The 71,568-nt window shown below is 41.9% G+C and overlaps 3 protein-coding genes and 1 pseudogene across 3 annotated transcripts; 1 reads left to right on the top strand and 3 right to left on the bottom strand.

Annotated features, from left to right (window-relative positions):
- Positions 1 to 15,196: 15,196 nt before the first annotated feature.
- LOC125359575 (nudC domain-containing protein 2-like) lies at positions 15,197 to 16,091 on the bottom strand. Its single transcript, XM_048357368.1, has one exon. The coding sequence runs from the start codon at positions 16,065 to 16,067 to the stop codon at positions 15,594 to 15,596; it is 474 nt and encodes a 157-aa protein (XP_048213325.1). The 5' UTR covers positions 16,068 to 16,091; the 3' UTR covers positions 15,197 to 15,593.
- A 20,710-nt stretch (positions 16,092 to 36,801) lies between these two features.
- Tex43 (testis expressed 43) lies at positions 36,802 to 44,201 on the bottom strand. The gene is made up of 3 exons (XM_048357334.1): positions 43,870 to 44,201; positions 42,438 to 42,546; positions 36,802 to 37,066 (listed from the first exon to the last, which is right to left on the bottom strand). The coding sequence occupies exons 1-3, from the start codon at positions 43,953 to 43,955 to the stop codon at positions 36,857 to 36,859; spliced, it is 405 nt and encodes a 134-aa protein (XP_048213291.1). The 5' UTR covers positions 43,956 to 44,201; the 3' UTR covers positions 36,802 to 36,856.
- A 2,860-nt stretch (positions 44,202 to 47,061) lies between these two features.
- On the top strand, positions 47,062 to 47,561 carry LOC125359928 (annotated as a pseudogene).
- A 3,988-nt stretch (positions 47,562 to 51,549) lies between these two features.
- Positions 51,550 to 65,967, bottom strand: Phax (phosphorylated adaptor for RNA export). Its single transcript, XM_048356437.1, has 5 exons — positions 65,818 to 65,967; positions 63,712 to 64,325; positions 60,689 to 60,809; positions 56,133 to 56,216; positions 51,550 to 52,903 (listed from the first exon to the last, which is right to left on the bottom strand). The coding sequence occupies exons 1-5, from the start codon at positions 65,905 to 65,907 to the stop codon at positions 52,634 to 52,636; spliced, it is 1,179 nt and encodes a 392-aa protein (XP_048212394.1). The 5' UTR covers positions 65,908 to 65,967; the 3' UTR covers positions 51,550 to 52,633.
- Between the last annotated feature and the right edge of the window lie 5,601 nt (positions 65,968 to 71,568).

Raw genomic sequence — 71,568 nt, 5'->3', positions numbered from 1 at the left:
GGAGGTTGTTAAGTCAAAATGGAGGATGATATGCTAACAGAGATGATGCTGTCTGAGCAGCTGAGAAGCAGATTTGTAAGTAAAAGAAGTGTAAAGAGAGAGGTAGTCTCAACATTTGTTGGAATGGAAGCTCTTTACTCTTGGAAATTGTAAGCAGATGGGCCTCACTTTGATTTTTTTGTCTGTTTCATCAGAGAGTCACCCTGGCTAGAGAACTGCAATTGTCTCCAAATCCAAGGGAAGGACTGTTGTAGGTCCTGCTATATAAAGGACAGAGCTTTTCTAAGATCCCCTGTGAAGGCCACAATTTTTAATGGATATTTCAGAGTCACAGGCAAGGAAATGGCTTTAGCAAGACAAGAGACTAGTAAAAAACAAAAGTTTATTAAGATGCCATTAAATAACACTGGCAGTCAGCCAGACAGAAGAGTACAGCACTCCTAGTGTTGCTACTGTTAGTATCCAAACACTGTTTCTTACCAGAATTATGTCTCATATTTCTGGTAGGAGAGGAATCATATAATCAGACATTGAGTACATGAGTGGATCCTGGTAATTATGTAATGATGGGGCCTTGAGTGACAAATCCAGCAATTGATTAAAATGGTGACCAAATTCTGGGTTACCCTAAATGGGGCATTATATTCACATAGGCAGGTGTCTTGTGAGCCAGGTAGAAAAATGGTAAATACTTAGTTATCATTGATACCTTGTCTTACCATGGTTGGTAGGGGAATTTCATCCTGTGGGATGGGTGTGAAAGATTTCACTGAGAGTGGCCAACAAATGTATCTCTCCCTTTCTCTTGGAGAATCTAAGTGTCAGCCCAAGCCCTATAGGATGATTGGAGTGACATTCTGAAGGTGTTTTATAAGGCAGGGGTTGTAGGAAGCTGGTTGGGGTTGGAGTAGGCATAGTTGGTTTCTCATGACAGATAATGGAATGTGTGTCCTCATTTGTCCATGGTATATTTTTACCTGAATATGTGCCAAAGTTTCTGAGTACTGTGTGGTTTCTACAAAAAGAGTGCAGAAGGTAGTAGTTAGGTCTGAACAAAACTAGGCTTCATGGGAACCTGAATAAAATAGAATTCTGGTACTAAATGAAGTTACTTAGGTGCTGGAGCCAGCCGGCAGTGAAAGGGAATCCTGACTGAGCAGGGCAAGGATTAAAGAAAAGGAAAAATACAAGACAAGAGAAAAAAGACAAGAGGCAAAGATGGGGTAAGGGAGGTCTGCAGCTCAAGATTGTAACTCAAGACTGCAGCCATGTTTATTCCTAATTTCCAGCTTATATGCAGTTTGAAAACCAGGAAATAGGGCTGGGGATATGGCCTAGTGGCAAGAGTGCCTGCCTCGGATACACGAGGCCCTGGGTTCGATTCCCCAACACCACATATACAGAAAACGGCCAGAAGCGGCGCTGTGGCTCAAGTGGCAGAGTGCTAGCCTTGAGCGGGAAGAAGCCAGGGACAGTGCTCAGGCCCTGAGTCCAAGGTCCAGGACTGGCCAAAAAAAAAACAAAACAAAGAAAAAAGAAAACCAGGAAATAGCATAGGCTTAAAATTCCAGAACACAAAAAGGCTGGGAGTTAGCAATACCCGATGATAGCTAAGACAGGATGAGGTTGGTTAACATAAGAATGGACTCCAGAGCAATATCTGATGGTAGCTAAGACAGGATGAGGTTGGTTAACATAAGAATGGACTCATGGCAGACATAGTAAAGCATTTCTGATTTTCCATTAAGCCATGTCCTTGCAAGTCCTTGAAAACACAGCCAGAGGTCAGGAAGAATTTAGCTGCTGGCTCGGCTCCCAACATCTCCCCTATCTTTGCTTAAAGAAGTGAACCCGCCTGTCTTAGGTTGAGTGGGTTGCCTAGCTTGCCTTACCCGTCATGGGGAACTTTTTCAGAGCAAAGCTGAAGGTCCAGTCTTAGGTCAGTCAAACCAGGGACCCCCTCTTACCCGGCTCTGGCTACAGTTCCTCTCAGGGGAAATTCATTTACTTGGAGCTTGGTCTTATGCAACTGGCTGGCTAAACTCATAAAAGAGTTTTGCAATAAACGTACAATGCAAGGAAGGCATAGGAAAACCATCAGCAAAAGTATCCCTGGGCCGAGCAATGTCATTAGCAGCCCCTTAACATTAGTCAAGGAAGGGATATACTGTTGAAGTTGTTCAAACAGTTCTTTTGCTGTATTTGACACTTCAGAGTCCAGAGATGGAGCTTGTTCTAGTCCAGCTATTTGCCTATGGAGTTGAAAGAAATCTAAGGACAAATTATTATGGTGCCAAATACCATTAAGATGTACTACAACTTGTTCCCAAGGATAGCTTGACCCATTATATTTATGGAGGGTCACACAAATAAAGTCAAACCCAGCATGACAGCGCACCCATTGCAAAGTTTGTAAAGCATGAATTTGATCTCCCAGAGACAACACAGATTCATACAATGCTTCTAATTTTTGTTCTACCTTATCATCAATCCTGCCTTGAAAGTGCAGGGCTTGCGTAGTATTATGAGCAAGCTGATTAACATAATGAGCTGTCTGCACACTTTGTGTTAAAGCCACAGTAGCTGCTGCAGCAGAGGCAGCTAAGGAAATAAAGGCTGCAATGCCTGCTATCAATAGCTCTATAAATCATCTAGGGTGCATGAGCTCTTTTAAATGTTTTAACACTTGAATACCTGTTTCTTCATACCAAGCTTCAGATATGTTCACAGGAAGCATGACAAATGGAGGCTGCTTAATAACAATTACAGAATCAGTAAGACCACTATACAAGCAATTTGTAAAAGAACAGTAGCACAAGTAACATTGAAATACATGGCTCCTATAGAAATATTAAAAGGTCCATACATAATGGCATAAGGAGGTGTTACACAATTCATAATATTTTTTAAAGAAGAAATGGGCCAGGAGATACTATTTAGGGCAGCCACTAACATCCAGACACGGCATTGAGGGTGTCCATTCATCTACCACAGACCTGGGTTGTACTTGTTGGTGAGATTGGCTCTGGACCAGTCCATCAATCGAGAATTAGTTGGTTATAAAAGGATGTTCATGTCTACACTTTATGGGGTGCAGTTCTCCCATGGATTCTACAGTTTGAGAAGAATTGATGCAGCGAGGTATCATGAGGGACGATGTAGAATTAGCATGTACAGGGAACCCAGTAGGCAATGAAGTCATTCGTGTATTATATACTTGACTGTTATCAGGAATCCAAATTCTATGATTTATGGATTGCATTACAGTGCAGCCTGGAATATAACTGTTGGAGTCAGTTGTAAAGCCTAAAGGGGTTCCAATGCCAGAAGCTTCAAAGTCTCCCATTTTTACGTGTTGGACAAAAGGATCTGGAGCTCTACCGTATGCTGATCTGTTGACATGGATGAACACCTTGGCTCTTACTAGAGTTAGGGAGTCTATTCCAGGCATGTTTAGCAGCAGCACTGATCTGACCATAAACGTCTGGAGTGTAATTTAACTGGGACTGGATGTCATTGTAAGCACCTTCCCCAGCGAGCTCTGCAAATGAAGCAGATACATTATTTGTCTTGTTGGCCTCTGCTGTGGCCTGACACTGTTCCACAAATTCAGACTTCCACAATAAGTAATCTCTTCCACTAAGACAAGCCCTAGCCAACTGTTTCCAATCATTTGGGCATAAAGCCTCAGTAGCCAAGGCTTCAAGAATGACTTGAGTAAACGGTGCTGTAGGGCTGTATTGAGCACAAGCATTCTTTAGATCTCTTATTTGTTTAAATGGCAAAGGCTGATGAACTCTTTCGTTATCTTCATTCTTCCGTACAGGGAATAAGTGAAAACCAGAAATGTCCTCCCCTCTTTGAGCAGCCTGTGCCAAGGAGAGTTGCAGGGCGCTATGCTTAGGGGTGAGATTAGAACTTGTCCCAAAGGGGAGTTCACCATTAGGAGGGCCAGGCGCCTTTAACAGCACAGGCTGAGATGGTACTGGCTGTGAGACAATGACAGGCGGAGGGGGTGGTGGGAAAGGATCAAAGTCCACCAGGATTGTGGGCAGGGGTCCACAAGTCTCTACCTTTACAGGAGTTTGTTGTTTTGGATGAACCTGTGACAATAGGGCTATAATTGATTCCAACATATTCTCAACATGGGTCAATCTATCTTTAGTAGGCTCATTGAATAATTTTTCCTCAGTGTCTGAGTCATCTGAGTCTTCCTTAATATCTAGCCCAGTGGGTTCAGATTTTATTAATTTTCTCAGCTCTTCCCGGGCAGCTACATAAGCTCCAGGGGCTGGGCAACGCTCATCAGGTCCCTGTTCAGTGTCTCTGATCAACTGATTGAATCTAATCCATTCATGTGTAGGATCCAAACAATCTCGGACCAGATTCCAGAGCGTAATAGCGTCCACTGGGGTTTTCTCAGGGCCATTGGCATCATAATGTTCCTGAATTTTTTTTCCAATTTTCTGCCAAGTTTCTAAGTTAATGGTTCCTTCCTCCGGGAACCAGGGGCATGCTTCCTCAATAAAGTGAAAGAAATGTTCTAACTGACTTTGGCCAACTTTCACTCGCCGGGCATGAAGCCTCCCTTTGAGGGCCTGCACGTATAGCGTGTGGCTGTTACCTTGTCCCATAATTTCTTACTCCCGACAATACACTCTCCCTCCCACTCTCCTTCCCAGGTGTTTGGATGTCCTTACCTGAGCGGGGTCCTTTGCTGTCGCCCCACGTGTTCAGGTCCCTGTTTGGGAGCCACTCTGCCTGAGCCAGCTGGCAGGTAAAGGAAATCCTGACTGAGGGGGGTAAGGATTAAAGAAAAGGAAAAATACAAGACAAGAGAAAAAAGACAAGAGGCAAAGATGGGGTAAGGGAGGTCTGCAGCTCAAGATTGTAACTCAAGACTGCAGCCATGTTTATTCTTAACTTCCAGCTTATATGCAGTTTGAAAACCAGGAAATAGCATAGGCTTAAAATTCCAGAACACAAAAAGGAGTTAGCAATACCCGACGATAGCTAAGACAGGATGAGGTTGGTTAACATAAGAATGGACTCCAGAGCAATATCTGATGGTAGCTAAGACAAGATGAGGTTGGTTAACATAAGAATGGACTCATGGCAGACATAGTAAAGCATTTCTGATTTTCCATTAAGCCATGTCCTTGCACGTCCTTGAAAACACAGCCAGAGGTCAGGAAGAATTTAGCTGCTGGCTCAGCTCCCAACACTTAGGTCTGTTCATTGGTTCTATATTTCCACCCTCAGCAAGTGAAGAGATGATTCTTCAGGAGACTGACAGAGTTGGCCCCCACTCTATGGTTGTTGAAGATGAGAGATCTATCATCTACAGCTTCTTACTGCTGAGAAGGGTCACAGCTCTGAGGAAGTAGGTGGTCACTTTGGAGGACAGATTGAATCCAAACAGCTGAAAAACTATGGGTACTGGGATACAGTAATGTTTTAATCAATGGGTTATTCCTTTCTGAAAGATGCTTGTTAAAAAGTAGAGAATGCTTGGATTAAAATTAAGGACAATGGCCAGAGGGCTGGAAAGGGGGTTAAGCTATTTAAAAAAGACCAGGTATAAGCTTCCAGGAAAACCATTCCATAATCAAACATGTGGGTATTTTTTGGACATCCTGAGTGATTTCAATTACCTGATTAACACAAGTATAATTTCTTCTGCAGGATCACATAGTTCCCTTCTTGGCTGGTAACTAAGAGAGCTATAGCCCTATGGTTTTTGAGGACCATAAGTTGGGAATTGGTATTGCACAATCTGCATAGAGTTGACTAGTTTGACCTGGTGGCTTAGCAAAAGGACCACTAAGAAGTCTGTACAGGATTGGGTACATCATTCCTTCCTATGGACACTCTTGAGAGAACATCAGGTTAGGATAAATGAGGTAGGTTCTCTTATACACCATTAGTAAGTTGGCTTTTGGACAGAATGTCCAAAGTTTGTGATAATTGGATTGAAAATAGGATGTATAACTCTGGAACAAAATAGAGTTCAAAAGCATTTCTAGGTAGAGTCAGAAAAAAATGGCCACACAGGAAACACATTTGAGCTTCTTGTTCCAGGCTTTGTTAGATAGCCCTTTCCCTGTTGAGTGGTTAGTGGTGCAGTTAAATGAGGATTAGCCTGATACCATGTTGCCATACTGTTCTATCAAGGTGAAAGTCCCATCTTTATTCTGATTTGTTTGGGTTATTGTATAACTTAGAATTGTTGATCCATCCTTAAGGGCTGGTAAAAAGAAACTAGATTTTCCATAGGGGCAGTCAGATGGGGTAGGCCCTCAGAAGCAGGGAGTGGTAGGTGAGTACATCTGCATTTCTGGTCAGCTGTAAAATGACTGAGTTTGTACATAGAGAAGGTTCTCTCCGTTTGGTATAGGAGTATGTCTTTGCCTGGTTTGAGTTCTTGAGACAGTTGAGAACATCAGAAAGAGTTCTTAAAAATGGTACATGGTTTGAAATAAGTCTTTCTACAGACAGAGGTTGAGTGAGGTACAGTCTGGAGAGAATGTGTCTGGTGATGAGAGATTTTCCTATAGGGATGATCTGAGTTGGAGCTTCATGCAGTATACCTCAGATGAAAGGTGGCCTGGCTATAGACTAGGCTGACAGATTTGGTGGGACAAGAATGTTTCCTCCATTTAATCCCCAAAGTCATACAATGCTGTTAGTCCCACCTGGGTTTCACTTGAGATTAGGCAATGGTCTCTTAAACAGAGAGAGGTCCTAGATCAAGTGGCTTTGGGGCAGTATGTGGGTATCAAGTAGGGGAGGTGAGCAGAAATCTTAAGAGTAAATTCCAGAAGGAACTCTCATCAGTTTTGTGGCTATAGGGGTATTAGATTTGCTTGGAAAGGCTGGGAATATGGTCTAGTGGTAAAGTGCTTGCTTCATATACATGAAGCCCTGGGTTCGATTCCTCAGCACTATATATATATATATATATATATATATATATATATATATATATATCCTGACGTGGTGCTGTGGCTCAAGTGGTAAAGTGCTAGCCTTGAACAAAAAGAAGCCAGGGACATTGCTCAGGCCCTGGGTTCAAGCCCAAGGACGGGCAAAAAAAAAAAAATCAGATTTACGTGCAAAGGATTCCTCTCAAAGGGGCTCAAGAGGTTTTTTGCTTTTGTTTTCATGTTTTGTTCTTCACAAGCAATAAATGTTCAGTGTGTAAAGATGTTTCAGAAGAAGAGCCATCAGGTTTTGTCCGGAATATTTCCTGAAAAGCTAGTGAGTGAGACCAGAAGCTGTCAGGATCCCCCAGGGAAGGGGGATCCTAGGGTATTTATTTGTGGGCATGGCATCTGCATATAGGTTGAAGGAGATGTGAAAAAGAGGGATTCTGTGAGTAGTAGTGAGAGAGAGTGGAAATCAGTCCCATCCATCTTGGATGGGGTTCCCTACAGAGATTGTTAGCTAGCTGTCTGTTATGTGAGGATGGGAATTTTCTGTTTCCCCATTTAGGTATCAGTTTTGAGCTTCATTCTGCCAGGCATTTCCTAAGACATCTGCCACCTGCTGGGTGATTTGAGAAGTGAAGGCTCTCAGCCAGTGGTCAGGGAAATGAGAAGCCCAGAGCTGGGGAATGATAGATTATAATAAGACTCTGGTAACTTCAGATGCCTCTTCAGAGGTGGCAGGAAATGTCTGTATGCATCCAGCAAAGGGATCAATGTTTAGACATACCTACTGCACTGAAGGAGGGAGGAGCATGAATGTGAGATCTTTTACTAGTCCTTACATGGAGGGTTTTTCCTAAGTTGCATATGAGCAGTGCGGAGTGGATCCCACTTGCCCCAAGGGTTAATTTAATTCTAGACAGAGCCCTGCTATGTCAAAGACAGGAGAGAATCCAAGAAAGCAGAGTGAATATCCTGTTATAGTGCTTTTAATAGTTTCTTCTTTGTATGTAGGGAATAGTTGCTGTCCTTATGGGTGTCTAGCTTGTTGTTATGCAGCATGCTATTTTACTTGTAGGAGCATCTGCAATGTCTTCCATGTAGCCCCCAGGGATAGGAGAGTGTGGTTTTCTATAATTTTAACCAGGAATTAGGATATTGAGAATAGGGTAGGGCAGGTGTCTGGCTACAGGGTCATGGAAGTTCCGTGTAGGGGTATTAAGCCTTTTGGCTACCAGATCTGCCTTCTTGGCTATGGATTCCAGGGATGGGTGTCCTGGTGTCCCCTACAGTGGTGACCATTCCATAGATAAGCAAAGAGACCACACAGACACCAGATATACCATGAAGGAGGAATGTAGAATAGGATACCCCAGAGAAAACTGTGAATAAGACATGCTAAATGTACTTTGAGTTTGCAGAAAGCATTAGCCTCTTGAACATAGTGGGGCTCAAGTAAAGCAGTGCTGCCTTGTGGTTTGAGACATTCAAAGATTTTATGACTTAAGTGGTAAACACTACAGCCTAGCCTATAAAATTGTTTCTCCTCAAGTGCTAAGCTACTTCCCTCCACACCCTAAGTATAAGAAGGGTGGGGAATGCCTAGTAGGTCATGTCTCAATGCACTGGTGTGTTTGAGTGTAAATATACATATTGTGACTCAAACCTATGAGTTCTAAGTACCATGGAAGCTGAGACCTGGAGGATCAAGGCTTAAAACTAGCTTGGGGCATAAGACTCCAGTTGACCAGTAAAAGCTGGTCTGTAAATGTGGCTTAAATTGTAGAGAATCACAACTGAGCAAGAACACAAGGCTCTGAGTTCATGTCCTGGCGCTATCAAACAAAGAAATGAACAAACAAATATTTTTTTAAACTACATTGCAGGATGGCTGGAGGTGTGGCTCAAGAGTAGAGTACCTGCCTAGCAAGAACTATGTCCTCAGTTTAAGTCCCCATGCTGATAGAATAGTTAAATAAGTAAGTAATTGAAGAAATAAATATCACTTTGGCTGAAGCATGGACACTAAGAAGAAGCCCAAATAAGTAGAGAATAGCTAAGAGGCTAGTAAAGTATTCAGATAAGATGCTAGGGGTTTGGACCCAGAACAGTGGCTATGGAAACACAGATTATTAACTCTACCATTAGATCTGCTGATGACAACTTTCTGTGAAAGACAAAGAGGACCAAGAGGCAGGAGCTATGGCTGATTACTTGAGTAGATGGTGGCTTCACATTCCCAGACTGAGGAAGATGGGAGAAGTGTAGGTTTTAGAAAAGAAGGCTACAAGTAAAGTACTGGCCAAGCTCAGCCACGGGCACTGAAGCTATTCCACTAGATACATCATGTAATTAGGTGACTCATTGGACTCTGTATTTCACCTTCTTGGGCATGCTGGATCTGGGTCTGAGCAAAAAAGCTGAGTCAGTTTATCTGGAGGATTTTTTTTACCATATGGATAGTATTGAATATATAAAATCATATGTGACCATTTAGGGCTGTAGTTTTAAAACCTGCAGTGTATGTAACACAATGCAAGCAAGTCAGGCACACAGTGCAATGGATTTAAGTGCAATTCATAGTCATACAAGTCACAGTGGTATATATAGCTGAACCTTTGTAGAACTTGCAGAGAAATAAGCAGTGATTGGCAGCTAAAGAAGATAAGAATGAGTTTTCTTGTTGTTACTCTTTTTTTTCATTCAAAATGGTAGGAGATAGAACCTTTGCTATATATTGTAATTACCTGTTAAGCAATTTAAAAATAAATTGGGCATGATACACTCCTTTAATCCCAGCACTATAGAAGTTCAAAGCCAGTCTTTGTTGTGTTCAAAGCCAGCTTGGGCCAATGCATATATATGGTTAAAACTTGTTTTGTCCAAAGAATCCTATTAGCATTTCCAAGAATAGGCCCACAGATAGAGATTTTTTTTTACTTTTAATTTTATTCATCCTCCCCCACCCTAAAACACCATTTTTGTCTCTTCAGTGTACAGCATAAAAAATGACTCCAATTTATGTTCCATGTTATGGTAAATAGCCCTAGCCTGTAGAAGATGCCACATACAACTGAAAACCACAGAATGTATTGTATACTTCAGGTAACCCTTGTGAGAAAAAATGACAGTCCCTGCCCTTACTTTCACTTGGGAAATTGAAGCCTACAGAAGAATTAAATGACTCATAAGTCTAGCCTTGTTGGCCTTAAGTAAGGACCAGAATCAGAATTGTACCTTCAGATCAGTGCTTTTCTGCCTTTTGCTGCCTCATTTTAAACACTCCCTAACTGCTAATCAATATTTGGCCTAATAATTCCCTTCAATATTCAGTTCTCTAAAAGCAATCAGACTCTGGTATCCCTTGTTCCTTTCAACAACCTAGCTCTCATTCCCAAACCTGCCTCTCAGGTTTGTCCCCAGGTCTCAGTCTCAAGCCCAACCCCTGCCTCCCATGGAGCCCAGGACATCCCATTGTACTTGAGCCACTAAAGCAAAGGTCTGGGTCATAGTTACTGGCAACATGCTCCTGGGAAGTCCTCAACTCTGAGACTTGAGTGTCGGGTGCCAGGGGTAGTCTGGCGGGTGGTGGTGTGTATGTTTCCCTTAGGGCTTAAGTTTAAAAATAAGGTATTTGCATTAGTTCATATCCTAAGTCTGTTTATAGTTTCTTTAGGAAACTACATACATTTCCATAGTGGTTGCATGAAATTACATTCTCATGAATTGTGTTTAAGTGCTCCTTTTACTTCATTCTTCCTAGCATTTGTTATTGAGGATAGACATTGTCACTGGAGTGTGATAAAATTCACTGCCCTTTTGCTGTACATTTCCTTATTACAAGGATGTTGAGCATCACTTTGTGAATTTTTGTTATCCGTTTTTTACATCTGTAGTTGAGAAGTGTCTTTAAGTTTGCCAATTTGTTCATTGGGTTGTTGCTTCCTTAAAGCATTAGTTTTCTGATCCCCCTGTATATTCTGGTTATGCATCACTTGCCAGATGTTTAGCTGGCTAATTCTGCAGGCCATATATTCACTCTAGTGACTGTTTCCTTTATTTTGCCAAAGGCTTTAATTTGGTGTAATTGTTGTTGTCAATTCTTGCTCTTATTTACAGAGCTATATGAGGTTTTATTCAGGAGATTACTGCCTATAAAAACGTTTGCTTGTTTTTGTTATCTGTAGTGTAATTTTTTAATCTTAAAATTTACCTGTTTAATTTCTGAGGGTAATCAAACAAGGAACATTCCCAACTTAGAGTGTAGTGGTATACCTAGCCAGTGTCCAGGAGAAGATTGCATGAATTGTGGTCATAGAGAGATGCTCTGTCATTGGAAACATTAAATTAGCACCTGTGTTGCCCTTGTGTGCACAAATGTGGGGCATTTGGAGGAAGAGGAATTCTGTGTGGCTCATAAACCAGAAGTCTCCCTGCAACCAGCAGTTGTTTCAGGGACTCAGAAAGGAAGTTCTAGGGTGAATCATTTGTGACTGTAGTGTTTTTAAGAATCAGCAGTACATTAAATGGTACTATATTTTATAAAATGTCCTCATACACTAGGAAAAAATCTAGTGCATTTCTGATTACAATGAGTAATATAGGAAAGATTTCACCTGTTATTTAAGTAACAGATGCATCATTTCTATCTCCCTAGAATCATTGTGTGTATAGTTTTTCATCATTGATGCCATCAGGGTGTCATTGAGCAAAACATTCACATTCCAGAGTGTTTGAAGAAGTTTGAATTCCCACCAACAATGTAGTAGGGTTCCCTTTTGGACCTATCCCCTCCAACATTTGTTGTTATTAGTTTTCCTGATAATGGCCCTTCTTATTGGGGTGAGGTGGAATCTCAATGTTGTTTTGACTTGCATTTCTTTTATGGCCAGTGACGCTGAGCACTTCTTCATGTGTTGCTTGGCCATTCTCATTTCCTCTTCAGGGAAGTCTCTTTTTAGGTCTTCAGGCCATTTGTTGATGGGGGAGTTTGTTCTTTGACTATTTGTTTTAGAGGAATTTAATTTTTTGAGTTGTAAGTATATTTTAGATATGAAGCCTTTGTCTGTTGTATGGCCGGTAAAGATCTTCTCCCAATCTGTGGGCTTTCTATTTAACTTGCAAGCTATGTCTTTTGCCATGCAGAATCTCTGCAGTTTGATACAATCCCATTTGTTCAACCATTCTTTGATTTGTTGTGTTTCTGGGCCTTTATTAAGAAAGTTTTGTCCTGTGACAAGGAGCCCAAGTGTTTCTCCTATTCCTTCTTGTAGTGTTTTCAGGGTGAGGTTCCTCAGAAGGCTAAATATCGAGCTCCCCTACAACCAAGCAGCCCCACTTTTGTACATCTGCCCAAAAGATTACAAGCAAGACCACACTAAAGCCACCAGCATAACTATGTTCATCACAGCACAATTTGTCACTGCTAAAATATGGAACCAACCCATATGACCCTCAGTAGATGAGTGGATCAAGAAAATGTGGAATATACACACAATGGAATTCTATGCCTCCATCAGAAAGAATGACATGGCCCCATTCCTAAGGAAATGGGAGGATTTGGAAAAAATTCATACTAAGTGAAGTGGTCCAGACCCAAAGAAACATGGACTCCCTGGTACAGCCAAATAGACATGCCTAGCCCAAGTACTGGTTGGATGAACAAATGTGAAAATAGATACACAGATGGAAGAAAAGAATGTGAAGTACTTATAGACTGTAAGAAAATCCTCTGGGGTTTTGAGACTTACCAGCCTCTGTATGTTGTATGTCCAATTCAATGCTGTACCCTACATGTAGGGTAGCCAATCCCAACAACTATTAATGCCACCTAGAGCTGGATGTTATTGTAAAAAAGTTCTTGTAAGAAGTAATTCTGAGACTTTTCTGTTTTGTACATAGTTTTCACAATCATTTTTATTATGTCACAATATGTTATTTTTATTTTTTTAATAGTACAAAGTTGGTTTCAATCACATTTCTTTTTTATCATTTTAAGTACTTGTACAAATGAGTTGCCATTTAATAAAGCAGTTTATGAATAGGGTATATAATCTCATTTTGTGAAATTAACATATATTGTCACATAGTTTATGCTATTTGATGTATTTTAAATTTCTTACATTGTATAACTAGTTTCATGGGCAATACCTTTTTCCTCATTTGCATTATTTTTCTGAGAAAATAATCTAAGAAATGAAATGTCAATTTAAAGTCCCTACCTTTTATAGCTTTTAATATGTGGGGTGTGTGTGTGTGAGAAAGAGAGAGAGACAGAGACAGAGATAGAGACAGAGATAGAGTAAAGAGACAGAGCATAGAAGAAGGAAGGGAAAGAAGGCAAACAAGAAGACTGCAAGGAGGAAGTCAATTGGCCTAACCTTGCTTTAGAGAGTCATGGAGCACTAAGCATCTCTCCATGATAAGATGCAGTTCTTTAAAAAAAAAAAAAAAAGATGCAGTTCTTGTTCTTCTGTAGTCCGTCAAGAGTCCATCTGGTAGAGTTCCTATGTAAGAGGAAGCCTGGTTCCAAGTTAATATGTGCAGTATGCCTTTATATCTCACCAGTGTCAGCTTTTATTCCCTTTCACTCTGTCCTACTACATCTTAACCTGAGTATGACATATTGCATGCCTCTTATAGTGATAAATGTTCAGCTTATTAATAAAAGGCTCACTACCAGCCTTTCAGAAACATTATCCCCCAGTTTACCAAAAGTGAATTGTATAAATTCCACAAAAGATACATTTTAATCAAAACATCTAAATGTGTCATTCAAGTGTAATAAAAAGCCTTGCCTGTGGGAATGGTGACTGCATGGTATCTCTGATCTCCTCATCATGTCCCCAAATGTAAATTTCATAGAGCATTAATATTCTAATTAAGATCATTTCAAGCAAACTTATTCAGATTTTCATGGGTAGAGATGATTAACAAAAAAGTAAGCAGAAGTTGTCCATTTTCCTTTTTAAAAAATATTTACATGTATTTACTCTTAAAAATATTGAAAAATACATTGATACTTTCAATAAGTTTCAGGAACCATATTTATTTGTTTAGGTGCTGGTCCTGTGGGCTTTAACTCAGGGCCTGAGCACTGTGTCTGAGCTTTTTTGCTCAATGCTACAATGCTATTGCTTAAGCCACAGTTCTATTTGGGGCTTTTGGTAATTAATTGGAGATAAAAGACTCGAGTTTTTTCCTGTCCAGGCTTTTTTTGAACCACGATCCTCAGATCTCAACTTCCTGAATAGCTAAAGTTACAGACATGAGCCACCATCACTCAGCAACTTCAAAGATGAAAATAGTGAAACTTTTGACAGGGATGCAACTATATGCTATATTATAATCTGCCTAGACAGTACTAGCTAGCCTATTAAGAAAAGTGCTTAGCATTTCTATATCTAGCTAAGAAATGAAGGAAGAAAAAACAGAGTGAGAATCTTGTGATCTTTGTGACAAGTACTGAACATATATGGACAGGTATATATCAGCTTCTCAGCAAAAGGTCATGGAATAGGACCACAACTGCATGTTGCCATTCTGGAACAGTGCTGGCGGAAATTCTCATTCTGCTTTCTCTTCCTCATTCTGTGTCTTTCTATCACCCATTCTCTCACATGCCAAAATCTTTTTTCTTTCTATTTATTTACTTTTGGTGCTAGTCATAGGGATGTGGACCAAGGGCCTGGACACTGTCCCTGAGTTTTTCACTGAAGACTAGCACTCTACCACTTTAAGCCACATCACCACTTCCAGCTTTCTGAAGGTTAATTAGATATGGGTTTTACAGACTTTCTTGTCCAGGCTGGCTTTGAACTGTCATTCTCAGACCTCAGCCTCCTGAATAGCTAGAATTACAGACTTGAGCCACTGGCCCCTGGCTTCATTATTCTCTTCAATGCTTCCTCCTACCCTCATGGACAATTCTTAAGTGGCCATGTCTAATTATATATGCATAGTGAATTCTTTCATTATTTAAAAAATTATTATCCTTACATGGTTGTACAAAGGGATTTTAATTCAGCAAGTCAGATTTTGAGTAAAATGAGTCTTGCTTCCACCATTCTCTCCCATTTTTCTGAACCCCACCCATCCCCATTTCATTTTCCCCTACACCACTGACTATTATGACTCAATTCTCCCACCCTTCCTTTCTCCATTGGGCTACCTCCCTTCACTTGACTTCCCTGACCACTCCCCACAACACTTTTCAGCTTCCTCATATTCATTTTGTTCAACTCTAAGTTAGAATAATTCTTTTTTTTTCCTACTTAGAAAAGTTTATTGAACATTATTCTTGCATCACACTTAAGAAAAACTTAATTTTCCCCAAAGGCACCCTTCATTTCATATGATTGATATTTTTGTAGTAAAAATACAATTAAATATGAAATTAGGAAAAGGCAGAATATAAAACATCATGCTGAGCAAAAACAAGTCCAAAAAAGTCACCATATATCCACAGAATATTTCCTATGGTACATGTTTTCTATGTAAATCATATCTTAATGCAATTTTTAGAACCATATTTAAATAGTCTTGCAATTTGTTAACTGTAGTTATTGAACTTTTCTTCCATCACATAATTAATATTAAATTGTCTACATCTGCTATGATCCACACACTGTAACCCAAAGTTTTTTTTTTTTTAAAGAATTGCAGTTACTTCTCAAGGTTTGAGAAATCTGGTCCTCCTTTTGTGTAGTTTCCTGATATTTCAGCTCCACTGAAGTCAAAGCCAGGATTTTCTTTCTGGAATCTCTCTAACGTAAGCTTTCTCTGCATTTGGTCTTGCATCCAGGGATCGGCTGCGTACTCAGATTCTAGAAGGGAAGTCCAACAGTTGGCTGCGTCTCTCTTTGTCTTTGTAAGAACAATGCGGACCATTTTTCTATCCTTCAGAGTCCATGTCCCTTCATTCGCGATTGTGGAATCGAAGAGCTTGCCCTTGAGGATGTCGCGGCCGCCCACGGCCAGCGCCACGTGCCGGCCGTGCAGGCCGCACTGCACGTCCTGCGCGCGCGTGCCCGGAGGCACCTGCACCTCGATGAACACCTCCTCCAGCGTCTGGTACCACTGGCCCCACGGCGTCCTGCACAGCACCACCCCGCTGCGCTCCTCGAACGGAGCCGACATGCTCCCCGGCCCGGCCCCGAGGCGGCCCGGGATCGCCCCTAGAATAATTCTTGAAACAATTCTTTCCCAAATTCCATGCGAATCATTCCTCATAGACTGGCCTTGAGCCCGAACTCTGTGCTTCAAGCCCCTTAAACTTAAGTAAAATCCTGGGGGAGGTGTGATGTGATTGTCAATGTCCTCTCTTTCTGACATGACCCACTTTCACCTCTGAAAGTGCCTTTTCTATTCTAAAAAAAAACCTGTACTTGCATAACACTTAGGATGTTGCTTGAATTCTCTTGCCAGATACACAAATAGTGTGAAGGTAGCTGTTCTGACCTTTGTGGACATTCTGCTTCTCCTCTCCTTCCCTTCTTTCTCCTCTTTGTCCCTCTTCACTTTCTTTTTAGTTCATCTTCTATAGGAAAAAATGTAGAACTATGATGATAAAACTCATATATTTCTTCCTAATATAAACAATTAGTATTAGTCCTATATTAAGAACTGTTGAACTGCAATGATAGGTTAGTAGTAAAGATAATCTACTTGCCTAGCATTCACTAGGCCTCAGAATCCATTCTCAGCACATGCTCCCTAATGCATGCATGCACATGTGCACGCACGCGAGCGTGCACACACACACAACCAGGGTTTGAACTCAAGGCCTTATTCTTTCTAGGTAACTATTCTATCACTTGAGACATAACCCTTGTCATATATGTTTATATCTCTCTCTATCTATATATTTATAGGTATAGATACATAGAGATATTTATCTATATAGATAGCTTTATATGCACTACATATACTACATAGACTATATACATATATAGTTATATATAATGCAGTATATGTAATGTATATATAGATATATAGTATATATATACTTATGTATAGTATATATACATATATGTGTAGCATATCTATGTATCTATATATAGTATATCTATGGATATAGAGATAGAGATAGTTATGGATATACCTCAAAACATACTATTTGGGTCGTCATTGTTCCAGACTACATCCTAATCAGTAACCAAATATTTGTAATTTTCTTTTCTCTGAAATATTTTGATTTCACTCTTGGTTAACATATTATTTGTAGATAATGATAGGTATTTGGAGAAGGATCCCCTAATAGTTGCTTTGAGAGACAATGAAGGGAAAATCTATCCTAGACCCTAACGACTGACTCTGTTTAGTGGCAGACAAGATGAATAAGGGCTCCAAAAAGGCAGCCACATAGCTCAATTGGTAAAATGTATCTCAGTGAGTCCAAATTGACCTCACCTGTAAAATACCTACAGATGGAGGAACAGGGAATAGGAATAAATTTGAGCACCAACAGTAGACAAATCAATAAGATGACAAACAATACTATTTAAAAGTTAACACATGCATTTTATACACTTGCACACCACCCAACTTATTTACTTATAATTTTATGAGCTAAATGTAGTTTCCCCATGGAAGAGAAAACATGTGTCCTTGTCACTCGGTTCCTGACTTACTTAATCTATTTTTTTCCAGGTCAATATCATGCTTTCTTATGGATGAATGAAATTCCAAGAAAATCTACTATCACATTTTCTTGATCAAAGAAAAGTTGAATAAGGGAGATTGCATTAAACTGCAGAGATTCTGCGTGGCAGATGACATAGTTAGTGAGATAAATTGGAGGTGCACAGATTGGGAGAAGATCTTCCCTAGCCAAACAACAGACAAGGGCTTCATATCAAAAATCTACCTAGATCTGGAAAACTTAAACCCCACAATAACAACTCCTCAAAAAACAACAATGTCATTCACAAGCAGGCTAAAGAATTAAGAAGAGATTTTTTTTTAGGAATGTTCACACATTTATCATAACTCCAAACTGAAAAGCAGACATCAATAACAGAATTCCTAAATAGTCACACACTGCTAAATGGAATACTGTAGTAGACAGCAATTCAAGAGTATGAATTACAGCTATATGAACAACCTAAACAGCCTATGGATTAAAACAATGTTAGCAAATGCAGCAAACATAATAGATTATATATTATACTGTTACATTTGCATACAGATGAAGAGAAAGAGTAAAACTAAACAATATATTGCTTAGGATTGAATGTTTGTGATAAAACAATAAAGAAAAACAAGGAAGTGGTTATCAAGAAAGTTAGAACAATGGCTACTTCCAGGGCAGAGGGAAAGGCCAGGGGCATTAGAGGGTATCTGGGGAGCTAGCAATATTTTATTTTTTTGAACTTATTAGATTCTTTCTTCATAATACTGTAGTCAGTTTATGCATTTAAAATATTTGACAATAAAATATTAAAAGTAATTTGATATACTGTAGATAACATAGAAAGGAAAGAAAGCTTGCCAAATTATTTAATCTTTGACAGTAGAAACCACTGGTATGGGATAATCACTGATTAGTTCCTCATAAGTGCTCACTTTCAAGTGTAGGTGTGCTGAACCCTATACAAATACTCCTTTGATTTATATATATTAAATATAGTATGCAGATTTCTATCATAAATTGACAAACTAGGTAAAGAACTATTGGCTGAAAGTTCAGTTTCTTTTGAAGTAACTAACTGATTTGTCCTCTAGATTTATAAGCAATGTAAGATTAAGAGCTAAAAAGATGTAGAACAAGTTAGAAATCTATGCATTTCCTTCTCCCCAGTGGCTACTTTCAGCTGTTTCCCTGAGTTAGCAGGCAGGGTGGGAGGTAGGTAAATCTTGCCAGGTAAGCTTAGTGCAGTTGGCAGTTCACAAGTAGGTGGCTCAGGGCTCTCCTGAGTGTCATTAAGTCCCTCCCTCAGTGTTAAGGTTCTAAGGTGGAACTACTGAAGGTTCTAAGTTCAAGTCATAGTTCTGAGAATTCTAGTCCTTTAAAAGTTTCTATTCCTAGAAAAACTACACTTACAGGCATTTGAAAAACTGTTGTCTGGCATACATTTTGGAGGTGTTCACTGGGTGACACAGTTCTGCTGGGTGCATTCTTTTCATTCCACACTCACAAAGTTAAACTCTGTGATGCTCAGCTTCACAAAAGTCTAAATTCGTGTCTTACTCCTTTAATGTCTCCTCAGTGTCAAAACAAGAACAAAACTGAAAGACTGTCAAAAGAAAAAAGAAAAAACACAAGATTCTGCTGCCATTGACTGTTGATCTGATTCCCTGCGAATATAATTTGGGATGATGGTCACATCGAGACAGTCAAGTCTAGGGCAATTAAGGCAGAATGCTCAGCCTGGCTATTAGAACTTTAGGTGGAAGGCAATAGGGCCAGGGGCAACTTTTGCAGCATCCTTCTCCTCTCCCTTTCCATCCACGTTTCCTGCAACATTTTAATTTTTTAAAAAAAAGTTGTTAAATTACTCATTAGAAGTTTCCCTGGCCTCATGCTTGCATATACTTAGCGGTGGGAGTGCAGAAACCTGGAGCTTCCTGACTTTGTCTATTATACACCTGTTCCTATTCTCCTACCTCAAGTGGAGAAGTGCACTGTCCACTACAGCAGCTTCCAAGCCCACCTCAGAGCTGGGGAATCTGTTTTTGTTTACCTTCCTTGCTGCTGCTTTAGTCTCATGCTCACACTACTCAGCAGGCCAGGTTCAACACATAATTTTGAGGGTCGTAGTCCTTTCAAAATATCCTAGAGGATTACATAACATTCCATACGATTTTTTTTAACTTGAATTTATTTTCCAGGACAGCAACATCGCTAGTAAAGGTGCAAACTGTAAAAATATTTCACAAGTAGTTAAGTCAGGCCTGGTGACTCTGCACTCAAGCCGTACCTGTTTCCCTTCCCGGCTAGGGGGTTGGGGGGCCTCACAGCTCTCATCTTCTCCATGTGCTTGCACCTCCATCATTCCTGAGCTCCACTAGTGCCATTCAAGAGAAGCATTCGTTCACTTATTCATTCACCAAATGTCTGCTTGGACATCCCCAAGGGTTCCCCTGCTGGGTCCTGCTGCACAGGCCAAGGTGGTGAGGCAACTTCTCCCTGGGTTTGGTGTTTTGAGGTCCTGGTGGCGGCCAGATGCCTCCCCTTGCGGTGGTGCAGCTCACAGGCGGTGCGGCCCCCACCTGCCCTGGAGGATACCGCCACAGCCTCTGAGCAAGCTCTCCCAGTGTCCTCTGGTCAGGGTCAAGGTCTGGCAGTGGCTCCCCTGTCTCTTCAGTTCTGATGTGGCTGTGGAGGAGGCTGCAGCAGCGGTAGCAGGGACTTGGTGGTGGCAGCTGCTTCCCACGACCCCAGAAGAGATTTCTCTGGAGAGAAAATAGAGTATCCAGTAGACACACGAAGAGATGCTTGACATCTCTGGCTATAAAACAAATGCAAGTCAAAATGACATTGAGATTCCACCGTACCCCAGTTAGAAGGGCCATTATGCAAAATACAAATAATAACAGATGCTGGCAGGGGTGTGGCCAAAAGGCAACCCCCCCCCCTACACTGTTGGTGGGAGTGCAAACTCGTTCAACCCCTCTGGAAAGCACTATGGAGGTTCCTCAAAAGGCTAAACAGAAAACTCCCCTGTGACCCAGCAACCCCACTCCTGGGCATTTACCCAAATGATCACAAACAGCTATGTTCACTGCAGCATTATTTACCATAGCATTACCAAGATATGGAACCAACCTAGATTCTCCTCAGTGGATGATGGATGGATCAAGCAGTTGTGGCATGTATACACAATGGAATTCTATACTTCCATCAGAAAGAATGACATTGCCCCATTCATAAGGACATGGAAAGACTTGGAAAAAATCTTATTAAGTGAAGTAGGCCAGAACCAAAGCAACACAGTCTCCATGGCTTCCTTCTGTTGTAATGATTGTTACATCCTAGGATAGTCCTAGCAGAGGATCACAACAGCTCAATAGCTATGTACCTATGACCATATAAAATGATGCTAATTGAAATGAGGTCCGAGATTAGAAACAAGGGGTTTGTTTTTGTGCTGTGGTTTGTTTGTTTTTTTTGTTTGTTTGTTTTTTGGTACCGTGTGAAGTGATGTCAATTTCTTTCACTTTTTTCCCCATTTGGTTTATCACCCGTTGTCACTGTTTTTTGTTTGTTTGTTTGTTTATTTGGTGCCTTGTGTGTTGTATATTTGTTTATCTAATTTGAGGAAGTAAAGAATGCTGAGACATAGGACAGAGGGTGAAACAATGCAACAATGATACTCACAAGACATTTTGTTGGAAATGAACTTTACAACTTGTGGGGAAGGTACTCCCCCACAAGGGAAAGTGGGAATAAATGAGGGGCAGCGTAACAGTGTTTGATAAGAAATATACTCATTACCTTCTGTAACTGTTATCCCTCTGTACATCATGTTTTTAATAAAAACAAAATGTTAAAAAGAGACTTAAAAAAGAGAAGACCAAGGAATGACTTTCAATGTATGAGAAGAAAAATTTTAATCCACCAAGAATAATCACCTAGTAGGAAATACTTTCAAATTCAAGCCAAACTATAATTGCATTTCAAAGGCATTATAATGTGTTATAATCATATTTCCATTGTAAGAATCCTTACCAAGAATTATCAAGAATCCTTATGCAAGAATTACAAGCACCAGAATTACAAACACAAGGATCCAGAGTTATTATCTTTACTTTAAAAAAAATACATCCAAATTGCAAAATAGCACAGAAATCAAATTACATCATACAGATAAACTTTTTAACTCTCTTTTAAAGACTTTTCCAATTTTTAATACATCCCAATGGGCAGTTTTAGAAATACCAAACAAATAATCACATTGCCCATTTTACCCTCATGTTTCCAATGTCCATCAGCAAGGAACAAAGATAAGCCTCCATTGGCCCATCCTACAGAATGGGCATATACCCATCCGACTCCTTAGGGCTGGATGAACTGCCTTTGTGCCAGCTTACTCTTTTTCCACCATGTGTGGACTCAGCCCTGGGGCCTGCCTCACCATGCATGGACCAGCTAAGCTGCACCTCTGCCAATTCACCCCTCCACCTCAAAGATAGGAACACAGGCCCATCCTAATTTTTCCTGTCCTTTCCTTTTGATCTCTGACCGAGAAACCCGAAGCAGTTCTTTAACAATGATAGAGATTAATATCCAAATTTCTGATTTAGCCTCAAATTTGTAAACAGTGGAGGGAAATAAGTTTCAAATTCCCAAAGCCTTTTGCTAAGCCAGATAACTTGATTAACATGCAAACAGCCTAACACATTAAGATACCAATATTTTGCAGCTGCAACTTAAAGAAATGTGTTGTTTAAACTATAATCCCTCTTTAAAGCAATGTAAAAACCCTTTAAAACATTTGGTAACAACAAACTTGATGACCTTTATGGAGTTTGAACTGAAACTCAACCATTTTTACATCATACTGACAGTTATAATCTTGAATATGTTGACACTCACACACACACACACACACACACACACACTCACATACACTTGCACAAAAGATCCTAAAGCAAAGCAGGCAAAATAAATATGGGCTGTACATTTTCCAGTGACAAGAGGTATTTTTTTTTTTGCCAATTTTGCAAATCACCAAGGTTTAAGACAAAACTTTTTTAACAAATGACTTTGGCATTCTATGGCCTCAGTTGCCAGGGATTGCTTCTGTAGCAAGGCATTTTAGGACACCAAATAGTTTTATGTTGAAAAAGCTGTGTGTGGGTCCCCTGGACCTAACTGAGCCCACCTAGTACTGGACTCGAGTCTTTAGCCCAATTTTGACTAGAGCATTTTAAATTTACCTTTTGAATACCTTCAGCTGTGGAAAAAAGGTGGTTATCTCATCTCTTAGCCCACCAGGTGGCCTGACTGACTTTTGACAATTTAAGCCAAGAGGCCCTAAGCTGCCTGTACCCTTCCAACTGCCCCATTATAGAAGGGTCTTCCTGGTCCATTGACACGAATAAAAACATCATTATTCACCCGAGTTGGACTCATGAGGCTTCTCTACCTACTGTTATTATATCATTTTAAAATATTGTATTTTATTTGGCTTGTCAATTTTCGAAGGTCAGAAGGCAACTTCCCCAAAATATATCACTTTCGCACAAGTGTACGTTCAGTTGAAGTAAAATAAGAGCACAATTCAGAGAAGCTGTCTGGGCTGGTAGTGTAAATTAATGATAGAGTTAGTGCCTGTTAATCCCAAAGCCCTGGATTCTTCAACAGTGAAGATAGGGAGCAGCTGAGGACAGGGAGAATGGGAGGGGAAGGAAAATGGTGACGGCATAGAGAGGAGAAGAGTAGGAGGAGAAGTAGGATCAAAGACAAGCTGAAAGTCAGAGCAAGGAATTTGCTCAGGTGTAGAGCACTTGTGTAGATTTACTGAGGTTCAGGGTTCTATTCCTCAGTTAGGGCTAGAGTTAGGCTAGGGCTAGAGCGAGGTTAGGGCTAGGACAGGGTAGGAGAGAGTAGAGATAGGACAGGGTAGGGAGAGCTGAGAGAGCGAGCCGAGAGAGCACCCGGTACATTGACGCAGTCGATGGCCTCCTGGCGCATGTTACTTGTAGCCCTTGTGCTCCAGGAAGTCCTCCAGCAGGGCACGAGGTGGCCACCCTCCTTGAGGTTCTTCAGCATCTTCTGCAGCAGCAGCAGTTTCCCAGACGCCCAGAGGAGGGCGCTGCCATCATACATGCCATTGGGCATCTTTGGGGCCTCCATGGCGGCTACGGGGAAGAGGTAAGGGTGGTTGCAGCACTTCTTGAGATCCATCACCATGTTCAGCAGCGAGACCTGGTTGCTGTCCCCATGTGCGTTGAAGGCCCCAAATTTTCGTATGAGGATGTACTTGTAGTACTTCTGCATGGGCCTCAGCTCCATGCGCATGATCAGCACCGTCTTGGAGGGCATGTTCTTGAAAATGTCTGGCCCCAGCATGTCGTGCAGCTTCTTGACCAGCTTCTTGATCTGGTCTTCTTTGGCGATGTTGGTGAACTCCTCCAGGAAGCCCTCCAAATTGTGGAACCTCTCGGGGGTGAGGAAGTTGAGAAGGTGAAACAACTTCGATTGTTCTGCAGGGGCGTCCCCGTGAGCAAAAGCTTGTGCTGCAGTGAGTAGCCATTGAGAACCCAGGACTTTGACTGATTGTTCTTCAGCCGATGGGCCACGACCACAATGAGGCAGGCCCAGTTGATGGAGTCCAGGATGGCCATGCCGGTGGTGATCAGCTTGTGGAACTTCACAGAGGCCTCTTTCCTCATGCAGGGGGCCTTCTTGCCCCTGCGAATGGCGTTGTCCTCGAAGGAGAACTCATTCTCACGGAAGATGGCATGGCTATCCTTGGTGCCCACTTAGGTGACCACGTACATGTCGGGGGTCCACATCTCAAACTTGCGCTCCCAGTTGATGATGGTGGACAGGGACGCACTCACCAGGGAGGGGACTTTGGAGAGGCCCTCCTTGTAGAGGGAGTAGAGGAACACAGAGGTCTGTACTGTCTTCCCCAGCCCCATCTTGTCCGCCAGGATGGTGACAGTGCCCTGCACCCAGGAGAAGAGCAAACAGTTGAGGCCCTCCATCTCGTAGGGGTGTAGGGTTCCACCCGTGGCGTCCAGGTACTCGGGGTGCCTCTCATACTTCACCATGGGATCGACCATGGGCGTCTCGGGCGGCTGCTCCAGCTTCCTGAGCTTCACCTTCTTCAGCTTCTTGCAGGGCCTGCCTTCCTCGCCCCGCATCAGCTCCCTGTGGTTCCAGTAGCTCTGCTTGAACAGGTCATAGTCCTGGATCTCCTCGTCCTTGCTCTCCCAGGATGCCTGGTCATAGGGCAGGTCTCACCACTTGATCAGGTAGTGCACGTGGCCCTTCTGGTCGATGCTGTGGTTGAGGTTACGGTGGATCATCATGCACTCGGGCTTGATCCCATAGTTGTAGAAGTGCTCCTCCATCTCCACAAACTTGGGGTCCTTGTTCTTGTGCTTATGGCTCTTCTCATCACCAAAGTCCCCCAACAGTGGCTCGTCCATGTTGTTCTTGCGCTGGTAGTTGCGGAACCTGACCAGCTGCAGCTCCAATACCAAGGAGCAGTGCCAGTATGACATGCCCTGCCACTTCAGGAAGAACTGCTGCTCCGGCCCACCCTCCAGGGGCTTTGAAGAGGGCATGCTGGGGTTGGCATCCGGGGGCCGTGGCATGGGCGTGGGGGACCAGAAAACCCCCACCAGGGGCACACTAGGGTAAGCACAACACAGCGGCAGGACACTATCCCGCAGAGAAAGACACAGAACCTACCCACCCCCAAGTGCAGTGAGGGTGACCACCTCGGCAACAACCGAGACGGTCATGCTCACCCATTGGGCAGTAAGGTTCAACAGCCAAACTCAAACCCAGAGCCAGGACACAAACAAGTCCCCACTGACAGACCAGCGGGAACCAGCACAAAGCCAAACCAGGGAAGGCACCCACAGATCTCCAGACGTACAAATCACAAAGAAATATAACAAATTTCATCAAAGGGCAAGCCAACTCGCCAGCTCCAAAAAGCAGTATGACTGAAGAGGAGATGGAGAATAAAAAAACAACTGAGACTATGATAGCAGAAATGGAAAGCCTCAGAAACAAAATCAGAAAACAATTCCAGGAGTTTAGAGTGGAAGTTTCAAAGGACATCCAGGAAGCCCAGAAGAAAATGGAAGCAAAAATGGATACAGTACAAACCTCCGTTAAAGAAGACCTTAACATCCGGAAAAGTGAAATGCATGAAAAACAATAGATTTAAAATACAACTCTTTAAAGGAAGAATTTTCCACGATCTGAGCTGATCTGGCAACCATAAATAGCTCCCTGACATCCATAAACTCCGCACTTGAATCCACAGCACAAAGAATTGACCATATTGAAGCCAGAATCTCTCTCTTGGACGATGATGCAGCCGATAAGGACCAGAAAATTACCACAATCCAAGAAACGGTAAAGCTCCAGGGCAGACGAATCCAGGAGCTAGTGGACAAAGATAAGAGATATAATCTGCACATAACTGGAATAGAAGAAGGAGCCAAATACTAGAGAAGAGGGCTTCAACATATTTTCAATAAAGTGATTGCAGAAAACTTCCCCAATCTCACAAGGGACCTCATCCAGGTAACCAAAGCCTATAGAACACCTGGCAGACCAGACCCTAGAAAAGCCACGCCCAGGCACATAATAATCAAGACTTCAGATCTCAAGAATAAAGAGCAAATTCTGAATGCAGCCAAAGCGAAGAAAGAAATTTATGACAATAGGAAGATGATCCGAATAACAGCAGACCTCTCCACACAAACCTACCACGTGCTATGAGAATGGAAGAACACCATCCAAGTCCTACAGACCAACAACTGCCAACCTAGAATAAAATATCCAGCGAAGCTGGAGTTCATATTCAAGGGGAAAACCAGATCTTTCCATAGCAAAGAGGATCTAAAGGAGTATATGAATAAAAAACCAACCCTACAGCGAATTCTAAGTGGGGAACCCCACAACAGAAATCGTACAGGACACACAGACAGAAACAGAAAGAAACTACAATAGCCAGAGCACAACAGAAAGAGCAGCTCATTAAAAACAAGAAAAAAAAAAGAGGAAAAACAGCCTAACAAGAAAATGGAAGGAGAAAAACACTCTTATCCTTAATCTCTGGGAATATAAATGGTATAAACTCTCCAATAAAGAGGAGCAGACTGGCAGAATGGATCTGCAAACAAAAAGTTGCCATCTGTTGTCTACAAGACCCACCTTACAGCAAGGGATAAAAACAGGCTCCGAGGGGCTGGGGATATGGCCTAGTGGCAAGAGTGCCTGCCTCATATACATGAGGCCCTGGGTTTGATTCCCCAGCACCACATATACAGAAAATGGCCAGAAGTGGTGCTGTGTCTCAAGTGGCATAGTGCTAGCCTTGAGCAAAAAGAAGCCAGGGACAGTGCTCAGGCCCTGAGTCCAAGCCCCAGGACTGGCCAAAAAAAAAAAAAAAAAACAGGCTCCGAATGAAAGGATGGAGCAAGATCTTCCAAGCAAACGCACCTACCAAAATGGCAGGAGTAGCCATCCCGATCTCAGACAAGCTGGACTTTTCATTAAAATCAAGTCAAAAAGACAAAGAAGGTCACTACATTTTAATACAAGGAAAAATCCAGAATCAAGACATCACGGTGATAAATGTATACTCACCGAACAAAAGAGGCCCTACATATGTCGAGCAAATTCTCACAGAACTACAGAACAAGATAGACCCAAACACAATCATAGTGGGAGACTTAAATACCCCACTCTCCCCAAGAGACAGATCCAACACCCAGAGGATTAGCAAGGGAGCTGAGAACCTAAGTAACACCATATCCCAAATGGATCTGACAGATTTATACAGAATCTTCCACCCTACAGAGACCCAACACACCTTCTTTTCAGCAGCCCATGGATCATACTCCAAAATAGACCATGTCATAGCCCACACAAAGAACCTCAGCAAATACAAAAGTATTGATGTCATCCCACGTATTATATCTGACCACAGTGCATTAAAGGTAACCCTCAATAACAATGGTTACCACAGAGGCTATACACATTCTTGGAGGCTAAACCCCACACTTTTATCCAACATTTGGGCCACAGACCAAATTAAAGATGAAATCAATGAATTCATAAGCCACAATGACAATGAAAATACATCAAAAAGAAACCTATGGGACACAGCTAAGGCAGTACTGAGGGGCAAGATCATTGCCCTCAGCACTCACATTAAAAGAATGGAAGCAGAGCAGGTAAATAACCTCACGATGAAACTAAAACAACTGGAGAAACAAGAAATGTTCAAATCTAAAATGACTAAGAAGAGAGAGAGATCACAAAGATTAAAGAAGAGATAAATATGATTTAAAATAGAAAGACCATTCAACAAATAAATAAGACTAAAAGCTGGTTCTTTGAGAAAATAAATAAAATTGACAGACCCCTCGCAAGACTTACAAAAAAAAAGAAGAGAAGAGACTCATATACGTAAAAATCAGGTACTCCACCGGAAAAATTACAACAAGTACACACGATATTCAAACAATCATAAGGAACTATTTCCAGAACCTCTACTCACTGAAAATCAATAATTTTACAGAAATGGATCAATTCTTAGAGAAGTATAAACTTCCCAAACTGAACCAAGAAGAAATAAATCAACTAAATAAACCAATAACATACAGAGAGTAATCAAGAAGCTCCCAATAAAGAAAAGCCCAGGCCCAGATGGATTCACCAACGAATTCTATAAAACCTTTAGTGAGGAGCTAATACCAATACTCCTCAAACTCTTCCGCAAAATAGAAACAGAGGGAGAAATTCCAAACTCATTCTATGAAGCTAATATCATACTCATCCCCAAACCAGGCCAAGACCCAACAAAAAAAAGAGAACTACAGACCAATATCACTAATGAACACAGACACAAAGCTCCTCTATAAAATATTAGCTAACAGGATCCAGAAACTGATCAAGAAAATCATACATCATGACCAAGTAGGCTTCATCCCACAGTCACAAGGATGGCTCAACATCCGTAAATCAATCAACGTAATTCACCACATAAACAGAAGTAAAATCAAGAATCACATTGTTATCTCAGTCGATGCCCAAAAAGCCTTTGACAAAATACAACATCCATACTTATTAAAAGTCCTGGAGAGAACAGGAATAGATGGAGCATTCCTCAAAACAATAAAAGCCATATACAACAGACCAACTGCTAACATCGTATTAAATGGAGAGAAACTAAAATCATTCCCCCTAAACTCAGGAACAAGACAAGGATGCCCACTCTCCCTACTTCTTTTCAACATAGTGCTGGAATCCCTAGCCATAGCAATAAGGCAAGAGCAGGACATCAAAGGGATCCACATCAGCAAGGAAGAAATCAAGCTATCCCTATTCACAGATGACATGATCTTATATTTGAAGGACCCAAAAAACTCAGTCCCCAAACTCCTACACCTAATAAACCATTTTGGCAAAGTAGCAGGATACAAAATCAATCCACAAAAGTCAGCAGCTTTTCTGTACACCAGCAATGTACAAGCAGAAAAGGAAATTATGGAAACAATTCCATTTACAGTAGCCAAAAAAATAAATAAATAAAGTACCTAGGGATCAACCTAACCAAGGACGTGACGGACCTATTTAATGAGAACTATAAAAATCTAATAAGGGAAATCAAAGAAGACACAAGGAGATGGAAAGACCTCCCATGCTCATGGGTAGGCAGAATCAATATAGGGAAAATGGCCATATTGCCCAAACTGTTATACAAATTCAATGCAATCCCAATCAAAATCCCAGTTACATTCTTCACTGAAATAGAGAAAGCAATCCATAAATTCATATGGAACAGCAAAAGACCTGGAATAGCCAAAGCAATTCTAGACAAAAAAAGCAGTGCAGGAGGTATCACAATACCAGACTTCAAGATCTACTATAGAGTCATCATAACAAAAACAGCCTGGTATTGGTATAAAAACAGACCGGAAGACCAATGGATTAGAATTGAAGATCCAGAAATAAAACTGAACTCTTACAGTCAGCTGATATTCAACAAAGGAGCTAAAGACATACAATGAAATAAACATGGCCTTTTCGACTACTGGTGCTGGGAGAACTGGGCAGCCACAGGCAGAAAACTCAAAGTAGACCCAAGCCTATCACCATGCACCAAGATCAAATCAAAATGGAACAAGGACCTCAATATCAGACCTGAATCCTTGAAACTACTGAAGGACAGAGTAGGAAAGACGCTAGAACTTACAGGCACAGCAAGGAATTTCCTGAATATAGTCCCAGGGGCACAACAGATAGGGGAGAGACTCGACAAATGGGACTATTACAAATTAAAAAGTTTCTGCACAGCTAAGGACATAGCCACCAAAATAGAAAGACAGCCAACCATATGGGAAAGGATCTTTACCAGCACAGCAACAGACAAAGGCCTAATATCTGTCATCTACAGAGAGCTCAAAAAACTAAGCCCCTCCAAGCCCAATAAACCAATTAGGAAATGGACAAAGGTGCTAAAAAGAGACTTCACAAGAGAAGAGATAAAAATGGCAAAAAAAAAAATATGAGGAAATCATCCCTGGTAGTAAAGGAAAAGCAAATAAAAACAACCCTAAGATACCATCTCACTCCAGTTAGAATAGCCTATACTCTGAACTCAGGCAACAACAAATGCTGGAGGGGGTGTGGGGAAGGAGGAACCCTTCTCCATTGTTGGTGGGAGTGCAAATTAGTACAACCACTTTGGAGAACAGTATGGAGGTTTCTCAAAAAGCTCAATATAGACCTACCCTATGACCCAGCCATACCACTCCTAGGCATCTATCCTGAACAGCAGGTCCCAAGATATCAAAAAGACATTTGCACTTCCATGTTTATCACTGCACAATTCACAATAGCCAAAATATGGAAACAACCCAGATGCCCCTCCACAGATGAATGGATCCAAAAAATATGGTGCCTATACACAATGGAAGACTACATAGCAATTAGAAATGGTGAGAAATTGTTATTCGCAAGGAAATGGTCAGAACTTGAACCAATAATGTTGAGCGAGACAACCCTAGAACACAGAAAACAAAGGGGCATGATCTCCCTGATATATGACTGTTAAGATGGAGTGACGGAGAGACAGTAGAGACCAGGTCTGTGAAACCAAAAACTGCTTGTCAAATGGTATTTCCCACAGGATTGGGTCAGCGACCCAACATTATGTAATTAAAACCACACAACTACTCAACATATAAAGGTCAAAAATTGACCTCTCAGTGGAATACAATAGCTCAAAAGCTATGTATGTACGTTCATATAAGACTATTGTAGACATATTGCCTAATGTCGACATTACATTTAAAGCCCTAGGCGAATTTTCTTGGGCGTAGGCCACATGGCTACTGTATATGTTCTTGGCACATTGTGTATTGTATATATGTCTACCTGACCTAGGGAAGGGAAAGAAATGTACACACTGCCCTACTATGTAACTGTACCCTTTTTGCACAACACCTTGTCAAAAAAATTTTGTTTAATTAATAAATAAATTACAAAAAAAGAAATTTAAAATACATCAAATAGCATAAACTATGTGACAATATATGTTAATTTCACACAATGACATTATATATCATATTCATAAACTGCTTTATTAAATGGCAACTCATTTGTACAAGAATAAAAAATAAAGAAATGTGATTGAAACTCACTTCATACTATTAAAAAATAAAAATAACATATTGTGACATAATAAAAATGATTGTGAAAACTATGTACAAAACAAAAATTTTCAGAATTACTTCTTAATTAAAAGACTTAATAAAAGTTGTAAGTATAGTGTGATAGTTAATTGAAGGCTATGACACATCAAATATGGTTCAGAGGAATGTACAAATAAAGCATAATCTCATTGGTAAGGATATACCAGATTTCTTTCTTTTCCTTTTTTTGTTTTTTACAATAACATCCAGGTCTAGGTGGCATTAATAGTTGTTGGGATTTGTTACATTATGATATAACCTGATGCACAAGGGGTGGCATGTAGGGCACAGCACTGAATTGGATTTTCTCACAGTCTATAAGTACTTTACTTCCCTTTCTTCCATCTGCATATCTATACTCAAATTTGTTCATTCAGCCAGTTCTTGGGCTAGGCATGTCTACTTTGCTGATTATGTGTAACTGCGGAGTATTTTTATATTGCAACTCCCTTTCATTTTATATTTAATTGTATTAAGTATTTGTGCAAAGTGATTATAATTCCATAAGTCAAATTATCTCTTTTCACAGGTTCCAGTGGCTCTTGCCTGTAATTCTAGCAAATCAGGAGGCTGAGATCTGATTCTCTAATTTACCACCAGAAAAAATGGGAAGTTGCTCAAAGTGGTAGAGCCTGAGACTTGAACTGAAGTGCTCAGGGACAATGCCCAGGCCTGGAGTTCAAGCCCCATGACTAACAAAACAAATATTTGTCAATATATTCTTATAGTAAAAAATATACTCATAGGGCTGGAAACGTGGCCTAGAGGTAGAGTGCTCGCCTCACATACATGAATCCCTGGGTTTCTATTCCTCAGCATCACATACACAGAAAAAGCCAGAAGTGGTGCTGTGGCTCAAGTGGTAGTGTGCTCTCCTTGAGCAAAAAGAAGCCAGGGACTGTGCTCAGGACCTGAATTCAAGCCCCAGGACTGGCATGTACTATTCTACAGAAGATAACAAATATAGATTGAATAAAAGTATAAAAAATTTAGATCAGAAATCATGCACAAATCTATGTGTATATTTTTGTTTTGATTGTGCCAGACTGGATTAGTTTAATAATACATGAATATCTGTCTAGCTATTTATATTGAGGGATGATTATGGAAACAGATGAAGTGAGTTTGTTTAAAGATAGACCCTTTATTGCATTATTAAAAATATACTTTTGATCTATGTAAAATGGTGAATAGCTTTAAAGTCATGATTATAGGATGCAACCACAATATTAAGGGTCTTATGCTTGAAAATGACCAATATTTTCCATAATTGAAGACAATGTCATTATTTGTTTTTTTTCAGTTCCATACTCTCAGCAATAGCCACAAGCATCCTTCTTCATTGCTCACATACCAATCACTTTCCAAGCATCTGCTTGGGTATTGATCTAGAGACAGATACACATAAAACACAATGGTTGATGCTTTCATGAAGCCTGTGTGATTAAAGAGTAAGAAAAACAATAAATATAGTCCATAATGATAGATGACAAGAAAACTCACATCCCAATGCTTTGGATAAAAAATTTAAAGAAAAAATTGGTGGACAGACCAAGAGACAATGATGGCCAATCAGAAAAGGTCTCTTTGGACATTTGATATTTGAGCAAAGATCACAAGAAAGAGTTGTGTATACACATAGGTGTATAGGGATGTGTGTGTGTGTGTGTGTGTGTGTGTGTGTGATAATTTAAGTTTGAGGAAATAGCAATGCTATATCCAATGTGTGAATCTGGAATCTGCACAATCAAGGAGAGTGAGAAAAGTCAAAAACAGATGTTTTCCCATTGGAATTGGGAAACTATGGAATGATTCAGCCATGTGTGAAATGCCCTTGTTTAGGGTTGTTCATGTAAAATATGTCTCTGTAGTGCCCTGATTCTAAGGTGAAATGGACCATAATAAACTGAACTAGTCGATAGCTACAATAGTATAGATAAGAAACTCCAGCACCTTAAACTTGAGTGAAAAATACATACTGTAGATTGTAGATGCTGCATTAATGTCCTGGAGACAATGATAAGAAGTACTGTTTCTTTGAGTAAGGATCTAGAGTGTTTCAGATGTGTTAGATATGTCAGGTTAAGCATTCAAACCAATGTAGTAAAATATGTAGCCTGTGTTTCTATATACTCACAATTCAATAGATCCATTGAGCCTGCTTTACAGATTTCACTGTCAATATCACATATAAGTAGCACATCAAAGAAACAAGAGCCGATGAGATCACTTTAGGAGATAATACAATTAAAGAAGTTGAGAGGGTCTGGAACCAATTCTGTGGAAACCAGTATTAAGAGTTTGGAGGGACTAGGAATATGGCCTAGTGGCAAGAGTGCTTGCCTCATATACATGAAGCCCTGGGTTCAATTCCTCAGCACCACATATATAGAAAACGGCCAGAAGTGGCACTGTGGTTCAAGTGGCAGAGTGCTGGCCTTGAGCAAAAAGAATCCACAGACAGTGCTTAGGCCCTGAGTTCAAGGCCCAGGACTGGCCAAAAAAAAAAAAGTTTGGAGCAGATAGGGTCTCAGCAAGGGAAACAGAAACAATGGTGGCAAAACAGTCAATGAAGCGTTTTAGGAAGGAGAGAGTTTTTAGATAGGCAAACAGCTAAAATATCAGGTAAGATGTAGGCTGTAATAAGGACAGAATAATTACTAATGGTCTTGAAATGGTCTCTTTGTCATTGACAGAGAAGTTTCATTAAATGGTCTACACAGAAAACTGCATAAAAGGTTAGAGAAATAAGATAATACCTGAGACATTTTCAGAGAAAAATTTCAGTTACTTTACTTCCTACAAGTGATTAGGCACCAGCTGGATGTGTCCATGTAATATTTTTTATACTTAATGCATAATTAGTATTTATTATAGAGACACACATTGTTCACACACATACATTGACAAAGATATATATTTGAGAAAGGAAGCTACTAAAGTGCATATGATTGCTTATTAGAAAGGGATATAAATAATATGAACTCATTTACAAAATGTACTTTGGGTACCTAGGTAAATAGGCAGTATAGTCTTTAAGACTACCTTTATTTTTCTGTCAGTGTTTGGCAACTCACTATAAATAAATGACTGAAGAACCTTCAAAGACATTTCCATAATGTTAAAGTTTTGTGTCAGTTGTGTACATACTCTTCCCATGAATATACTTTGAATAAAGTGGTATTTTCTGCCAAAGCAATTTTTAGAAGGTTCATCTGGGATAGTCTATCAACAAGGACTGGATCCTTGTGCTCTATTTAAACTTTACTAATGAGATAGCACTACTTACAATGAGGAATTAGACTCAGAAAAATTAAGTAATTTATCCAACTGACAGAAAATAGCACTCTTCACTAAGTGAGTTAGTACTTAATTTCAGTGCTTAATATGAAAAAGGGAGAAAACTACAGAAGGAAGTGAAATAAAATTTCATAGTAAGTAACCAATTTCTTTCTGTTTCTGATACTTTTTTGACATTGTAGTTGTTATTTTTTAATGTGCTACATGGAATTAGTTTCTTTTTCTTTCATTTTTCTTTCCTATGCTTTATCCCCTGTTGTCACTGTATTTGATTTTGGTACCCTGGATATTGTGTATGTTTATCTGAATTAGGGGTACATCAAAATGCTGAGACAAAGGATAAAGTTCAAACCAATACAACAGCAATAATCACAAGACAATATGTTAAAAATTAACTGTGCAACTTGGGCTGGGGGGATTGGCAGGGCAGGAAGGTGGGAAAAATGAGGGAGAGCATAACAAGTTTGACAAGAAATGTAATCACTACCTTAAGTATTAACTGTAACCCCTCTGCAGATCACCTTGAAAATAAAAATAAAATTTTAAAACATAAGGTAGTAAGTACATTTCTTGTCAAACTTGCTACCCACTCCCTCCTGCTTTCTCTCCCAAGCCCCTCCCAAGTTGTACAGTTAATTTCCAACATATTATCTTGTGAGTATTGCTGTCTTATTGGTTCGCCCTTTTTCCTTTGTCTCACCATTTTAATGTTCCCCTTACTTTCCCTAATTCAGATAATACCCAGGATACCAAAATCAAATACAATGACAACAGAGGAGAAACCATAAAAAAGAGAAATGAAAGAAAAAGAAATAATTTCACATAGTACATTAAAAGTAAATACAATTTAAAAAACGCTTGAAATTCTAAACATTGCTAAATACTTTAAATCTCAAGTTCTTTTTTCTTTTAAAAAAATTTTTAATGTTTTCTCTTTATTGTTAAAGTGTGGTACAGAGGGGTTACAGATTCATGTTAAGGCAGTGAGTACATTTCTTGTTCAACTTATTACCTCCTCCCTCATTCCCCCCCTTACCCTCTCCCTCCAAGTTGTGCACTTGATTTACACCAAATGGTTTTGTAAGTATTGCTTTTGGAATGTTTTTTTTGTCCTTTGTCTCTCAATTTTGATATTCTCTTTCCCTTCCCCAGTTCTAATACCCATATAAACAGTATCCAGGGTATTCGGATGAGTTATAGTGGTAGCAGGGGTACAACTACAGGAAGGGAATACAAGAGAAACAAAACTAAACAGACAAGAAAAAAATTAAAAATACAGAAGGCATGGTTTCACATAGCATGTTGATAATAATTACAATAGTGGTATAACTCTTGTCTCCATAACGTGGCTCCTTGTCTCTTTGTCTCCTTGGCATCTTGGTACATTTCACTTGGCATCATCTTATGTGATCATATGGGTGTAACTAATGGGGTATTTGGATCTTCTACCCTGACTAGAGGGACACCATAGGGTTTATGTTTCTTTGGGTCTGGGTCACTTCACTTAATATGATTTTTTCCAAGTTTTTCCATTTTCTTACGAATGGGGCAGTGTCATTCCTTCTCATGGAGACATAGAATCCCACTGTGTATGTGTACCACATTTTCCTGATCCACTTGTCTACTGAGGGGCATCTAGATTGGTTCCATGTTAATTGGAGATAAGAATCACAGGGACATTATCTGCCTGTGCTAGCTTTGAGCTTTAACCTTCAGATCCTGAGTAGCTGGAATTACAGCTGAGGTTATAGGCATGAGCACCAGTGCCTGGCTTGGAGATGCTGTTCTCTTTGGTGGTTTTTGGTTTTTTTGGTTTTGTTTTTTGCCAGTCCCAGAGCTTGAACTCAAGGCCTGAGCACTGTCCCTGGCTTCTTTTTGCTCAAGACTAGCACTCTACCACTTGAGCCACAGCGCCACTTCTGGCTTTTTCTATAAAATGTGGTGCTGAGAAATTGAACCCAGGGCTTCTTGTATACGAGACAAGTACTTTACCACTAGGCCATATTCCCACCCCCTGGAGATGCTGTTTCCTTACAATATTTAATAAACAGATGAACTTGCAGGTGAAATACAATGTGAATTAAACACCTCTAGAAGTGGGTGGGGGTGAGAGTTAAACAGTTCATTGTTTTATTTTTAATACTCCAAGTCCTGTGTGCCCAGCACACACCTGCTGTCCTACACTGAGCTGTGCCCTCAGCTCAGCTGGCTGCTCTCTTTCTTGCTTAGATCAGGCGCCGCCGGTAGCCATGGGAGATCACAGTGCTTTGGTATTTGGAGAGCGGTGAGTGCATAGGCAAGTCCATGACTTTTATTTCTGATGTGCCTTTCTTTAAGACAACTTTGCGATCTTCCCCATGGCAGAGCCGTTCTCTGCGGTTCAGAAACAGAGAGTCTTCTAATGGGCCCATGTAAATCCCGTGTGCTTCTGCTTGCTATGAGGAAACCCAAAACCTTCTGTTAATATCACACCAAATACAGTTTCCAATTAGATTAAGATGGGGAAGGGGTTCTGGGTGCTGGTGGCTCACTCCTGTAATCAGGAGGCTGACATCTGAAGATCATGGTTCAAAACCAATAAAGTTTTGTAAAATTCTTTTTTTTTTTTTTTTGTCAGTTGTGGGTCTTGAACTCTGGGCCTGGGCTCTGTCTGAGCTCTTCAGCTCAAGGCTAATGCTCTACCACTTGAGCCACAGGGCCACTTCCAGTTTTCTCATGGTTAATTGGAAATAAGAGTCTCATGGACTTTCCTGCCTGGGGTGTCTTTGAACTGCAGTCTTCAGATCTCAGCTTCCTGAGGAGCTGCACTAGGATTACAGGCATGAGCCACATGTGCCCCACTTGTAAAATTCTTATTTAGAGTTAACCAACAGAAAAGCTGAACTGGTGGTGTAGTTCAAGTGGTGGCAGAATGTTAACCTTGAGTGGAGAAAGCCAAAAGAGTTCAAGCTTTGGTACCGGCACACACACACACACACACACACACACACACACACACACACACACACACACAGAGAGAGAGAGGGAGAGAGAGAGAGAGAGAGGTTAATTGGAAAGGGAAGGAGGAATGGAGCCTATTTCAAAAATAAAATAAAATTTTAAAATAAAAGATGAGATTTTTTCTATTTGTTGATGGCTCATGCCTATAATCCTACTCAGGAAACTCAGATCTGAAGACTGACGTTTGAAGCCATCCTGGGCAGGAAAGTCCATGAGACTCTTATCTCCAATTAATCACCAAATAGCCAGAAGTGGAGTTGTGATTTAAATGGGAGAGTGCCAGCCCTGAGCAAAAATGTTAAGTGAGAGAGGCCCTGTCTCAGTACTGGAACAAAACAGAAACCAAAACCAAATAAACAAAAATAAGATGATGAGGGTGTTCTGAGTGATTGTCTAGCACTCTCATGGGCAGAGTCACCTTTCTAAAGCACTGCCTGCTTTTTTGGTGTTGCCACATAGGCTGCACATTGTAAAGGTGACTAACTTGGAGTCGGATTATGGGGCTTCCGCTTCACTATTTCCATGGCTATGTGATGTCCTTTACCTCCTCTCCCTGTTTATATTCTCACATATGAAACACAAGCTTGCCAGAGAGCTCTTCAGTATTAAACAAAATGCATGTGAGCTGCAGCTCAGAGGCAGGACACTGACCTTTAGGCAGGAAGTTTGGATTCAGCCCCCAACAATGCAGACTAGAAAGACAGTCAGAGTTGTGCATGCCTATAATCTAGCAGACTGAGGTAGGGTTTAGGCCATCCTGGATTGTTTAGAAAGGTCTTGTCTCAAAAATAAAACCCCAAACACCTAAAAGGTCCACATGTGAATTAAAAAGGTCTTGCCAACTACTAGGTCTTAAATTGATAGCACATTTGTTGCTGCTCTTAAAATAGTTGGTGACAGCCAGGCGCTGGTGGCTCACGCCTATAATCCTTGCTACTCAGGAGGCTGAGATCCAGAGAACTGTGACTCAAAGCCAGCCCAAGCAGGAAAGTCCATGAGACTCATCTCCAATTAGCCATATAAAAACTGGAAGTGAGGGGATGGGAATGTGGCTTAGGGGTAGAGTGCTTGCCTAGCACGCACAAAGCCCTGGGTGCAGTTCCTCAGTACCACATAAACGGAAAAAACCGGAAGTGGTCTTATAGCTCAAGTAGTAGTGGCTTGAGCAAAAGAAGCTCAGGGACAAAGTTCAGGCCCTGAGTTCAAGCCGCAGGACTGGAAACAAAAAACCCGAAAACTGCAAGTGGTAGAGTGCTAGCCCAGATCACAAAGGCTCAAGGACGGTGCCCAGGTCTGAGTTCAAGCCCCAGGACTGGCAAAAAAGAAAAAGAAAAAAAAAAGAGTAAGATCTATGACTGCGGAGTTGGCTGGAGTGGTATAGTGCACCTGTATAGCAAAAGCACAAGGCCCTAAGTTTGAATCCAAGTATCCCCAAGGAAGAAGGGGAAAAAAGAGGAGGAAGAGGAAGAGGAGGAGAAAGGGTTATTGCTCTTGGTGGTACTCTCACTTGAGCCAAGTTCCTAGCTCTTTTAGCTTCAGTTAATTTTAGATTGGGTCACATGTTTTTTGTTTTTGTTTTGCTCAGGGCTTGCCCCAGACCTCAGTCATTCCCAACTATACCTCTCTGTAGCTGGGATTAATGAGATAAACTACTATGCCCAGTTTCTTTGTTGAGTGGAGTGTCAACTTGTTGTTCAAGCTGACATCAAACTGCAATCCTCTTGATTTCTACCTCCTGAATAGCTGGGATTATGGTGGGTCACACCATACCTGGGCTTTTCCACTGGTGTGTGTGGGGGGGTGTTGGGATTTGAACTCAGGGTCTGAGCACTGTCCATGGCTTCTTTTTGCCCAAGGCTAGCTAGCACTCTGCCAACTTGAACCACAGTGCCACTTCTGGCCTTTTCTATATATATAGTGCTGAGGAATCAAACCCAGGGCTTCATGTATACCAGACCAGGCAAGCACTCTTGCCACTATGCCATATTCCCAGCCCCACATTAAGTATTTATCCAATTGAAATTTGCAAATTATTTATACAGCACTTTTTTAAAAAAGGAATTCTAACTTGAATTTTTGTGTGTGTGTGCCAGTCCTGGGTCTTGAACTTAGGGACTGGGTGCTGTCCCTAAATTTCTGCACTCAAGGCTATTGCTCCACTACTTGAACCACAGTTCCATTTCCAGCTTTTAGGTAGTCAACTGAACAATAACAGTCTCTTGCCCTTTCTTGCCCAAGCTGGCTTTGAACCACAATTCTCTAGATCTCAGCCTCCCAAGTATCTTAGGATTACTGGTGTAAACCATCACTCTTGGTCTTGAAATTTCCTCTTGTAGTCTATTGTAGTTGTTAACATATACTTACTCTATGATTATTTTGGGTGGTGGTTGGGAATGGAAGTTGAACTCTGGGTCTTGCATTTGCTAAGCAGAGGCTTTATTACCATGCTCTATTCTGTGTGAGTGAGTGTGTGTGTGTATGTGTGTGTGTGTGTGTACGCGCGCATGTGCATTGGGGTGTAAACTCAGGACTTTGTGTTCTGTTAGATTAACTTTTTTTGCTCACAACTGGTGTTTTACCAACTGAGCCACATCTTTAGCCTAGCTTTTGGCTAATTAGTTTCAGACTTTTCTTTTTTTTTTGTCTTGCTATTGGCTTTGACCTGAGATCCTTCAGGTTTTAGCCATTAGCTGGGCTCCAGTGACTCATGTCTATAATCCTTGAGACTCAGGAGGCTGAGACTTGAAGATGCTAGTTCAAAGCCATTTGAGAGACTCTTCAATTAACTAGCAAAATGGTGGAAGTGAATTCCTAGAGATGAGGTGGGGTTTTTTGTTGTTGTTGTTGTTGTTGCTGTGTTTTTTTTTCTTATTGTCTTGTTTGCTCACTTATCTGTCTTGGGGGGCAAGGAGGCAAGCACAGAAATGGAGGGACAAAGGGCAAACAAATGCAGCAGTGGTATTCACAAGATCCTATGTAGAAAATGAACTATACAACTTGTGGGTGGGGATGGGAAGGAAAGACTGGAAGAGAAGAAGGGAAGAGGTGACATTGTCCAAAAAGAAATGTACTTTTTTTTTTTTTTTTGCCAGTCCTGGGGCTTGAACTCGGCCTGAGCACTGTCCCTGGCTTCTTTTTGTTCAAGGCTAGCACTCTACCACTTGAGCTACAGTGCCACTTCTGGCATATATATATATATATATGGTGCTGAGGAATCGAACCCAGGGCTTCATGTATGCAAGGCAAGCACTTTACCACTAGGCCATATTCTCAGCCCAAGAAATGTATTCTTTACCTGACTTATGTACTGTAACCCCCTTGTACATCACCTTTATAATAACAATAATGCGTGCATGAAGAAGAAAAAATAATTGAAATAGTTCTCCTAGTTAAAATGAAAAAGGTGGAAGTGGAGATGTAGCTCAAGTGGTAGTGTGTCAGCTTTGAGTTGAAAATCCAAGTAAGAATTGAGGCCCTGAGTTCAAGCCACAGTACTGGCATTAAACAGCAGCCAAAACACCTTAGTGTTTCACAAGTAAAGGATCAATCTGAATTTGCAAAATGTCTCAGAATTGCTGACTGATGAGCGAATCTGAGTGGACAAATCTTCGCTCTAAGCCCTCCGGTGTTACCTGAGTATGGAACACAACCAAGAAACTATGTGATCCAAATTCCAGCTTTGACAGAAATACCCTGCTTCTGCTAAGCTAGTGTGTGTGTGTGTGTGTGTGTGTGTACGCGCACATGCACACCTGAGCTGGGGCTTGAAGTGAGGGCCTGGGTACTTGTCCATTAGTTCTTTTTTGTTCAAGGCTGGAACTATAATACTGAGACACAACTTTACTTCCTTTTTTGGTGATTAATGGGAAATAAAAACCTTATGGATTTTCCTGCTCCTACTGGCTTTGAATCTCAATCTCCAGACTTCATCCTCCTGACTAGCTGGGATTATAAGCAAAGGCAACTAAGCTTCTTTATATTACAAGTGAGCAAACTGGGGTGGCTCTGAAGTCACTTGCTGTACCTATTTTAGATTTTGGCTTTTGTTATTTGAATTCTACTTTTGCCTGCAAAACCTAGGTGTTTTTTTGTGGGATTTGAGCTCAGAACTTTGTGAAATAGTTTTGGTCTACTTATGTCTGTCTAGCTAGAGGTTATATTCAATAGTATAGGTTTTATTTATTTTTCTTTCTTTAATTTATTGTCAAAGTGATGTACAGAAAGGTTACAGTTTCATACATTAGACCTAGGGTACATTTCTTGTACTGTTTGTTACCTCCACCCTCATTCCCCCTCTCCCCTCTCTCTTCCCCTCTTCCCCCAGGAGTTGTTCAGTTGGTTTACACCAAATTGTTTTACAAGTATTGCTTTTGGAGTTGTCTTTTTATCCTTTGTCTCTCGATTTTGATATTCCTTTTCACTTCCCTAGTTCTAATACGAGTATATACAGTATCCAGTGTACTCAGATAAGACACAGTGATAGTGCGGGTACAACCACAGGAAGGGGGATCATCAATAATAGAAGCTACAGTTTCACATGGCATGTTGAAAGTAATTACAACAGTGATATAACAGTCGTTTCCATAACATGGAGTTCATTTCACTTAGCATCATCTTATGCATTCATAGGGGCATAGCTATTAGGCTCTTGTGATCCTCTGCTATGACTAGCGTAAGCCTGTGCTAATTATTCCCTATGAGGGAGACCATAGAGTCCATGTTTCTTTGGGTCTGGCTCACTTCACTTAGTATAATGTTTTCCAAGTCCTTCTATTTCCTTAGGATGGATATTTTATAAGAAAGTACCTTCATATTCACACGCCTATATTTCATACTTTCTTTCCAAGGCATAACATAACGTGTTGGGATCATTCCTTGCTTCAGTGAAAACCGAGGCAAATGAATCTCACCACACCTGAAGATTGAAAGCAAGAAGAGAAGACTGCAGTTAAGTGTTGTTTTATCCCAGGGTGCAGGTAGCTCACACCTCTAATCCTAGCTACTCAGGAGGCTGAGAACCCTGATCCTTAGATCAAAGCCAGTCTTGGCAGGAAAGGCTGTGAGACTCTTATCTCAAATTAACCATCAGAAAATCAGAAGTGGTGCTGCAGCTCGAAGAGGTAGAGCACTAGCCTTGTAGCCCTGGATGAAAAAGCTAAGGGGACAGTGCTCAGGTCCTGAGTTCAAGCACCATGACCACCAACAACAAAGAGTTGTTTTCTCTCTCTCAATTAAGTACTGGGGCTTGTACTTGGGGCCTAGGCTCTTTCCCTTTGCTTTTTTGCCTGACTGGCTTGGGGGGAGGGGGGCAGGCTGGGAATATGGCCTAGTGGCAAGAGTGCTTGCCTCATATACATGAAGCCCTGGGTTCGATTCCTTAGCACCACATATATAGAAAACGGCCAGAAGTGGTGCTGTGGCTCAAGAGACAAAGTGTTAGCCTTGAGCAAAAAGAAGCCAGGGACAGTGCTCAGTCTCTGAGTCCAAGCCCCAGACCTGGCAAAAAAAAAAAAAAAAAAAAGACTGGCTGGAGCTAGTCTACCACTTGAGCCACACCCACCTCCAGTTCTAGCTTTTTGGTGGTTAGACAAGAGTCTTCTGCCCTGGCTGGCTTCAAACCACAGTCCTCAGTTCTCAGCTTCCTGAGTAGCTAGGATTACAGGTGTGAGCCATGATTCTAAGGGAGCCCTGCAGGGGCATGATGCAAGCCATTTACCTTTTCACCCTACCCTTACCACCCCCACCAAGGTCTGGTCCGTCAGTGTATCCCTCCAACACCCATATAACTGACTTTAAGGGAGAACACAGCCCACTGTAATTTGCCTCAGATCTTCCCAATGTCTAAAAGAAATGCCTGGCTAAATCCCAAGACAAATGATACGGAACAGTATGGTAGGAGAAAGGAAGGGGTGGGAGGAAGGAAGGAGAGGAATGGAAGGGGAGGCAGACCTGTGGCTCAGGCTCATTAGCTCAGCTCTTTGGGAGAGGAAAATCAGGATCTGAGTTAGAGGTCAGTTGGGGGAAAATGTCAGTTGCCAAGCTGAGCGGGGTGACATGCTGTCATCCCAGGTACTGGGGAGGCATAAGTAGGATGATTGTGGTCTGAGGCTAGTTATCCCTGGGCAAAAGAAAATCTGAAAAGCCAAGTAAAACAAGCAGCACAAGTGTGGCTGACATAGGCGTGCCGCCTGGTAAACATGAACCCGAGTTTCAAGTCCCAGAACACTTGAGTCCTCACTTATTAGCAGGTTTAGATGAATTCTCGTCTGGGTCGTTGTTGGTCAGTTTGGGTAAGGTAGGACCAGTGTCTTTCCCTGAAGCCATTTTTCTTCTGGAATCTCCCTCCCTGGAGTCTAATTGTGATGAGCTGCTTCCTCTGATGTAATAATGTGTGTGACTTCATAGCAACCCTTAGCTACATTATAGGCTAAGGAGTGAGCTCAGAGCTAGTTTCAGTTTGGTGGCTTCTTCCCATGGCTCATGCCTATAATCCTGGCTACTCAGGAGGCTGAGATCTGAAAACCATAGTTTGAAGTCAGCCTGGGCAGGAAAGTCTGTGACACTCTTATTTCCAATTAACCACTCAAAAGCCAGAAGTGGTACTGTGGCTCAAAGTGGTAAAGTGCTAGCCTTGAGCAAAAAGAGCTCATAGACAGTGCCCGGGCCCTTAGTTCAAGCCCCAAAACCAACCAAAAAAAAAGTATATAGCAAATGACAGAACAAATAGGGTATATAAAGCATTATGTACAGGGTCTGCAGAGGAAAATTAGACCAGCAAACAATGTAAGAGTCTCATTGACTTTCCTGCCCAGGCTGGCTTTGAACCACAATCCTCAGATATCAGCCTCCTATGTAGCTAGATTACAGGCGTGAGCCACTGGTGCCTGGCTCTGCTATATATATATTTTTGTCTAAACCAGAGCTTGGTGAGGATTGAATGAGGATTGAACTCAAGTCACTCTTGCTTGCAAGGCAGGCACTCTACTGTTTGAGCCACACTCCTAGCTCCTTTTTTGCCTCGATTATTTTCAAGATATGGTCTCCCTCATGCCCCAATGGGCCTGGGGTGTGATCCTACTTCCTGGTTCCAGTGTAGCTGGGGTTGACAGACAGGAGCCTTTGCATCCAACCACTGTGCTTCTCCTATGTCAGAAGACAGATAGTGCCACCACACCCAGAACTGAATGGAGTCTCGAACTTCTTTTAGGATGGCCTCAAACCAAGATCGCCCCTAATCTCTGCCTCTCAAGTAGCTAAGATTACAGGTGTGAGCCACTAGCCCAACCCAAACTCATTTGAATTTTAAAAAAGTTAAGTATGTTGAAATATTTTTATTACTATCAGAGGTGGATCTTCCCGTAAAACCTACTAGTCATCAAGTGGAAAAAATGGTAGGACGAGCAGGAAGAACTGCTTCAAGACGCAGTGTTTGGTCGTCTTATAGGTCTGGGAAGAATGCAGGCACTTTCTTGATTTGGATAGCCAATCAAGTTTGAAGAGGAAGCTTTTCATTAAAAGGATTTTTTTTAACTTGAACTCAAAGCCTTGCACTTTTGCTTAACTTTCTTTCACAGTTGGCACCATATCTGAGCTATGTCTCCAGTTTGGAATTTTGCCAGTTAATTGGTGGTAGTCTTGTGGGCTTCTCTGTCCAGTCTGGCTTCCAATTGTAATCTGCTGGGCTTCGCTCTACCCGCCCCCCATCCACGTGGGAGGGGGTCCTGGGCTTGTCTGTCTCTTCCGTGTGGTATCCATCCCCCCCTCTCATGTCCCCTGGCCATCGGGATTAATCACGGAAGCGGGGTCCCAATGTAGCCTCAGTTTGTGTGTGGTTGCGAGACCCCATGCCCGCCAGCCCAAGGAAAGACACAGGCACATGGGAATCCCAGAGAAAGCCTCTGGGGTGTTGTTTATTCAAATAAGGAGCTAACAGATATACCCCCAAAGGCAGGCACAGGAGAGGGGCTACAGATTGGCCACAAGGGCTGTCCCTCAAATGATGTCAGGGGACTTCCTCTATGGGCAGAGACCCAGCCCCCCAAGGATTTGGTTTCTGGGATCCCCCCTTCATTGAACACGTGCTGGCCCCCAGGGGCGGGGTCTTCTCTTCCTGTTAAAGGCTGAAGGGGAGGGGGCGGGCTAAAGCCAGCTGTGGCCTCTTAAAGGCACAGCTGTCCCCAACAGTAATCCTTCAGGTTTTAGTCGCCCCAGAGAGATTAGGATTACAGGTGAGCCACCAGTGAGTGCATGGCTTAAGCAAGCTTTTTTTTTTTTTTTTCCAAGTCCTGGCCATAAGGACTCAGGGCCTGAGCACTGTCTCTGGCTTCTTTTTGCTCAAGGCTAGCACTCTACCACTTGAGCCACAGCACCACTTCCAGCTTTTTCTGTTTATGTGGTGCTGAGGAATCAAACCCAGGGCTTCACGCATGCAAAGCAAGCACTGAAGCACTCTACCGCTAAGCCACATTCCCAGCCCAGGAATCTTTAAGTTGATTTGTTTGTTTGTTTGTTTGAGGAACAATCAATAGATAAAAGATGTCAAGAAATCTAAGAACTTAAGTGTTAGTTTCTGACAGTAGAGTAGGAACCTAACTAAAACTCTCTGGTTCCAAATGAAATAAACTGGAAAGGGGGCACAGTTAATGCAGTCACTTATCCTGAGTTCTAATGTCTTTTACTTTTCAACAGAAAAGCATTTATACCAATATATGGCTTTAAATATTCCGCATGCCTGTTCTCCTTGCTAATGTTGTACAGTATATCTTTAAAATCACCTCACAGGGCTGCAGCAATATCTCAGTGTCAGTATTTGGGTATCTACTTGAAATATTTTTCTTCTAACCATATCAATTTTATGAAAAATTGAGACTACAGAGATAGCTGAGTGCTGATGGATAATGCCTAGAACTGCAGCTATTTAGGCTGCAAGTATCACAGCTGGAGGCTAGCCCAAGCAAACTATGAAACCTCACACCATACAACCAAGAGCTGGGTACAGTGGCACATGCTTGCCATCCCAACTTCATGCCAACTATCAACAGGAGGATCATAGTGCTGGCTGGGCAAAACATGAGACCCCATTTGAAAAATAGTGAAAGCAAGGAAGGCCAGGAGTTATGGTTCAAGTGGTAAAGCATACACCTAGAGTGTAAGGTCCTTGGTTTATACCTTAATACACACACACAAAAGTCGGGGGCTGGAAAGCTGAGCAGTAAATTACACGCTTGGGGTCTGGCTGGCAGTGGTGGCAGTGGCAGTGGTGGCAGCAGGTGGGCGCCGAGTGCCCCGGGTGCACGTGTGGAGAAGCAACGGCGGCAAGGAGGCCGGTTGGTGGGGTTGAGTGGCCTGAGGTGAGGGCGTGGAGAGCTTGGGATAGCGAGGACGATGGCGTGGAGAGTGGTGCTAATGACAGCCTCAACAGGTGGGGAAGATGAAAGGCCTGATTGAGGTGGGAGATGTGACACCACACAATATTAAACAGTTGAAGAGACTAAACCAGGTCATCTTCCCAGTCAGCTACAATGACAAGTTCTACAAGGATGTGCTAGAGGTTGGCGAATTAGCAAAGCTTGCCTATTTCAATGATATAGCTGTTGGTGCAATGTGCTGCAGGGTGGATCATTCACAGAATCCGAAGAGACTTTACATCATGACACTAGGATGTCTTGCACCTTACCAAAGACTAGGAATAGAAACAAAAATGTTAAATCACATCTTAAACATCTGTGAAAAAGATGGCACTTTCGACATCTATCAGCATGTCCAGATCAGTAATGAGTCAGCAATTGACTTCTACAGGAAGTTTGGCTTTGAGATTGAGACAAAGAACTTCTATGAGGATAGAGCTTGCAGATGCTCACGTCCTTCAGAAAAAAAAACCTCAAAGTTCCCTCTCTTCAGAATGCAGATATGCACAAGACAGACAACTAAACATATTTCATATGAACTTTCTTGCACTTGCTTGTCACCAAAGAGGCCCACTGATTCTCCCCCCTCCTTAAGCTTTCTCCCTCATTCTTGTTTTTCTTGCTTTTCTTTCCTCTAAAAGTTTAATACTTTCACAGACTTTTTAAAATCATGTTTCAATTGTTTCAGTTCTCTTATTTTTGTGAGGTGGTTGAAGGAAGACGGTAGATCTTTTGTTTCAGCTAATAGGATGTACTGTCCCAAAATTTTGAGTATCAGATGACTTGGAAATTTTTAGCTGATTTTATGTCCTGCTTTCATATTGAAAGTCAGAGTCTACAAAAACTGTTGATCTCAGTAGATAAAAAGAAGCAGTAGCAATATCTTATTTTCTAGTTCATAGACAAGTTTAGTGTGTTTGTGGTACTTTGGGGTTTATAAAGACTTAATTTGGGGTGATGCCAATCCCTAGACATTGCCTTCACTCCGTCCTTAGTCCTTCTGAGCACTGTCTCAGGAGTTGGACCACGTGTAATCCTTGTGAGAAATTATAAGCTTACTTAGGTTTTTAAAGCAATTTTTTTCCCTCTCATGGGTGGGACAGTTTAGGGTAGGCAGTGTTATAGTTTTATCTAAGTATTTGGCTAAATTGCTTTTCAATAGTAGGCCAGTTGTTAGAAGGTTTATTTTTCTTGCTGTTGATTGTTCCTAGAGGCATTAACTTTTGGAGTGTAGGCTGGTGAGATTTTTTTAATATGCCAGCCAGTTAGGCCTTTAACTGACCTGAAGAAATTTCATTGTGATAGAACTTTTCTTGCATTTTTGTTTCAATTGGCCCAATAATAGGCTAACCTTAAAAATGGAGTTGATGTCATTATAGGTCAGTACCCCTAAATAAGCACCTGCTTTTTCTTCGACATACTGAGAAATACCTAAAGAAAGCTTAGACAGATGTGTCGCACAATAAAATCCATTTATTGTCAACTAAGGTGGGCTGTAAAAGTGTAGCCACTGAGTGCTTGGTTATATAAGAAAGACTATATCTAGACAGTATTTTAAAGAATAACATAGCTTGGGTCATGCCTATAAATGAAGATTCTATATTCATTACTTTTGTTGCTGTGGCCAAATGCCTAAGAGAAACAACTTAAGGAAGGGAAGATTTATTTTTGGCACATGATTTCAGGGGGCACAGTCCATCACTGTAGAGAAAGCATGACAGAGCAGAGCTGCTCATGTCATGGCCACCAGGAAGTAGAGGGATAAGAGTGCCGGTGCTGCAGGCTTTCCCTTTTCTCCCCATTCTTTTATATCATCTTGATTGCACTCTATGTGATAGTGCCCAACTTCAGGAAATACTTGGGTATGCCCCATCGGCTACTCCTTTTTGGAGACACTCACGAACACCCCACTAATCTCCAAGGAACTCTCAATCCAATCAAGTTGACAAAGTTAACAACCAAGATTAGCCTGCACGGAGCCTGCAGTTATCTGCCTTTGGTGAACAGTGGCACCTGCCAGATGGACATATGTGCGGGGCACTGCCTGCAATGCTAAGAGGCAGTCCCACTAGCCCCGCCTGCCTGCTAGCCCCACCTCCCGCCTCCACCATGTGTATGGTGTATGCCAGAATGGCACCGGACAGAACCCAGGGGGCGGTCCTGTGGGATGTGATGTTAGCCTGCGGAGGAGGTCCTATGACACCGCTCTTGGATGGACAGCTCATGTCAGCCTGTCACTAGTGTCTAGCTAGCCACTCCAAATCCCTCCCCTTCCTGCCGCCATTACTGCTATATAAACCCCACCCTGGAATAAAGGCCTCGGATTTCCGAGAAGCTTTCCCGGGAAAAAAAAGAATAACATAGCTATGCTGTTGCATCCCAGATTTGCTTATTCTCTTGTGCCTATAATATTGAATTTAAGAATTTGGAATAAGAGGTATGGTTAAACTAATTGTTTCTATTCTTCGAGAGGATATAGAGAGGTTACAAGTATAAAGAGTTAGTAATGCAAATATCACTGTGATCTCCTGTACTGACAGTTCTAGTTTGTGCCAGACCATTTCTGGTGTGAAGGGCATCTTTGACAAGTTGATAACTTTTTATAGGACAAGAGATGTCCGAATTACTCATATTTTCAGCCCATTGTTCTATTGCTAATATTTAGAAGATTTTAGATTGTAAGTAGTGATGGTTCAAGAAGCATCTGACTTTGAAACAATACACAGGGCTTGTCACTTGACTTTAAAAGGCAGTTTGATTCATGATATTTATCCTCTTATGTAAAATTCTGGGATAAAAGACTCATTTATGAGTAGATTAAAAGAATTATTTTACAGTGTTTGTGCACACTTTTAACCTTGTTTTTATTTGAGAAGGTGTAAGTGCAAAGTAAAATAGACTTCAACAGTCTTGAGTGCCAAGAAAAAAAGAGGAAGGAAAATAGTTGCTGAGTTTGTAGGGTTGTAATCTTAAGATAGTGGGAATATGGCCTAGTGGCAAGAGTGCTTGCCTCCTACACATGAAGCTCTGGGTTCGATTCCCCAGCACCACATATATGGAAAACAGCCAGAAGGGGCGCTGTGGCTCAGGTGGCAGAGTGCTAGCCTTGAGTGGGAAGAAGCCAGGGATGGTGCTCAGGCCCTGAGTCCAAGGCCCAGGACTGGCCAAAAAAAAGTAGAAAGACCATGCTGGTTTCTTGGGTATTCGTTTCTTGAAAAGTCTAAATCTAAGCTTAGAAGACAATTTAGCACTAAGCACCTTTACCTTTATGGATAAGCTTCAGCTTGTTCTTGCCAAGAGAAGAGTGCTTGAGTTACAGAAAACATAATTTGAAGAAATCAGCCTTTTTGTATGTAAACTTCCAGATATCAAAATAGATTTTGATATCTAAATAAGTTTTCTGAGATGACACTGCCTCTATTTCTATAACCCTTTCACCTGGACTATCTAAGCAGTCCTATGAATGTATTCCTAAGTGTGGTTATTGAAAACCGAATAGCTGCCTCATGAAATTAGATACATGTTATGTAAAGAGGGGAAAATATTAAAGTTTGAATTGATTGTGTAGGCTCCCTAACATTATAGTTTATTTTTCCACCCTAGTGAATGACATAACCTACATTTCAAGTGTGTGTAATGGTTTGTCTTACATCAAACTTGTATTGAATAATTCCATCCACTTACAGAAGACAAAGATGTGGAAGAGGTAGAACTTGGGCACTACATATGCCTGTGAATCAGTAAAGACTAAAAGTAATGCTCCTTGTTGAGTTGGTTATTTTGATAATAATCTTTGAAGTGAAGCAGTTCTATTAACTGGAGGATCACTGATTATATCATTTTTTTAGGACATAGTTTATACTAGGGCAAATAGGTTAAAATTTAATTGTATAGTATTTGCATTTAGGTTCTAAGGAAGAGACTCTGTAGAGAAATCTATGCAATATATAATTTATCCAGATTCATTTTCTTTTGGGGAAAGGAGTTCTGAAGTATCTCTAAAGTAGTTTTTACTCATCAATTGAAAGTCCTCCAAACGGAACTATTGGCAAACTATGGTGTGTGGTGGTGGAAAAGAAAAGCTCCCTCGGGGCTGGGGATATGGCCTAGTGGCAAGAGTGCCTGCCTCAGATACACGAGGCCCTAGGTTCGATTCCCCAGCACCACATATACAGAAAACGGCCAGAAGTGGCGCTGTGGCTCAAGTGGCAGAGTGCTAGCCTTGAGCGGGAAGAAGCCAGGGACAGTGCTCACTCAGGCCCTGAGTCCAAGGCCCAGGACTGGCAAAAGAAAAAAAAAAAAAAGAAAGAAAAGCTCCCTCAATTTTTGGAGGGAATACTTAAATGGCTAAGTTTACTTGGTGCAGTTAAGAATTAAACTTATCAATTTTAACATTGCTGTTACATCTGAAATAAACTTATGTGATGTTCTATTAAAAAAAAATAAAAGTATATGCTTAACATGTATAAAGCCTCATCCAGTTACCAGCACCAAGGACAGTCACATAATGCTCATTAAGGACTGCCAAGAACCAAATTTATTTTTGCGTAATTTGTAAATGAAAAGCAACTAATAACCACTTCCCTCTGAGATTCAAGTTTCAATGATACACTTTTAGGAACTTCGAAGAGACAGTAAGTACACTGTAAAGACCACTTATAATTGCTGAATTGTACTTTTTCTTAATAATCAATTTTCTGTTTCATGAACACATTTTTGCTTTATTCTGTAAACTAGTTAACCCTAGAAACATCTTAAGCACTATTTTTTTCTTTAATAAAAATGAGTAATTTGAAACCTCATGCAGATATGACATAAATAGCTAGCTTCCTTAACATAAGGTAAAACAAATCTTAGGCAGGCCATCACTCAGAATTTTACATGTCCATGATAAAAACACAGGTGTGGATCATAGTTTTTCAAGTACAACTCAAGAAGTTCAGAACCAATGTTTCTTTGGAAAGCTTGTGACATTTGTTTCTCTGCAAACAAGTGGAAAGGACTGACAACAGAAGCCTGTTCTAAGTCCTTGTTCTTAGAATTGCCTGAAAATAGCCAGGGGGGACACACACCTATAATCCCTACATTCAGGAGGCTGAGGATTCAGTTCAGGCCGGCCTGAAATTTACAGTGAGATCCTATCTCCAAACAAACAAAACTCACAAATGCTGAACTTCTTATTAACACAGAAAAAACTAGCATGAATAGGAATGCATTTGTAACAGTTTAACAATTTCCATGTTCCCTCAGGCTCTAATGGAATGTTTGGAAACCATAGCATAATTCAGCACAAAGACAAATCAGAAACAGAACCTAACAGAAGTTTTGAGTGGCGTGTTATTATGACTGGATCAAAGCAAAGTATCAGCTGGTACTCATAACTCATCAGCACATACAGTAGACTGAGATGTTAATCCTGGGCTGCAAACTTTTCTGTGCTGTGTCAGACATGAGCATCTTGAACACTTCAGTTCCTCACACTCCTTTGCCTACATACATTAACGCCTCCAGATCTTCATGTCTGTCAGTACTAAGTGAGTCAGAGCAGAAAGCAGAAATGTTACACTATACATGTAGGAAATATCCACAAAGTGCTTAAAATATATCCAGGTCGTGTGAGTGGTCCACCTCAAAGGCTTCATCTCCATCCAGCCTTGCGTCTCCATGTCCTTCCTGCGCCTCACCCAGGGAAGCCAGGGCCTCATTTGTGTCACTAGCGAAGGTCTCACGTGAGGTGTCATCATCCTCTTGAAAATTCAGACTTTTAATAGCCTGTTTCATTTTCTTCCCCAATATTTGGGTTCTCCTCTTCCTAGCAGCTTTTTTATTTTCATATTCCTTTTGATTTTCAATGTAGAAAATGTCCTGTAATAAAAACAGCTTTAGTTAAAATCAACAAACAAAAGAAAACCTGTCATTTATTAAAAGGTTGTTACAGGCAGGCCCTTTACTGTTATCTCCATTTCTCATAATAGTTATAAGATCAGCAGGCCCATTATTCAACACAGGCTAAGTGATTACAAAAGTAGAAGTAGCTACTGTAAGCAAGGGCTGAAGCTCTGAAGCCAACGCAGTCACAAGCACTCTACATTAACACAGCATCCCAAAGCTTAAAAGTACCTGAACACAAAGGCATAGCAGAAAACCCAGGGTTGTACAGGGTTGAAATCTATATGCTGACTGTCCATGCTAGGAAACCATGCCTGAAGTGTGTGAACAATAAAAATGATATGACAAGCATAATGTAAGAAAAATTCCATCAGGGGGCTGGGGATATAGCCTAGTGGCAAGAGTGCTTGCCTCGGATACACGAGGCCCTAGGTTCGATTCCCCAGCACCACATATGCAGAAAACGGCCAGAAGCAGTGCTGTGGCTCAAGTGGCAGAGTGCTAGCCTTGAGCGGGAAGAAGCCAGGGACAGTGCTCAGGCCCTGAGTCCAAGGCCCAGGACTGGCCAAAAAAGAAAAATTCCATCAGAAAAAATGTTCCTGAAGGCTGGGTATGGTGGTTCACGCCTGTAATCCCAGCATGGGATGGTGAGTTTGAGACCAGCTTGGACTATACAATGAGACTGTCTCAAAAGAACAAAAAAAAAAAAAAAAAAAAAGACTTGAGATAAGGTGAGAAATATGCATGGCAGAACCTCTCATCCTGGCATATAATAACCGAACCCATACTAGGACATACTAGGGTGCCAGAGAGAAATAGCAGCATGCCCCTGAGCTTTTAGCTCCAGCTGCATCATTGCCGCTGCAGGCTGTGATGATCTCTTTTGGGGGAAAGGGGGTGCGGGCTGTCTACCGTGTACACTGCTGGACTTTTAGCAACAACCTGGTCTGTACTCCCACCTATCACAGCCTTGATTCTAACAACCAAAACCATCTTTAGTTGCTGTCAATGTCCTGAGGAGCACAACCACCAGAGAGCGAGACTTATTCTAGCAGAATATGTTCCCACTAAATATATAAACAAAGGAAACTAGAAAACAGTCTTGCTAAGCAGAGTCCTAGATGTAAAAACAAGGAAAAGCAGGTCTGGAATGTAAAGAGAAGTCCAGTCTACACCAAGAAAATGATCAGAGTTTCATAGGTGAAAAAATTGTAGCCGAGAAAAACTTATTTGCTCATGGTCATATTAATATAAGCTGGCCAAATAAAGATTAAAACTCAGAGTTTAACAATTGCAAACCAAATTTTATAGAATTCGTTTTTATCACATCATACTAGCAATGCACGTACGTTTCTGAAAAAAGCACCTGGATATCAAATAAAATCCCAAGAAAAATGTATCTATCTTCCAACTACACACTTCACCAAGAATTACACTGGAGGAAGGAATGAACGTGAAAGTCATCTCTGTGTCTTTATGGGAACATACACTATTATCAAAGCAGTTCTTCCTATGAGGAAAGCAAGTAATTATTGAGTGAATTGTAGATATATAATTAAAGTCACATTTCTGTAGGAATTTCCATTACAGACTTAAAAAAAGAAGTCACAAAAATGAACATTCAGAAGATTTTAGGGAAAAACTATTCCCAAGAAGACATTAAGGACACACATGAAGCACCAGTTCAAGGTCAGCCAGCATCAGCATTTCAAGGTCAGCCATCAGCCAGCGTTTATTGTGTGGACATTTGTGTGGACGTCAGAAGTGCACAGCCCCCTAGTCAGAGCAGCTATGTTCAGCTCTGCATCTTTCCTATGTGACAGGTTTGTTTCCAAACCTCATCAAAGTTCCAAATGCAAAGCCTCTTCTCTGATTAGCAGATTTAAACTTCACCCCAGTATTGGCAGGCTAAGGCAGAAGGATCATAAATTTGATGCCAGTCTGGCTACTTAGCTAAAAAAAAAAAAAAAAAAGGCCAAGAAAAAAGCAAAAAACTCCAACTTTAAATTACAAAGACATCCCCTATATCAAAGAATGATTTTAAGAACATCTTGCATCATAAAAAAATAAGGAAGGACGGGGCTGGGAATGTAGCTTAATGGTAGAATGCTTGTCTAGCATGCATGAAAGCCCTGGGTTTGATTCTTCAGGACCATATAAACAGAAAAGGCCGGAAGTGGTGCTATGGCTCAAGTGGTAGAGCACTAGCCTTAAGCAAAAGCAACTCAGGGACAGTGCCCAGGCCCTGAGTTTAGGCCCCAAGACTAGCAAAAAAAAAAAAACCAAAAAAACAGAAGGTAAAAGAATCAATGGAACTAAGACATGAGCAAACAACCTCAGTATCAAGTACCCAAACGTTACATGAAATCACTTCCCTGAATTCGTCAAAAGGTCTAAATGACCAGTGGAAAATGTGGGTTTAAAAAATAACAGGAGGGGCTGGGGATATAGCCTAGTGGCAAGTGCCTGCCTCGGATACACGAGGCCCTATGTTCGATTCCCCAGCACCACATATACAGAAAACGGCCAGAAGCAGCACTGTGGCTCAAGTGGCAGAGTGCTAGCCTTGAGCGGGAAGAAGCCAGGGACAGTGCTCAGGCCCTGAGTCCAAGGCCCAGGACTGGACAAAAAAAAAAAAAAAAAAGTAACAGGAGGGCTGGGAATGTGGCTTAGTGGTAGAGTGCTTGCCTAGCATACACGAAGCCCTGGGTTCAATTCCTTAGTACCACATAAACAAAAAAAGCCAGAAGTGGTGCTGTGGCTCAAGTGGCAGAATGCTAGCCTTGAGCAAAAGAAGCTCAGGGACAGTGCTCAGGCCCTGACTTCAAGCTGAGGACTGGAAAAAAAAAAAAAAGTAAACAGGAAACAACTAATGAAAGGATTCTGGTTGGGATGCAAAGGTAGAATGCCAAAATAGTAACCATTGCTAAGCATCTAGGTGCATGGTCATCTTATTCTCCCACTGTTTTGTATAACTGGAAATGTTCATTAATTTTAAAAAAATTAAGGTAGAAAAAATAATTAGATGTCAAGAGACCAGGATGCAGTGTCATGATGTTAGATCTGAAAGGGAAGAAAATAATGGTTTACTTGAACGGACACAATGACAAACACAGGTCCATGTAAGGCAGAGCAGGTGACGGGGCAGCAGGCTGAGTGGCAGTCAGATTGTCATGTATCTTAAAGGCCAACACATTGTCATTACCTTAACTTGTTCTTCACTGATACTAGGAGTGTTTTTCAGGAGATTTAGAAAAACTCCACCAGGTGTTCTTCTTCTACTACCATTCTACAAAAGAAAGAGAAATGTCAAACTACACACTCATTTTATTTTTCATTTTTTGCTGTGCTGGGGGTAGAACCCAGGGCCTTGCCCACAAAATCTTCCTACACACAGCCAAAGAAAGCATCTTCTGGCAGACACACCTAAGAAACAGGAAAAATGACAGACAGGAATCCCAGTCCTGATTGTGACTCTTAAGAGGACTACATTTTCTAACTATATCTGCTACCTGGTCAAATCAGTAAGTATCTGGTAGACAGTGAAAAACATCACAAAGCTTCAATAATTAAAATAAGAGTGGTAATGAAATAACAGACCGATCAACAGAATGGAACAGAAAATCCAGAAATAAATGACACCTGAGAATTCTACAATATAATAGCATCTCAAATAACATTTTCTCCTTAAGGCATGCTAGTCTTTTCCTGCATTGAGAAATACTAGTTAGCACTTCAGTACTACCAATAAGGGCCAATTTAAGCATTAAATCACTAGAAAGATAAAGTATGAAAACATGAAAAGCACTGCACTAAAAAATTGCCTTGAGGACTCTTTTTGGGGCCCCTCTCCAGATAGGCTTACTACTTTCTTTCATAGCTTTCCTTTCACTTTCAAATAAACTCATTCTGTTTACCAAAACAAAAACAACAGCAAAAAGAATGCCCACACACACACACAAAAAAAACTGCCTTGAAAAGACATTTCTCCACAAAAGGCAATGTTGCCTTGTTCAACTGTAGCTAGAAATGTGTACACTAGATGACTGATTTGGTTAGTCTGCTTGTCTGGAACGACTGAAAATACAAACACAACTAATACTGACTTGACATTACAAGTCATACCAAGTAGGCAAACTTTCAAATATAGTCAACAAACAATGAAGACCCAACTGTAAGTATGTGTGTGTGTATATATATATATGTATATGTACTTAGAAGAAACCATAAGCTGTGACAGCACCATTCACTGGCATATTGGCACTTGTAAGAAGGAATAAGAGACTCTCTACAGATTGCTAAGAAGTCTTCAAAATACAGAACTGTGGGAAGCACAATATTGTCTGTGGGAAGATGTATGAAAGAATGGATGGGAAGACAGCTTGTACTATAGACAGACTCTCACTCTGAGTTTTTTAAAGTTGTAGTAATAAGAGACATTGCAAAAAAAAAATCATTATCTTAAGCTTAAATTACTTTTTTTTTTTTTTTTTTTTTTGCAAACGTTTGGGATAAAACTCAGGCCCTTGTACCTGCTAGGGAAGCTCTGTACCACTGAGCTCCACCTAGCCTGTGTGTTAACCATTTTTAAGTGCATGGCTTATAACATGGTTATAAAACAGACTGGCAGAATTTGTAAAGTAACTCTGTTTTGGTAACACATAACTCTTTCTCCAGTTCCCTTCAGACCTGTGTACTCTTGTCCTAACTGAATTTTTTAAAAATCAGAAAGTCATTGACTATACATTTTTGCAGACAACTTTTTAGGCTTTTTTTTTTTTTAGGTTTGCTTTTCTTTGTAAGTAAGTACATGCTTATAAGAAATAAAGTAGAAAAAAAAAAAGTAGCAAAAACAAAATGAAAAGCATCACTCAGGATTCCACTCTGCACAGGTAGCCACTATAACATTCTGGCACATAAAATCTTGGTATTTTAAAAATCTGACACATTAAAAACTTTCTTTCCACACCAGAGAAGGTAATGTGCTGATGGCCTAACAGGATCTGAGGGAGTGATAGCTCATCTAACATGATGCTTAATTTTAAGGGATAGGTGCTATATGTGGATGTGTACAGGAGTATGTGTGTACACATGTATATGACATATACTTAATATACTACACACAACATAACTTTTTTCCCTGAGAAGAGATCCTTCTATGTAGCTCAGGCTAGATCCTACCTTAGCCTCCTGAATGCTGTGCTGGGAACATAGATGTATCATCACGCCTTATATATTTTTTATTTTGCAAGTCCTGGGGCTTGGGACTCAGGGCCTGAGCACTGTCCCTGGCTTCTTTTTGTTCAAGACTAGCACTCTACCTCTTGAGCCACAGCACCACTTCTGGCCTTATCTGTTTATGTGGTGCTGAGGAATCAAACCCAGAGATTCATGCATGCTAGGGAAGCACTCTACCGCGAGGCCACATTCCTGGCCCCTTATATATATTTTTAATTCCCCACTTTCAAAGAATATTCTGATATGCATATTAATTTATACTTTTTTCATTAGTATACTATATACATCTTTGCAAACTTTTAGATTTTTCTCTTTAAATTGGTTAAAAACATGGGAACAGCTCGGTGCTGGTGACTCACATCTTTTACTCTAGCTACTCAGGAGACTCAGATCTTAGGGTCAGTATGAAGCCACCCTGGGCAGGAAAGCTCATGAAACGCTTATCTATAATTAATCAGCAAAAGGCCAGAAGTAAGTGGTAGAGTACTATCCGCAAGTGAAAAAGCTAAGGGATAGTATCCAGGCCTGAGTCCAAGCCCTAGTAGTAGCACAAAATAAATAACAGAACAAAACCACCTGGTGGCACTGGCCTCCTCCTTTTCTCGCATGTTCCATCTAAGCCATCTGGAGATACTGCTGGCTCTACCTGAGTCAGACTCCTTTCCCAATGCCCACTAAGCCAAACACACTGTTTCCTCTCCCCTGGACTTCTGTAGTAGCTTTAATCAAGCAGCCCTCACTCCCATTCAGTGTGTTCTTGGGAAGGCAGTTTGATTAAGAAGGCCTAGGTATGTATTCAAAGGCATCTAAAGGGCCACTTCATTAAAAGTAAAGGAAAGGGGCTGGGGATATGGCCTAGTGGCAAGAGTGTTTGCCTTGTATACATGAAGCCCTGGGTTCAATTCCCCAGCACCACAAATACAGAAAATGGCCAGAAGTGGCACTGTGGCTCAAGTGGCAGAGTGCTAGCCTTGAGCAAAAAGAAGCCAGGGACAGTGCTCAGGCCCTGAGTCCAAGGCCCAGGACTGACCAAAAAGAAAAAAAAAAAAAAAGTAAAGGCAAGATGTAAAGGTGTAAGGTACAAACAATTCCTCACAAGATGGACAGCACATTTCCTCTGCCCTTATTACCTCCCTCACCTTACTACTTTGCTCTAGTCACAATGGTCCCTTGCTTATACTAAGCATCTGAAAGACATCAGGGTAAAAGAGTGGAGTGGTCTGGAGTCACCTTAAAATTTTGTGCACTAGGGAATTTTTACATTAATCTTCATTTTCTTTTTTTTTTTTTTTGGCCAGTCCTGGGGCTTAAAATCAGGGCCTGAGCACTGTCCCTGGCTTCTATTTGCTCATGGCTAGCACACTATCACTTGAGCCACAGTACTACTTCTGGCTTTCTGTTTATGTGGTGCTGAGGAATTGAACTCAGGGCTTCATGCATGCTAGGTGGCTGTGTGTGTGTGTGTGTGTGTGTGTGTGTGTGTGTGTGTGTGTTCTGAGGAACTGAACCCAAGGCTTCATGTACACAAAGCAAGCACTCTACCACTAGGCCATATTCCCAATCTTCGTTTTCTAAAGATTGTATTACAATAACCATTGACTTTATCCTAGTCCTGGCCCTCCCCGGAACCCTTCCTTTCCACAACTGCTGTTACTTCCCAATCCCTGTGGTCTTGGTGGTGCTCACTGCTCACTTTCTTACATCACTGTTCAAATTCCTGTCTTGACCAACAACTGTTTAGCTTCGATGTCCCCATACCCTTATACTTCCATTTAATTAATCTATTCATTTTCCCAGTGAACACATTCCCTTCATAGAAGCATTGGTGACCATAATGAAGTGCTGGACAATGTGATAAATACTTTCCGTGTATCAACTCACCTAATTCTGGCAACACGAGAGTAACCTAATCCTCATTTCATAGTTCAGACTCAATCTAAATTTAGCCAAATCTCAGCTAATAAGTTGCATTCCCAAATCCATATTCTGAAATCTGAGCTTTCAGGATCCTTTTAGACTGTTGTCTTAATACATATTTGAGGGCCTGGGAATGTGGCTTACTGGTACAGTGCTTGCCTAGCATGCATGAAGCCCTGGGTTTGATTCTCAGCACTACATACACAGAAAAAGCTGAAAGTAGCTCAAGTGATAGCCTTGAGCAAAAAGGAGCTAGGGACAACGCTTAGGTCCTAAGTTCAAGTCCCAGGACTGGAAAACAACAACAACAAAAAAAACCCAGCTACCTGCCAGGCCTGTAATCCTAGCTACTCAAGAGGCTGAGATCTGTGATCACAGTTTAAAGCCAGCCTGGGCAGGAAAGTTTGTGAGACTTGTATCTCCAACTAACCACCTAAAAACTTGAAGTGGAGCTGTGTCTCAAAGTAGTAGAGTGCTAGCTTTGAGCAAAAAAGTTTAGGGACAGCACCCAGACCCTGAGTTCAAGTCCTAGGACTGATCAAAAACAAAATAAAAAAAACAGCTACATAATAACAACAGAAAAACAGAAACAGTAAAAAGCCTTACCATTATAAAAAGACCCCCATTCTGTTCCACTTCAGCGGTTTCCATCAGAAGCTCAATAGACTTTTTGTTCCCAATTATCCTCACTACTCGGGCTATAAGATCCTTCTTTGGTTCCTGTAACCTGAGGAAAAAAACAAAAAACTATTTCTTATTTATAGTTGATGAAATCTACCTTCATCTGCAGTATACTTCTCAACTAGAATCAAGATTGTATTGTAATAACATCTACCTTTCTAAATCTTCAATAATGAACCTTAGAATTACTGACATGGGCAAGGAGATAGTGACCTCAAGGGTCCATCACAAGTCTCACACTTGATATTTTATTGGCTTTACTCATTATGGCAGATTTCAAAGTAAAAATACACCTTACCACATGGTGAATGAAACCTAAACACAAATGATAAAATGGATTCAACTTCCTGCCAAGACAAGGAACAAACACACATTGTGCTTCCATCCATTTTTCCTAATTCCAGAGATGTCTGGATAGGATCCTTTCTTCAAAAGCTCTTGTCCCACACAAAAAACTGAAATGGCAAATATTTACAGGTGGCTTATTATTATTACAATAAGCACAATCCTAAGAACGATGCATTATGTCAGTTCTTTCAATATTATGAGTCAGACATTTCTTTTCATGTTCCCATTAACAGTATAGATAACTCTTAAGTAACTCTTCTAATGGGGTGCGAGCCACACAGTCCAATCAGGCCAGGTATCCTTTGTTTATTTGAGGGGAAGAAGTGAGTGAGTACATTGCTGTAGAAACATTGAGGAACAAGAGGATTAAGATTTAGCTTCAGGCAGGGCACCAGTGGCTCATGCCTATAATCCTAGTTACTTAGGAGACTGAGATCTGAGGATAACAGTTTGAAGCCAACCAGGGCAGGAAAATCCAAGATACTCTTATCTCCAATTAACTACCAGAAAAAGCCAGAAGTGGAGTTGTGGCTTAAGTGGTAGAGTGCTAGCCTCAAGCACAAAAAAAACAACAAGGATAGGACCAAGGCACTGAGTTCAAGACCTAGGACCAGCACAAACAAACAAACAATAGAGATTTAGCTCTAGTTCTGACATTAACTATCCCTTTCTCTACCTGCTAGGTGAATACTTAATTTCCAAACTTGAATTTCCTTTTCAGAACTCAGATTTCAAACTTTGTATTTTAAAAAACCCGGTACTAGTGTGGGGATACGCTTGCAGAAAAATAAATATTTGATTTCCCCAACCATATTACTCTTAATTATATTTGTTTTCAAATTTGTATCTATGAAACAACAAGTTCATCAAAATATGAACTTATGGGCTAGGAATATGGCCTAATGGTAGAGTACTTGCCTTGCATACATGAAAGCCCTGGGTTTGATTCTTCAGCACCACATATATAAAGCCAAAAGTGGCTCAAGTGGTAGAGTGCTAGCCTTGAGCAAAAAAGAAGCCAAGGACAGTGCTGAGGCCCTGAGTCCAAGCCCCAAGACTGGCCAAAAAAAAGGTGAACTTATGACACATGTGAATTAACCATCCACCAACCAATTCTGTTCCTATTTACCCAAAAGGGACGAAAATACATGTTCAAAGACCTGCAAGCCGCCAAGGGAGTATCCACCCAGTAAGGACACATGCATAGCCACACACACAATAAGCTTCCCACTACAAGAACCACTTTCAAAACGTTTACTAAATAAAAAAAGCCAAGCACAAAACTACATACCATATATACGATTATATCTGTTCAAAAAAGGCAACTCACACAGAAAGTGGAAAGACTGCCCAGGAATGAGAACCCAGATGAACTGGAAAGGGACCTATGGATGGGAGAGCTTCATGACAGTGGGGGTCCACCAGCCCAAAAGAACCACCACTTGCTCAATGGTAGAGTGCTTGTTTATTTAATAAGTGAATCACTGAGTTCAAACCCCAGTACCACCAAAAAATAAACCCACTGAAAATGAGAAATATCATAGGCAAGATATGCCTCAATAAAGTTTTACTAATATTTTTTTCCTGTCCTGGGGCTTGAACTCAGGGTCTGGGTGCTCACCCTGAGCATTTGTGCTCAAGGCTAGCACTCTACCACTTTGATCCACAGCTCCCTTTCTTGCTTTTTCGTAGTTAACTGGCAATAAGAGGATCCTGCCTGAGCTGGCTTTGAACTATGATCCTCAGATCTCTCAGGCTCCTGGAGTAGCTAGGACTACAGGTCTGATTCAACAGCACCCTGCTTACAAGCTCTAACTTAATCTAATTTCTTCCATCAGTTCTCTATAAGAGAACTTTTCATCCCAGTTTATTTATTTATTTATTGCCAGTCCTGGGGCTTTAACTGGTATGGGCATTGTCCTTGAGCTTCTTTTGCTCAAAGCTAGTGCTCTACCACTTGAGCCTTAGCACCACTTCTGGCTTTTTCTGTATATGTGGTACTGAAGAACTGAACCCAGGGCTTTATGCATGCTAGGCAAGCAATCTACCACTAAGCCACATTCCCAGCCCTTTGTCCCAGTTTATAATTGAGAAAACTGAGATGCATAGTATTAGTTTTTTCAGGTAGCAGCAACTTCATGTTATTAGCTAGATCAGAGTCAAGAGCCAGTGGTGCCTGGCTCTCAATAAAGTTTTTTAAAAGTTACAAATCCTAAAATACTAGAAAAAAACCCCAAGTTTAAAAATGTATGTTTTATCTACAAAGCAGTATGGCATAAAATGCAGAAAAAAAATGTTTATAAGCTGAATAAGTACTATTCTGTCAGGTCAGGACTGTCCAAATTTAAGAAAACTCAAATGCATTCACATAAACAAACCCAAAGTAAAAAAAAAAAAAAATCTCAGAAAAGGGCTGGAGGTGTGGCTCAAAATGTAGAGTGTTTGCTTTAGCAAGCTTGAGGTACAGTGTTGAAATCCAAGTAAAGAAGAAAAACCCCAAAACCCTCAAAGAGTCACAGTATATTTTGATCTGTTTTTCTTCCTATAAAGAGAATGCATTTGGCCAAGTGCTCATTTGCAGGGTAAATTTACATGCTCACCTGAAAGCAATTTCATCAGCCACCTTCTCCTGAGTGTCATCTTCTGAGATCTCGTAGCGGCCTTTGTAATCCATTTCCAGTCTGGAGCCCAGTCTCTCTCTGGCAGGTCGCTTCCGTTTAAGATGACCCTGCCCATTTTCTTCTTCCCTTGACTCGGGTTTTTTGCCACTATGCATATACTCATCTAGCTCTTTGTCTAAATCTTTTGTACACTCCTGAGATTCTCTCCTAAGTTTCTTAGCAAGCAAATAATTGTAGGTTTCCGATTGCCTGCTCTTGTCAATACTGCCTTCCATCCCCAAGATACCAAGTTCACTGGCCACTGCATCTTGACTCTGTTCCTGAAGAACAGCTCCCCATATGTTGTTGATTTTTTTTCCTCCAGCAACAGCTGGCTTCTGACTGTTCTGGTCAAACTGAAAAGGCTCTGGTTTAGGTGGCAGGTTCAGACATTTCTGTCGCTTGCGTTTCCAAAGAGAGCTATCTTCATCGGAATCGGAAAAGCTCTCTTCACTTGAATCCACACTTTTAACAGTCCGATAGTGTGATACAGGCAGACACGCTGCAGCAGAGCTCTGGAAGGCCCTTAGGGTGCTGTCTCCCCCAAGTGCTTTCTGCAAGTAAAAGGAAACAGTCAACTACACAGAACACATTAATTCCACCTACATGGACTACTAAAAAAAAAGTTGCCAGCATGGTAGTGTATGCCTGCAATCCCAGAACATGGGAAGCTTAAGTAGGAAGACCAGGAGTTTAGAGGACATCTTGGATTTTATAACCTGACCCTGTCTCAGAAACAAAACTACAACACACTGAAGATTTCATGGCTTCAAGTTAGTCAAGTCAAGTGAGGGGGGAAAAAAATCAGCCTCAGTGACTGAAAAATAAAATCTGCCATCATTTCCTAGGACATTAATATGGAAAAGTATTTTTTGTCTTTGGTGGTACTAGGGTTAGAACTCATGGCTACTTGCTTACTAGACTGGTGCTCTACTTGAGCCACACCTTATGCCCTTTTGCTTTAGCTACTTTTCAAATAAGGGCCTCTACTTTTCAGGGCTGGCTACACATCTTGATTCTCCGATTTCTGCCTCCTAAGTAGCTAGGATTTATAGGCACAAGCCACAGTATCTGCTCTTGCTCTTTTTTTTTTTTTGCCAGTCCTGGGGCTTGGACTCGGGGCCTGAGCACTCTCCCTGGCTTCTTTTTGCTTAAGGCTGGCACTCTACCACTTGAGCCGCAGCATCATGCCAGTTATATTTACAGGGCTACCAAAGCAGGGAGGCTAAGTATAGCTGACCAACGTCTGACCAGAATTTCAGACAGCGCACGCAGGCAGCGACGCACCAAAATCCTCTGAGAGAACTGCAACAGATTCCCACTTAGAAAACTAGAAAGATGCCGGGTGTGGCAGTACACATCTGTAATCCAAGCCATGTTGGGAAGGACGGGACTGGGGCAAGACAATCACGAGTTCCAGGGGTAGCCAGGGCGCCACAGCAAGACCCAGTTTCTTAAACCACCAACAGGAGATTAAAGAGAGATCCTCGTGCCTGTGGCTACTCGGGAGGCTAAGATCTGAGGAGCGCGGTTTAAAATCAGGCCGGGCCGGAAATTCTGCGAGATTCTTGTCACCAAGTGATCACCAAAAAGCTGGAAGTGGAGGTGTGGCTCCGGGGGAAGAGCAACAGCCACGAACAGCGCCCAGGCCACGAGGTCAAGCCCCAGTACCAACACACACAAGTGCGCACGCGCGCACCACAACCAGGAAAGCTAACGCAGTCTCCGAGCGTCCTAACGCTGCACGGCTAACCTAGGCTCGGTGGGAACATGAGACCAGGCCCCATAACGAGCTTCATTCCACAGCCTCCGTCCCGCCGGCAGGTCGGAGCCTCGCACTCCACACGCGGGCTCACGCCGTCCTTAGCTTCGGTTTTGCACAATCTCCCCGCAGGCGCCGTGGCGGAGGCGCCGAGGGCGCCGGGTCGAGCAACCCGGAGCGCGTCCGGCTTCACGGGGTCCGCGCAGCCCCCGCCGCCCAAGCCCACGGGCCCTGCGATCCCCCCCGCCGCCGCCGGCCGCGCCTCGCGCCCTCTCCCCCGTCACCTGCAGCGGCCGGTCGGCCAGCTCCACTGTCATGTCGGAGCTCGAGTCCGAGAGCTGGCCGTCCTCCATATCGCCGGCTTCCAGCGCCATCTTTCCGCGGATGGGCGCGGGGCGTTTCCCGGAGCACTTCCGGCGGGGCGGCGAGGCGTTTCCCGGAGCACTTCCGGAGAGGCAGCGAGACGCTTCCGGCGGGGCAGCAGGGATGACGGGCCTGCGAGCGCGCCTGCTTGGCCGGGGCCCGTGCTTTGTCTCTGCGCTCCTGGCACGGCTGGTCGCGGCCGCCTTTACAACCGGTTATGGTTACCTGGAAAAACAAAGTCGTTTCCTAAGCTGTTCTGCACAAGCTGTCTCCTGGAGAAGCTACGTGGATGCCGCGCAGCGGGGCTCCTGTCCCTGCCCCCCTCTCATGCCCCTCACCCTGGTGCTGGGGACAGGCTTTCCTGCTTCCGTCCCGACTCCGACGTGCCCTGGAGCCTGCCGCACCCCTCAGTCACTTCCTGAGAGGAGATCAGGTCCCCAGAAGCCTGCAGCGCCGCCTCCCCTTCCCCCCCCCCCCCCCCAGTCACTACCTGAGAGGACATTTGGTCCCCAGGGGTTCTGTTTCTCTCCCCCACCCCTTTTCTACTTGGAAGGCCTTTCTTCAGGAGACAGTGACCTAACTCCCCCAGGGTTGTTTAGTAAAACTTTCAAAGCACAGTTAAGTAATGTTAAGCTATTGGTAAACATAATTAATAACTAGTCTTTAATTGTCTCCTTTTAATGTTTGCTTTTATTTTAGATGAACTTAACTGTTAAGCCCCATGATTTGATTTTAATTGACAGCTGTTAGCTCCTTCTCTGGTGCCCTGACTACCCTTAGTGCCTTGATCATCATCTAAGCAGCCAGTTTGGACTGTCTTCATGCCAGCCTAGTAGCTGAAAACAGTCTGTGGGCACATGAAGGAAGCTACACAGTAAACCACAGCTGCAGCTCCAGAAGGCATTGACAACTGTTTTAGACACCCAATACCAAACATTGGTGAACTACAATGGCCATTTTTTATCCAAGCTAGAGGGGGAGCATTTCCTGGTAGTCCAGCAGGAGGTACAAACAATCTTGGTGCAAACACCCTTGCCACATTCCCTTTCTGGCTATCTAAGCAGGCATTTGCTTCTTTTTTCGTGAGTGCCTGTGTGCATGTACTGGGACTCAAATCTTAATGCATACTGTAATAACCTGAGGGGCAGAAGCTCCTCCCCACATTGGTGTGATTGCCATGCCCCACTGCAGAAGAAAGAGGAGATCCGGCCCCACGTTGGGGGGACCTGAACCTTCACCACCACCCCCACTGCCCCCTCCCCAATAAAAAAAAAGGGAGTACTGATGGAGGAGGGAGCAGAGAGCAGAAGAGCAGGAGAAGGAGAGAGGAGGGGAGTGAAGTGGAGCTGAGTGAAACCAGACCATCGGCCTGGAGGAGCAGAGTGGAGAGCCTAACCGGCGGGCTGGAGAAGTAGTGCAGAGCCGACAGCAGAAGGAGCAGGGCAGAGAGGAGAACCAAGCCGGCCTGAGGAGAGGAGCAGAGCTGTGAGCCAGACCGGACCTGCCCGAAGGGGGCGGAGCCCAACCCGGAGCCTGAGGCTTGAGGGAGAGTCCAAAGCCTTAGGCCTGAGGCCAGCAGGAAGGCCTAAAGCCTGTGGGGGGTGGGGGAGGAGTTGAGGTTTAAAGCTTGAAGAGAGGAGAGGCCTACAGGAAGGAAGCTGCTTGCTCCTCAAGAGGTTTGGAGACTTGGAGGCGGCTGAGGTGGTTAGAGATTAAGGTGGAGGTTCCGAGTTCAGGTCAAGACAGGTCTCTGGGGCTGGGGATATAGCCTAGTGGCAAGAGTGCCTGCCTCGGATACACGAGGCCCTAGGTTTGATTCCCCAGCACCACATATACAGAAAACGGCCAGAAGCGGCGCTGTGGCTCAAGTGGCGGAGTGCTAGCCTTGAGCGGGAAGAAGCCAGGGACAGTGCTCAGGCCCTGAGTCCAAGGCCCAGGACTGGCCAAAAAAAAAGAAATACTGGTTGGGGATGTGAGTATAGCTCAGTGGTTGTGTAGTTGCTTAGCATGTAAAAGGCCCAGAACTGCAAAAAAAAATTTTTTGGATCCATCTCAAATGCATTTCTGCTTATGATGTGATATAGGAGTTTAGCAGAAACTTACCTGCCATCTTGAGTTTTAAATGTGGTTAGTTAGGGGCTGAAAATATGGCCTAGTGGCAAGAGTGCTTGCCTCTCTTATACATGAAGCCCTGGGTTTGAATCCTCAGCACCATATATATAGAAAAGGCCAGAAATGGTGCTGTGGCTCAAGTGGCAAAGTAGCTAGCCTTGAGCAAAAAGAAGACAGGGACAGTGCTCAGGCCCTGAGTCCAAGCTCCAGGACTGGCAAAAAATAAATAAATAAATGTAGTTAGTTTTCCCACATATACTTTTCCACTATTCTGTAGATAAAAAACAAAAACAAAACTGTTACCAAAGTTGTAGGTGCTGCAATCTAAAAATCATGGTTCAGAACCAGTCTGGGAAGGAATGTCCATGAGACTCTGATCTCCAGTTAACCACCAAAAAATGGGAAATGAAGTTGTGGCTCAAATGGTAGAGTGTAACTCATGAGCAAAAAGCCCAGGGACAGTGTCCAAGCTTTGAGTTCAAGCCTCAAGATTGGCACAAAAAATAAATTGAACTATTTTCTATTATTGAACTTAAACATTATGTGTTCTAGAAATATGCCATTCTAACACATGAACACACTCAGATTGATCTAAATCATTGCAAGCTTAGGTTACAGATGATACATGGGTTCCCCTGGTCCTCACGTCCCCAGACTCAAACTGGAAATATTCTTCTGAATTTCCTCAGTCTCCAGCTCACTTATGGCCATTTGTGGGACTTTTTAGTCTGCATACATGAACCAATTTTTATTTTAAGAAAAGCTCTGTTATAAAACAAAACAAGCAAACAACAAAAGCGGGTTGGGAATATGGCCTAGTGGCAAGAATGCTTGCCTCGCATACATGAACCCCTGGGTTCAATTCCTCAGCACCACATATAGAAAAGGCCAGGAGTGGCACTATGGCTCAAGTGGCAGAGTGCTAGCCTTGAGCAAAAAGAAGACCTGAGCCCAAGCCCCAGGACTGGCAGCCCCCTCCCCCTCCAATAAAAAAAACCAAGCTCTCTATCCTCAATATCCTAATGGCCATTTTTTTTTTTCTGGAGAATTCTGACTAATGTAAATGACTATAATTTAAAAGCCTGACATAAACTGAGTGCTGGTGACTTGTGCCTGTAACCCTAGCTACAGAGAAGGCTAAGATTTGAGGGTCACAGTTCAAAGCAAGCCCAGGCAAGAAAGTCTATGAGACTTATCTCCAATTAATCAGCAAAAAGCCAGAAATGGAGATAGAGTTCAAATGGTAGAATGCCAATCTGGAGTGAAAAAGCCAAGAAAGAGCTTCCTGGTCCTGAGTTCAGGCCTAAGTGCTGGCTGTGCACGCAATTGCACAGGGAAAGAAGAGAGGGAGGGAGGCAGGAAGGCAGGCAGGCAGGTAGGCAGGCAAACTCAAGTGCAAGGTAGGATGTGAATCAACTAAAACCCTCATTAATTGCTGATTAAATAAAAATCATTGAATATAAATGTTTTTAAATTTTGGGTTTTTTGTTCATTTGTTTTTGTTGGTCCTAGGGCTTGATCTCAGGGCCTGGCCACTGTCTATGAGCCTCTTTGTACTCAATGCTAGTGTTCTACCACTTGAGCCACAGCACCACTACAGCTTTTTCTGAGTAGTTTATTGGAGATAAGAGTCTTGCAGACTTTCTTGCCTGGGCTGGCTTTGAACTGTGACCCTCAGATCTCAGCCTTCTCTGTAGCTAGGATTGCAGGCACAAGTCACCACCACTCAGTTTAATGTCAGTCTTTTAGCTTATACTCATTTATATTTGAATTCTCCAGAGAAATAGGATATTGAGGATAGAGAGGTGTTTTTTGTTTTTGTTTTTGTTTTTGTTTTTTGCCAGTCCTGGGCCTTGGACTCAGGGCCTGAGCACTGTCCCTGGCTTCTTCCCGCTCAAGGCTAGCACTCTGCCACTTGAGCCACAGCGCCGCTTTGGCCGTTTTCTGTATATGTGGTGCTGGGGAATCGAACCTAGGGCCTCGTGTATCTGAGGCAGGCACTCTTGCCACTAGGCCATATCCCCAGCCCCAGAGAGCTTTTTTTTTAACAGAGCTTTTCTTAAAATGAAAATTGGTTCATGTATGCAGACTAAAAAGTCCCACAAATGGCCATAAGTGAGCTGGAGACTGAGGAAATTCAGAAGAATGTTTCCAGTTTGAGTCTGGGGACGTGAGGACCAGGGGAACCCAGGTATCATCTGTAACCTAAGCTTGCAATGATTTAGATCAACCTGAGTGTATTCATGTGTTAGGATGGCTTGTTTCCAGAACACATATAGTTTAAGTTCAATAACACAAAATAGTTCAATTTATTTTTTATGCCAATCTTGGGGCTTGAACTCAAGGCTTCGACACTGTCTCTGAGCTTTTTGCTCATGAGTTACACTCTACCATTTGAGCCACAACTTCATTTCCCATTTTTTGGTGGTTAACTGGAGATCAGAGTCTCGTGGACTTTCCTTCCCAGACTGGTTCTGAACCATGATTCTTAGATTGCAGCTTCCTGTATAGTTAGGATTATAGGCACAAATCATTGGTGCCAGCCTCCTATTTCTTTTCCTTTTTTTTTAACATGTGAAAAAATACAAACAATCTCAAGTAACCAAGGCTCAAGTGTTGAAGTCTTGGTCCCAATGGTGGCACTATTGGAGGTAATTGGATCGTGAGGATGCCAATCTCATCAAGGGGTTCATCTACTGAGGAATTCATAGCTGAGTGGGCTATAAGATGACGGGGTCTGGTTGGATGAAGAAGCTCATTTGGGGGTATGAATGCGAAGAGTATATTTTATGAGGTGATTTATTTGTTTTTGTTTTTGTTGCCAGTCCTGGGGCGTGGACTCAGGGCCTGAGCACTGTCCCTGGCTTCTTTTTGCTCTTGAGCCACAGCACTACTTCTGGTTTTTTTCTATATATGTGGTACTGAGGAATCTACCCCAGGGCTTCATATATACGAGGCGAGTACTTTACCACTAGGCCATATTCCCAGCCCCGAAGAGTATATTTTGTCCCTGGTGCTTTCCTGCTTCTCTGTCTGCCTCCTGGCTGCCATAGTGTGAGGAGCCTGTCTCTGCCATGATCTTCCACCATGCTGTTACTGCTTTGCTTTAGGCTAAAGCAGTGGAGCCAACTCATCGGGGACTGAAAACTTTGAAACTATGAGGTAAAATAAATCTTTTTCCCCCTACTCAATTATTTTTACAGTGCTGAAAAATGACTGACCTAGCATGCCATCCAAAGAATAAGCAATGTCTCTCCTCTCCTGCCAGTAATTGACTGGAGAATTGGATTAGGACTGAGAGCTGCCACTTCCTTGCCAGTCAGTGGCACAATAAAGGCATAGCATTTAAGGTGATAACTAGAGGAGACTTTCTGGTGTCAATCCAGGGTCTGAAAGAGGTCATTGTAAAAACTTGTGGCTATCAATCTGTTGAATATGATGTCTCGTTAAACCTTAAAATGAACAATTTTATCTTGGTGTCTTCATCTTTGAAGGGGAAGAGTGCCAGCCAGTATTAGATGCACATGCTTTAAATTACTAACATGCCCATGTGTAGAGAT

The sequence above is a fragment of the Perognathus longimembris genome, chromosome 11 (genome assembly GCF_023159225.1).
Source record: "Perognathus longimembris pacificus isolate PPM17 chromosome 11, ASM2315922v1, whole genome shotgun sequence".
Lineage (NCBI taxonomy): Eukaryota > Metazoa > Chordata > Mammalia > Rodentia > Heteromyidae > Perognathus > Perognathus longimembris.
The sequence above is the reverse complement of the archived record's forward strand: the minus strand, read 5'-3'. Positions and strand labels throughout refer to the sequence as shown.

Excerpts from the sequence above, each read along its gene's own strand:
- Tex43 (XM_048357334.1), bottom strand. The coding sequence starts at position 43,955 with ATGGCTTCAGGGAAAGACACTGGTCCTACCTTACCCAAACTGACCAAC. Across the intron at positions 42,547-43,869 it reads TCATCTAAACCTGCTAATAA|GTGTGGTGAGATTCATTTGC; the intron begins GTGAGGACTCAA and ends TTCAATCTTCAG. Across the intron at positions 37,067-42,437 it reads ATAGGCGTGTGAATATGAAG|CAAGCAGAAGCACACGGGAT; the intron begins GTACTTTCTTAT and ends GTTTCCTCATAG.
- LOC125359575 (XM_048357368.1), bottom strand. The coding sequence starts at position 16,067 with ATGTCGGCTCCGTTCGAGGAGCGCAGCGGGGTGGTGCTGTGCAGGACG.
- Phax (XM_048356437.1), bottom strand. The coding sequence starts at position 65,907 with ATGGCGCTGGAAGCCGGCGATATGGAGGACGGCCAGCTCTCGGACTCG. Across the intron at positions 56,217-60,688 it reads ATGGGGGTCTTTTTATAATG|AATGGTAGTAGAAGAAGAAC; the intron begins GTAAGGCTTTTT and ends TTTCTTTTGTAG. Across the intron at positions 52,904-56,132 it reads TCAGTGAAGAACAAGTTAAG|GACATTTTCTACATTGAAAA; the intron begins GTAATGACAATG and ends TTTTTATTACAG.